The 58840-nt window shown below is 35.2% G+C and overlaps 1 protein-coding gene and 1 pseudogene across 1 annotated transcript; one reads left to right on the top strand and one right to left on the bottom strand.

Moving 5' to 3' along the window:
- Positions 1–7129: 7129 nt before the first annotated feature.
- Positions 7130–57646, bottom strand: LOC149780048 (box C/D snoRNA protein 1-like). The gene is made up of 8 exons (XM_089936805.1): positions 57556–57646; positions 50601–50773; positions 38848–38933; positions 30818–30921; positions 23951–24019; positions 13771–13923; positions 12078–12196; positions 7130–8805 (listed from the first exon to the last, which is right to left on the bottom strand). Exons 1-8 carry the CDS (start codon positions 57561–57563, stop codon positions 8756–8758), a joined length of 762 nt encoding a protein of 253 aa, XP_089792931.1. The 5' UTR covers positions 57564–57646; the 3' UTR covers positions 7130–8755.
- LOC149780049 (uncharacterized) lies at positions 47741–48457 on the top strand (annotated as a pseudogene).
- Positions 57647–58840: the final 1194 nt, after the last annotated feature.

Here is a 58840-nt window from a genome sequence, read left to right as displayed (position 1 = left end):
TACTGCTATTTCACTCTTTCCTAGCAACTAGGCCTTTCACTCTTTGACCTAGCAAGCCTTACTATTTCAATCTTTTCCTAGTAAGTAGGCCTTACTGCTAATTCATTCTTTTTCTTATTAAGTAGGCCCTACTACTAATTCACTTTTATCTAGCAAGCAGACCTAACTACTATTTCACTTTTTTCCTAGCATTTAGGCCTTACTGATGTTTTGATTTTTTCCGAGCAAGTGGGCCTTACTGCTATTTCACTCTTTTTCCTAGCATATTACATGCAATCATATCAGTACAAATACTACAAATGAAATAATTTAGACATTTACCAAAAATGAGAGCGAGTGACCAAAGAGAGAGAGAAAAGAATATTAAATAATAATGGGTCCCCATACAAAGTTTATAAAGGCCACCATGTATAGCCTATCCTGTGCTTAAAAATGGCATTAAATCCTACAACAACAAAGTTTACAAAATCTGAACTGCATGCACATCTCATTAGGACTTTGGACTTGGACTTTTTTTTTTAACGTAGCTTTAACAATTTTTCAGTCATATCACTACGATGTCTGCAGTGTGGCAGTTTATAGTGATGTCTACCACTGGGGCATCATGCCGCAGACATGTAGCACGATGTCCCACCCACTCACATTATCCTGACACCAGGCCAACCAGTCCTAACACTAACCTCTTAATGCTGAGCACCAAGCGAGGCAGCTGTTAGTACCATTTTTTGTAAGTCTTTGATATGACTCGGCCGGGGATCGAACCCACGACCTCCCGCATCTGAGGTGGACGAGACATTTGCTCTAAAGATTCATCATGCAGATGTAAGGGCAGGAAATATGAAGAAAATACATCGCAAACTATTATGCTAGGAAATTTGTAGGGTCAGATCAGGTATGGAAGATTCAAAATTATATTTAAACAGAAACCTATGCTTCTTACCTTTAATGATCATGGCAAAACAGGTTGTGGTTGAAAAAGACTGCATACTTAATAATACATTTCTGATCAATAATAATAACAGTTAACAATATTATTATTATTATTATTATTTATTTATTTATTTATTTATTTCTTATAATTATTATTAACTACTACTCATCCTTAACTGCAATGATAGAGACATTTTTGCTTGTGGACTAAGTGTTTTGGTTTATGAATACATAAGGCAAGGTTTAAAGAAAACAAAATTGATTCCTGGTGTAGCTTATAATACATAGGAAACATAATTATTATACATTACAAATATTAGCACATTTTCCCTCTGAATTGATTAATACAAGTACATTACTTTATTGTATATTTCATGTGCACGTTTGGTTGATATGCAAACAACACAGACCCTAATCTGCAATCACATGATATACCACCAGGTCAGGACATAAGTTGTTTGTTGTACTGATTATCACGCAGTCACGTACAGGTCAGGTCCAACTGCAAAACATTTAACCTGATCGCCCATCACATAATGTACCAGCATATCAGGGTCTTTGTGCAAAACATTTAACCTGATCTGCCATCACATAATGTACCAGCATATCAGGGTCTTTCTGCAAAACATTTAACCTGATCTGCCATCACATAATGTACCAGCATATCAGGGTCTTTGATCTAACCTGATCTGCCATCACATAATGTACCAGCATATCGGGGTCTTTGATTTAACCTGATCTGCCATCACATAATGTACCAGCATATCGGGGTCTTGGATTTAACCTGATCTGCCATCACATAATGTACCAGCATATCAGGGTCTTTGATTTAACCTGATCTGCCATCACATAATGTACCAGAATATCGGGGTCTTGGATTTAACCTGATCTGCCATCACATAATGTACCAGCATACCAGAGTCTTTGATTTAACCTGATCTGCCATCACATAATGTACCAGCATATCAGGGTCTTTGCTGTGTTTCCTCTCTTGCTTAATCCTAATAAACTGCACAGACCCAGATTTGCTGGTGCATTATGAATTAATAGTTTTGGACCATTATCCAATTTAATTCTATTTACACGAGCACATGCAACAAGTCTATGATTTATTTTCAAATATACATGTATGTACATCTGCATTTTGCCCTTCATTGAAATGGTGTTCTTATCCTGCATTAATGTTCTTATTTCATGTTAAACACAAACACACACACACATACACACACACAAACACACACATACACACACACACATTTAAAATTGTTTCAGATAACCTATTTATACTAGAGTTGTTTATTTTACATAAAGCATGGAAGGTCTTAGAAATATATGCATATTGCAAACATACTCTACTGTAAATGCAATGTAATTAATGGTGTAAACATGCTTGATGCTAAAATATTAAAATTTACACAGTTAAGAGAACCTAGTTCACTTTTATTTTAGTATCTTCCCAAAGAGCTATTAATTTTATCTATCAAGGATGCAGTACTAGTTTTTTTCGGTACATTTCGGGAAACATCTAAGTGACAAAATAGCTGACCACCATTTTTGGTTCAACACTGCCAGTAAACATGCTAATACAGCCACTGCCAGCCAACATGCTAATACAGTCACTGCCAGCCAACATGCTAATACAGCCACCGCCAGCAAAAATGCTAATACAGCCACTGCCAGCAAACATTCTAATACAGTCACTGCCAGCAAACTTGCTAATACAGCCAATGCCAGCAAACAATCTAATACAGCCACTGCCAGCAAACATGATTAAATTGCAACAATTTTGTACAAGCAATGGACAAAATTCATGCCTGTAAATGCCAACTATGGTAACACTATAGCAACCTCACCTAGCCCGGCTTGCACAGAACTTCTCAATTTAAGAACACACTCAAGTCTGCTCCTGTACAAAGTGATTTTTAATTAAGACTAATTTAGGTAAAGACTCTGGATACTACAATTAAATATGACCAGCATATTATAATGCACATATAATATGATACATTATTGGTTTTTTATGAGTTCAATTAACTGTTTTATCAAGCAATGAAGTATACTCATCACCACAAAGAAAACAATGCATTTGGTGACACAAAAGCCCCTAAATTAATATAAAAAAACAGCGAAATGCAAGTACAGTATATTGCTTTACTGAGCTGACACTGCTCTATGAGGGAACTAATATGCTGTATCACTGCAGAGAGCATGTGGTCTGTTCCATCAAGAAGATCAGAATCATATTTATTAAAGTAATAATCCCACTAAATGAACTTCTTTAATATTATGTATTATGTTTCTTTTACCTGTAATTTGCTGTTAAATAGACATATGATGTATTTGTCAATTTTTCATATTACCACAAACTCCAATTAGGAAACTGTTAAAAGTACAATTATGTATAACGAGTTTCCAATTAGCTTGTATTTGCATGTATGCAAGTGGTGATATTAAATTCTAACATATAACTATGTCATATAAGACTGTATCAGTAATAATAATAAATTACTGCTTCTTATATGTATCACACTTGTTTATTTTTCAAAGAATGAAATAGGTGAACATTTCTGCAAGCCCAAACTTGACTGCTATTAAATTCATGCCATAGTTATAATTTTGAATTTTATCTGATCAACTATGGAAGCATATAATTTCTGTCTGACAACCCAAACATGAGCACATCAATCACTCCCTTCCCATCTTCCCAAAAGAAATTTGGCCCAAAACTGAAACTTTGATGTGTTGATGACATGCTTGCTACTTTGATGTGTTGAAGACATGCTTGCTACTTTGATGTGTTGAAGACATGCTTGCTTCTTGTATCAGTAAATAAATATCCACTGAAAAATGGAAAGAAAACAAAAAATAACCACTATTTATTGATTCTTCTTGAACAGTAACAATGATTCCTGAACATTACAGCGGGATAACTCAAACACACGCTAAGGTATACTAGGCAAAATAGAACAATTACAATCAGCTCTTAACTCTTCAAACTGAAAGCATAAATGTTCTGACATTAATTTAAATATACTGTCATTACAAAATAATTACTTTTCTCAGTCTGGATAATTTATGTGCTAATGAAAACTCTTATTATTTCCATCAAACATCTTATCTAGAAAACATATCTCTACTGCTAGGAGTGTGTGTTGATGCAGCTGTCAGGTTCAATACTGGCTCACAAGCGGGCTAGATAAAATAGGATGCATGATAATGCTGCTTGCAAATAAAGAAACGTATATATATGAGGGTTTTATTTTACAACTAAAGATATCTGGTTACAGCTATAATTCTTGGATTTCTTCTTGCTCGCAAAACTATGTCAATCCATGTACATTTACAATACCCAAACATCCCAATGACTGGTCTTAAATGGCATAATTAATTTCATTTCCATAAGCTCTGGACAAGTTTAAGAACTGTGGCAGATATAATATTGTTAATCTGTTGGAAAGAACATAAAGAATTAAAAAAATCAATGGATTAAAGCCCAGCAAGCTGCAAGTGGCCTAAAACAAAGTTTAGAGTACAAAGCTCTCATAATTTTGTTAGCCTATGACACTGAGAGCAGAATGAATTGAGTACAAAATCAATTGTAGATGACAAAAAGTGAATGTTTTAATTAAGGCAAATTAAAAGGTCATCATAAAAATATGTATGGTTGTTTTTTTATAATATACTTAGCTCTGTCTATCAGAAATGTCAATGATCATCATCTGCTTGAACCTCAGACCATTCATTAAAACTCATATAAAAATATCTCTAAATCATCTACATATTGCCTGGCCTCAAATTCACTGACAAATGACCTAAATTAGTTTTATTTCTTCTGATGATAGTATATATTAATATAGCCATAACTACATATTTATTTATGGTAGTTCAACTTATAGGAATTTTACTGCAGATTAAATTATTCCAGATTTGTATGACTAGCTGTGGTTGACTGTACAGGTCATGCATCAGACTGGTCAAATATAGGCGGTTAGCCAGACCAGTCACAGGTCATACATTAGACTGGTCACCTATAGGCATTTAGTCAGACCAGTCACAGGTTATGCATTAGACTGGTCATCTATATGCATTTAGCCAGACCAGTCACAGGTCATGCATTAGACTGGTCACCAATAGGCATTTAGCCAGACCAGTCACAGGTCATGTATTAGACTGGTTACCTCTTGGCATTTAACCAGACCAGTCACAGGTCATGCATTAAACTGGTTACCTATAGGCATTTAGCCAGACCAGTCACAGGTCATGCATTAGACTGGTTACCGGTAGTCATAGAGCCAGACCAGTCACAGGTCATGCATTAGACTGGTTACCTATAGGCATTTAGCCAGACCAGTCACAGGTCATGCATTAGACTGGTTACCTATAGGCATTTAGCCAGACCAGTCACAGGTCATGCATTAGACTGGTTACCTATAGGCATTTAGCCAGACCAGTCACAGGTCATGCATTAGACTGGTTACCTAAAGGCATTTAGCCGAACTAGTCACAGGTCATGTATCAGACTGGTTATCTATAGGCATTTAGCCAGACTAGTCACAGCAAAGATGACAACTTAGATAATGGAACTTTGCAGTGATAAAGGGATTACGCTGCAATTTAAATGGCATCTAATGAATGTTTCAAGTGTGAAATGTAGTAAATACTACTACTGCTACTACATATTTATAGATAAAAGTTTTGATGTCATTTTGCTACTTGCAGCATCAGTATTTTAAAGGTCAGAAAAGGGCAACCAGTTGACAATTTACATTGCCAATTATGAGTTTTTATTTGCATTCTACCACTGTCTGGGTATTAAGTTTTGCATCACCAATTACCAGCTAGGGTACACATCCATGTACAATCCAAACTACTGATGATCAGCCAAACTGACAACAGTAGTCCCCCTCTTGAACGGCCCCCTGACCAGCGGCCACCCACTCCACCCACGGCCAGAATCCATTGGCACCGACGAGTTTGTGTTCAAAAGTACCCCTCACGAAAGGCCACCCGGCTAACGCGACCAGCGGCCAGCATATTAGTGCAATAATATAAAATTTACCCCTCACAAGCGGCCGCATTTTATTTGAATATGTATCCAGAACCAGTATTTTATTCATAACGTGTTAAGTAATCCGATTTCTGTTTCCCCGATGTCAGGTTTTCGTTACTGAAAGAAGTGTTGAGTAAAGTACATTTACCACTAAGGTCAATATTATATCATTTACGCCTCACGAGAAGCCAAATTTATTCCACAAAAGCCGAGAAAGACTTAAATTTTAATCCAGACAAAAGGGTACATACATGTAATCCAATTAGCCTTACTGCTGTGTTATCATAAGATGTCCGGTTTAGTCACTGATAATTGTTAAGATTACAATTATTGAACAGTAGTAACAGCTGAGAAGTGGCAGTATCAATATACAATACCCAAATCAGCAGGAAAATGGTTTGATAGCCTTTATGGCTTCCCTTAGTAAGATGTTGAGCTTGTTCACTTTGATAATCAGTGGCTATTACTACTGACAATAATTGTCAAAATTAAGAATCCTAACGGCCGTGAGGTCAAATCTGCGTGATGTTAATGGTACATATCGAAGCCGTTTTGGCTTCTCTCACTTAGTGTAAAGAAACGTATAAAACAATTGGGTACCAGACTGCGACTAATGAATCACGTGACAATATCACTTCCTTTAAAAACACATGGCAATTTGTTTAGATGCATACAAAATTGTTTTATCAGTATTGTAGTTGGCAACATGAAGAACTTACTGCAAAAAGATCAACATGTCATCAAGGAAAAGAAAAATTATCAGTTTAGAACAGAAAGTAATTCAACTGACGGTGGGGGGGGGGGTTGTTGTCGAGGATCCTTGCAGAAAACTAATGTCAGGAAGACTTACATAAACAACATCGTGAACGATAATGAAACAATTCTGCAGAAGTGGGAAGGTGAAATGGACAGAGAAAGGAAGATTGTTTGAGCCAGGAGACGTTTGTATCCTGATTTGAATGACAAGAAAAAGCAACAATTTTGTCAGTTGAATTGGGATATGACGACTTTACCGGAAGTAACGGATGGTTGCACAGATTTCAAGTGCGACACAATATTAAGTGTTCTGTCCTTCGTGGAAAATCAGCTGATGTTAATAATGAAGTTGTCAAAGATTGCAACAAAAGACCAAACGATATAAACAGGGGATATGACAGCAAGGATATTTTTAATGTGACGAGACTGGTTTGTTTTTTAGACTGTTACCAACAAAGTGACAGATAATGTGATCTGTAACATAATTATAAAGACAGTTTTAAAACTGTATCAATGGTTATTCATAGCATTCTTTTGAAAATGATGACACAGTTTGTTTTACATTTATTTCACATGCATGTGATTTTTTAATGAAAATATTAAATATTTAAAATTAAATGTACTTTTGACTTTCTTCATATGTATTTACTATTCGCATTTGTCATCCCCCTCTAGAAAGGCCACCCGCATTATAAGGCCACCTCCCTGCTGCATTAGGGGTGGCCTTATAAGAGGGGGACTACTGTATTACCAGCTGTATTAATTTTGCAAACAATCAGTTTTCGTGTTAATGATGGTCACTCTGTTCATTTGTAAATATAGCCCCTGCCTCTGAAGAAGCTAAAGTAAAAAGATCACTCTAGTGCCCTCTAACACCACTGCTGTCACTAAATTACACATAGAATTAATTTGAACCCACTAAAATTCAATTCCATTTAAAGACCCAACAGCAGTGTAGTAAGAGTGTGATAACACCTGTAACACTTGATAGTGCAGATACCAGTGAATATATCAATGCATTCGTGGCACTGCAGTCTCATTCAAGGTCCCAAATACTTTATATTTCTTTGAATGGGCTGTTAAGTTCTGCACTCAGGTTCTGCAATCCTTTGAATGGACTGGTACATTCTCCTCTCAAATTCCACAGTACTTTGAATGGACTGGTTTATTCTGCACTCAGATTCCACATCACTCAGAATGGGATGGTATATTCTGTACTCAGACGCTTCTTTCACTTTTCATGCAGGTACCACATATACTCATTTACAAGCAAAGTCCAACAGCGAACTGCACAGATCCAACCGAAATACTGCATATACTCATGTCATAGTCAAATCAAACTGCATGCAACATAGGCCGCGATCTGCAGATCTGAGTGTATGCAGTTTGTTGGGAGAAATCAGTAGAACAGCAATATAGACCTTTATCTACTGGGTCTGAGTCTATACAGTTTGCTGGGAGAAATCAGTAGAACAGCAATATAGACCTTTATCTACTGGGTCTGAGTCTATACAGTTTGTTGGGAGAAATCAGTTGAACAGCAATATAGACCTTTATCTACTGGGTCTGAGTCTATACAGTTTGTTGGGAGAAATCAGTAGAACAGCAATATAGACCTTTATCTACTGGGTCTGAGTCTATACAGTTTGTTGGGAGAAATCAGTAGAACAGCAATATAGACCTTTATCTACTGGGTCTGAGTCTATACAGTTTGTTGGGAGAAATCAGTAGAACAGCAATATAGACCTTTATCTACTGGGTCTGAGTCTATACAGTTTGTTGGGAGAAATCAGTAGAACAGCAATATAGACCTTTATCTACTGGGTCTGAGTCTACACAGTTTGCTGGGAGAAATCAGTAGAACAGCAATATAGACCTTGATCTAATGGGTCTATGTTGTTTACAGCTGGACTCAACTCATTGGTATATACTGTATTACAGCCGAGTAAAATCTGGATCCAAATTGTTGAACTCTGGTTATCCTATTGTAGACTGCATACTGACTCAGCACAATCAAGACTACTGCTGTTTATGCTGGGTTCTCCGTGCTGAATCCTTGTCTTCTATATCTAAAATCAGAAATAAAATGTACCTAATTTACCTGTGTTTCACTGTCATCCAAAGTACTAGGATTACAACAAAATGGTGATTTTGAGGACATTTAAGATAGCAAAATGACTAATGTAACTAAATACAGTCTCCTTATAGATGAAGTAGACACCGAAATAACTAAAGCTACTTCATACAGCCTGCCCATAGACAAAGTAGCCACCAACGCCCAATCTTTAATGATGATGACCATCGTTGAAAAGGAATTATACAATAATATCAGCAAAGTCTCACCATTTTTCTAATATATCTTGTTAGTCGCAAAAAGAAAGAAACAATAATGTTGAACCCCCAACCACCACTCCCGACGCACATGCTCTAACCACTTAGGCCACCGAAGCAGTCAAAATAATGAAGTGATAATTCTTCAAATGAAAAGGCACATCTAGATTACTAGTATCATATACAGTATATACTCACTTTAAGTTGTGTTCTGTATTTTGGACTGTCTAGTCACATTAGCATAAAGGGAAATGAAAGGACATAAAGCAGCCAAAGCTACACTGCAATCACCATTTCTGAACAGAAGCTTACAAGTACTGACATGAAATATTGCATAAACCAGTGGAGCACACTCTTGTCAAATGTGTCAATTTCCAGTCGGCAAGACAATAAATATTTTTATGTGAACTGCTTAAGAAACTGTATAAAGATGTGCTACATACATCCATCCATTCCCCCCCACACACACACACACACATGCATACAGTTTATTTAAATTTAAGTAAAAGTTCTGGACCAATTCCAACCTGATTTAGGTCCTACATACCTAACTGCAATTGGTATCGACACAAACCTACTGTCATACAACTTGCTGCATAGCTGTTGACAGAAAGCAAGCCCCCCCCCCCACTGCCACCAGAACACAAAGAGATGAGAGAAAAACAAGTGCAGGGCATATTATCATATATCAGCATTTACACGACACTAATATCCACCTGTCCTGGCTTCATTTCTGAATTTTAATTCACACAAAATTATCAGCTCCTTCATTCAACTTTTATTACTCTGTGCATTCCTGGCACCACCGACTTGAAATTAGTCAGTAACTGTATCAGTATCTCTTGTTACACTTGACTGCACTAAATCTGAAAGTAATCACTAACTGTGAAAGTAACTATATCTATTTTTACACTTGACAGCACTAAATTTTGATACTAATCAGTAACTGTATCTCTTGTCATGCTAGACAGCACTGAATGATCTATTATCTACTGTGCTCCCAAACAGGACATGGATAAATATCTGTTCATGTAAACAGTTTGAAATGCTATGAATTGGTGTACCCCTCTAGGACATGTATTTTGGCTATAAATGCTTCATGGACTTCCCAGCATCCTATTGTAATTAACCTACAACCTTGTTGTTCTGTAGTGTGAGATAGCTTTCAGATTTTCAGCACAATATGGTCACCACAAGGACTAGCTGTTAAACATAGCTGGGGGTCCAAGGGGTGTGCACACAAAAAAATGAGACATTGTTTATAGGTTACTCCATTTGTATGGGAAAATATGAATGAGTTTTTTGGATGGAATACTGCACGACCTTGGGAGTGCAGTATATCCATCTGACAAAACGAGTTCATATTTTCCCATATAAATGCACTACCTTTTTATTATATGCTAATTTTTTTTATTCTACCTAAGGCTTAATTATATAAACAAAATACACTACAAGAAACAACGTAAATGAATGTATGCTGTATTCCTAACTAAATACACAAGTGCATATTTATCATTACACAACAACAACATTATTACTGTGCACATAACTCCGCCCAGATAAATCTGAACTTAGTCGCACGCTCGACATAACCTTCGAAAGAAAATGGTGAGTCTAGTTAAAATTGAAATTTTGAATTCATATTGTGAATGAATGTGCACTGCAACAACTTTTCCATTTGATATGGAATGAATAGATCTTGGTATTTGTTTCGATTCTACGAAATTTCATGATTATGGACTTGATATGTATGTGACAATTGCACATGAAATACTTGGGAGTGAAGAACCTTGGGAAAAGCGTGTTTACGTGTTTACATCTGCAAATGTGTTTCTGTTTCTGTCACTGAATGTCTGAAATCATAATGTGGGAAAATATGAAGTCTTTCAATTGCAATTATCAAAAAGAAGCTATCGAATTTAATGTTTATTTCATTTTGAGTGCAGTAAGGAGGATGTAATTGCACTTATATTCGAAATTACAGTATGATTTCAAAATGTATAATCAAGATTAAGAACCAATGACATGGCTCATGTAATTCGGATTTGAAGAACTAAGCAAGTATATTTTGAGGAAATTCAGAATGTAAAACTGTAAGCATATTCTTTTTTGCCATTCTTATCAGCAGCTTAAGAAGACAGTATATGACCTGTCACTTGCATGTTATTTGTAAGGACCTTATCTTGTGTCTGTTGTATACTGAAGCGAGCCTAAATCCAAAACACTGTATCAACGTGGAATGTGCCAAAGTAGCTGGTATGTGGCAATCCACAAAATATCTGCTTTAGTTCATTCAGAAACAAATTTTAACACCCACAACGTAAAGTGCCCCTTACATGAGTGTACATGATTTGTTTACAAATCAAAAGTGCTCGCATCTGCATCCATTGTTTGTTTTACAATAGAAAGTAGTTCCTTTATGCACATGAATGCTATAAGTCAATTGGTGTGCGGGTTCAGTATCGGGTAATATTGCATGATTCTGATTATGTAAAGTTAACAGGGAAAACAATGAGCGTATAATAATATGACATACCCTTACTGCTTTTATTTTGTTGAGTTTCTTTTATCTTCGTTTTCTGTTCACATTTGTATCTAAATTATGCTGTTCATAGTCCATATTTTTACAAACAAATTTTAACAACTATTTCAGTGTGAAGTTTGCATATGGTGATGATTCCCAAATGTGCAATTTGGAAACTCTTAAAATTACATGCACACAGATTAGATCTGATATTTGAGTGCAATATCTCACAATGGATCAAGATGTGTACAACTGGGTGAACCTCATACAACTGGGTTTATGAAGGTAAATATGGGAGGTATAAAAGGATTTAATTTTATTGTACAGGAACACATGTAGGTTATTTAGTACCATGGCAAATGGAGTAGAATGCCTTGCCCAAGGACACACCCTGGCTGATCTGATGGTATGATTCAAACCTCATCCTTTTGTTCCTGAGCAATGCATGCTAACTACTGAGCCGCAGTGCCTCCAGATATAACTTACCAATTAATGGATAGTTATTACAATATTTTCCAAGTACAACATGGATTGTAGGATATTCAATCACACATTTGTGAGCCAAGTTCTCTGCCAAAGTCTTCTCCATGGACAACCTGTAGTACCTAAAACAAAAAGATTTTGCACATTGTAGTGTTACTGCAAATCAAAATACTCTGGTATTGCATTTTCTGGCATAAAATTTGGCAATATATTCATCTTTAATATGCACAGCATGCAATTATGCTGCAACAGTAGTACCATGAATGGAACATTACCTGACCTATTTTTTTAAAATCATCTGTGTAGGCTCTTGAAGGGCATAGCTGACTTTGGAGATAATTCAACAACAGGTCTCAGTGACCACTGCCTTTGCAGTATTCAGCTTAACTTACTGTGCTGAACCATTACTTTCTTATTAGACCTACCATGACCTTTACCTCTGACCTTTAGGTTCAAACTCTTATATTTCTAAGTGCAAGCCATCATCATAGTTTAATCAAGGAAATTGCCCAGGAACAAAAAATTATCATGCATAATGGAGATTGTTTTCAGTCCCAAGGTCCTTGACCATGACCTTCTGACCCCAAATGCAATAAGCTTCTACAAACTGTGGTCAAGGTACATTAACTAGAACTAAATTAATTATGCAAAAGCTTTTATCAAGTCAGTCATCTTGACCTTCAAAACTAAAATCAACTACCAAACAAATAAGCCAGCCATAAACATGGATAAACCAACATGGTTCAGAATTAAAGCTTTAATGCAGAAGCCATTTTCATTTTTCAGCCAGTCACCATGGCCTTTGATGTTTTGAACGAAAAAATAGGGCTTCTTCTTATTCCAAGTGGATGCCATCAAAAGTTAAAGCAATGTCTATGATGTGGAACTGAAGTTATTTAGTAGAAACTATTTTTCTTCTCTCAATCACTGACCCTGAACTTTGACCCTAAAATCATGATTCGTTTTTTAATCTGCATGCTATCCAGAAAGTTTGGCAACATCACATGGTGTAAAACTGCCTTTACAATAGTAATAATAATAATAATAATATAATGTAGACATAGTATAGCATCTAATCTTTAGAAGCTCTAAGCACTTTACATTATTGGATAACATAAAAACATATAGACTACCAAGATTACAAAACAAACACAGAGAAATTAAAAAACAAAAACATGCTGACAATAATTAAGGAAATAAACATTAATAAGTCTTTAAGTCTCTTCTTGTAGTCGAAATGAGCATGTTTTAAGAGCACTCTGAAATGAGATCACAGTGCCTAAGTATAGTAAATTTAGTTTCACATCACAGACATTTGCAAAGCCACAAAATGGTGATTTACAACACTAAAACCACATCAAATGTTCTCAAATTGTCAAATACATGATTTGAAGCCAAACTGAAACTTTTTTGTTATAGTAAAGATTACTATGGCAACAATGGTGTCAAAAGTTTGGATTGTTATCGACTTTACTGCCATGAAATGTAAAATTTGACCAATCAGAAAGCACGTAATATCCACATAAGTGAATAATTGTTAACATTTAGGATCAAACAATGTACCAGGAATTTGCAACTTAATACATTTCCTTTTAATATTTAAGATTCTTATATGAAAAGCTAACTTCAGTCTTTTTGGCTGAGGAAGGTTTCAATACATACATATACATATTGTAGATACTGTGTGGGTCAATACCTGGCATTTTTGTCGTTTCTTTTCTCTACTTTCATGAAAAGATGAAGATTTTCCCTCATGTAACATTGTAACTTCTGTCTTGTTACTGGATCAGACTCTACTGGATCAACATATTTCTTCAGTAAATCTTGCAGAGAACTTGTGTCTGGGACTCTGAAAATGACAAATAACATTGGAATCTAATGACTTTACAACATTTATTAAACCCCATACAAACAATTACACGGCAATATGAAACACATTTCTCACTTCTACACCAAACCCACTCCCCTATATCTGCCTATCAGAATGTTGTACTAAAAACTATTATTTTTTAGAACATCAATGAAACTGCATGCATGCTCTTTACGTTTTGTGTTAATTTCACCCTAGAGATCATATATCTTGACAAGTGGAAAATGTAAAGCAAGATATCTTGATAGAGACAATCCATTATTGTTTAAAATAAAATCATAATTTTAAAACTTGCCTAGCCCACCCCACCCCTACCCCAATCCATTTCTGGCTTAAGCACCAATTTTTTACCCCTATTATCCCCATCCAACTCTTATAGCGTTTAGATCTTTGCAAGTTTTCAGTTTCAGTGTGTGAAGTAATGACAAACATTTTTTTAAAATAAACTTGTGATCTATGATTTATTTACTTTCTGTGATGATGCTTACAAGAAATGCTGTTAAAACCAAATCATGCAACTTTATATGTGTAAAGTGAACAGATTAAAAAATATTTTCCCCACCCAATTAGAGATAAAATAAAACAATTCTGTTCCTTCAGTTTTAGATATTACTGCTCAATTACCTGAAATAAATGCAGGAGAAATGTTGTTTTAATTAACCAATAAAATATGTACTGCAATAATGCACAGGTAAAACATTTGGTCCAGTTTTGTTTTGGTAATTTTATAACCTGACATTTGTATGTGTTTGTGTGTGATTTGGATTTTTAACGTAGCTTTTAACAATCTTTCATTCTTATTACTAAGATGTCTGCAGCGTTGCAGTTTATAGTGATGTCTAGCACTGGGGTATCATGCCACAGACATGCAGCATGATGCCCCCCCACCCATCCAGTCACACTATCCTGACACCAGGCCAACCAGTCCTAACACTAGCCTCGTCATGCTAAGCATCTAGCGAGGCAGCCATTAGTACCATTTTTGTAAGACTTTGACCTGACATTTGTCTGATTCCTCTGACCACAGTAAAACAAGTAAATAAAACAATAGTTGTAGGCAGTTTGTCAGTCTTCTTCTTGATTAATTATAAACAATAATCAAATTTCCATTGTTGATGGCAGGACTATACTTGGGACTGCTAAGTACACACCATTTCCAAGCTGAATTGACGTCGTCTTGTCATGCTCACCGATGTCAATATTTTACAAGTGCTGACAGTGACCACTGCCGTGATTTCTGTAGAATGTTTGTTGAAGTCGAGTCATTAATATGGAGAGATCATTTAATTTTATATGGGCAGTGAATAAATGCTTCAAAACAACTGTGATGTTCTTATTTGTTGTATAAAAAATCATTATTCCTTTCTTTATTTGGCTTGAAACAAATTTCTTTAAATGAGAGAAAAAAATCCCATCTGGAAAGAACATTCTAGCCCCGTAAAGAAAATGAGCAGTCCCTAACTATACACATGCTGACAGAATCAACCTAGTTCAAAGTTGTGTATATTCAACCTCATGACATTGCCAATATTGATTTTGGGCTAGGCACATGGCTTGCATTTCAGTGTTTTCTGTTTAGTTCATTTTAAAACATAATTAGTTGTCATTTGGAATTTAATATTTCAAATATTACTTTCCCTTGGTAACAATAGGATAAACTGATGCTGTCTGTACAGCTCATCAACTCAATACACAATGTTATTCAGATTTCTTTGAATAAACTAAAAGCAAACAATTATTGAACAAGATGATCAAGCTTTTCTAAAATACATGTATTGAATACACAAGACTTTTGAGAAAATATTTTATCATCCAAATATATGATTGAAATAAAAATAAATGATTCTTCCAATGCAATCTGATTGTAAATCACTCTTGACATTAGTCTTTCCATAAGTGATCTTCAATCTCAGCTGTGGAAATGTCAATCAGTAATGCTGAGCAGCCATTTCATGGCAGGGCTACAGTCAGCATGCCTATCAGGGCACTGTGGTGATTTGTAGGTATTTATCAATCCACCATGGAGTGAAAGGGGAGGTGATTAAATCCCCCACTGTGAAGTATAGGGAATCAAAATATTGCATGTGCTGTAGAATGGATTGCAAAATTCTGGAGTACTCATCTTTCTGAAAGTTTTATGTACCAAAGGGTATAAGTAATCCAAAAGTAATTTTAAAATTAATAGGATGGTGTGCATTTTCTTGTACTATTTTTGGCTGAATATACATCTCCGAATAAGGGTCACAACACAGAAAATTATGTAAAAAGAATATAACATCACTAACTCTTCACATAATAATAACTGAAAAAGTATGAAAAACTACAAAATTTGCATGGATTGAAGATAACAGACTTGTGTTATTAGGAACACAAAGAAAAGATATTCAGTAGAGTACAATTCCCATAAACCTGTCACTTTTGATCACTATTACATACATTACTAAGGATTTACACCAAGCCGGACGCTTTTGGTTGTTGTTACAAATGACCATTGCAAATGGTCACTAAAACACACTGCTATGGAATTCCCACAAACCACAAATGAGAAATTAATTAACATCATTTTTTTATCATAATACTGTTTTAAAGCTCTATGTGGTTGTTTCAAAGTTCTGAATGTGAAAATTATGATCAATTTGTATGACCTAATGGAGATATATTATTGCGCAGAATCTATTTATGATGAGATGAAAAATCTTGCATTGACATATACCGATGATACTGAACAATTACTCAGTAATTGTTTTATCATTCCACTAGTTGCTGCTCACTTTGCTCAGGTGAAAAATTCATGGAAACCAACAAGATCAGAATTTCCTGACGATGTGCAGCTAAGCTGCTGTGAATATGGACATGGTGGGTTGTGGATTACTAAATACGATTACAGGGATATTATCTCCATTGATATGGTTGCATGTTATTCTGGAAGTCTCCTTGGAATGGGAGAGTGTTCTGAATATTTTAAGAGATTTGGACATCTAACACACAAAATGACCAGAGTTGCGATAAATGGACATTAAACAGATTTTGATTTAACTGGATTTGCATGCATAGGATCATTTCAGTTTATGGAAAATCTCCATCTGATTGTTTGTTTGGTTTGGTCATCATTTTAGTGAATGCAGTTGGGTTCGAACAGTGCTGTTACGATATATGCTTAATGCTGGAATTTTAGTATTGTATACTATAAGTGAAGCAATAATATCATATCGTGCACAGAAACAAGCCTGGTTACCAAAACCACCTCCTGAAGATAGATCTGTTCTCAAAGAAATCTTTGAGTGTAATCCCAATGAAATTGAATATGAAAATAAACTGGCAAATGATCTAGGAAGAAAAATAATTGGGAAATTTACCCAGGGTGGTTCATGTGATCATAGTCAACAATGCACAAGATTAATTATCAATGATGCCAAACTCAATTTTATAATTGCTGATACAACAGAGAAAGGCACATTTATAAGTTGAAATAATGCTTACTTGTCAGACAGAACTAAATTAAGTACAATTGTGAGCTACAGTAATGGTGAATCATTTAAGATCTTCGATGCTCACATGTTTCTATAAATTTATTATCACTGATAAACAGATTTCCTGATACTGCAGTTAGAGTTGACACAGATTCATTTTATATGGATAAAAAGCATGCGGATTTGTTAAAGACTGGTATTGATGCATCATGAGGCGAATGGAGAATAAAGAGAAAAAATACTTAGTTATTCTGAATCTGCTGATTATATCCCCGAGGAAATTTATTATAAAAATAATCTTATGTCAGCACTGTCATCAGCACCATCGGTGTATGATCCCGTAGCTAGACATAAAACTGTTTTATCTTAACAGATGCAGTGGTTCTGGTAAAACAACACATGTGATTTAATTATTTAGGAATTTTAATATTACTACGGTTGTTTTGAACCTATATATACTCATCAGAGAAAAGAATGAGCGAGGAGTTAAATCTCATACTTATCACATCTTCTTTAGATGGAGTGTGTGGTTTTGGATTTTTAATGTAGCTTTAAAAAAAATTCAGTCATATCACTAAGTTGTCTGCAGTGTGACAGTTTATAGTGATGTCTAGCACTGGGGCATCATGCTGCAGACATGTAGTATGATGTCCCACCCAGTCACATTATCCTGACACTTGGCCAACCAGTCATAACACTAACCTCTTAATGCTGAGCGCCAAGCGAGGCAGCTGTCAGTACAATTTTTGTAAGTCTTTGGTATGACTCGGCCAGGGATTGAACCCACAACCTTCCACATCCAAGGTAGATGCTCTAACCACTAGGCCACCGAAGTGGTATTTAGATGGAAAGGAGATGCATGGACTCCTGAATGAATGGGTGAAAAATACATTTGTAAGATCATTATTTTGGATGAAATATAAATGGTATCAATGGATGTTTAAAAAACATTTCTTGATTGGTTATTAACTCAAAATACTGCTGTAATATTCTGTGGCGTTCATGGTCAACCACCACATTTTGTTGGATCATCTCTGCATGAATGGCTGATAACATTCGTATATTTTGATGAGGAAATAACTGATGAATACCGAGCGCTTGATCCAGAATTGAGAGAGTTTAAGAAATTAACCAGACTACAACCAGACAAAGATCAATTATGAAATAATGCATGAGATAATTCCAGAAACACATATAAATGAATTTTGGAATTTATGGAGTCCTGCTGATAGTTGCAAGTTGGAAGAGAGTTCATGATTCACTTCAGAAACAATTATTTCTGTTGCATAAAGAATAAAAAATTTCTGATCTACCTGTACCATTATGTTATCACCCAACAATGATGTTGAAATTCCAGGTGGTGGTGGTAAACAAAACTTGTGTTAAATGATACTGCTTTAGTTCGTGTGAGTGCTGTTGAGAGCGCATTAATGATGGATAAATTTCCATAGACACTAGGATATTCTATGATGATTCATTCATCACAAGAATTAACTATTTCCAGTACAAATATTTGGATTGTTAATGATCGTACTGAATGAATAATTTTGTTTATATGGCAGTGTCTCAAGTCATAAGAACATCTCAGCTGTGGAGGGTTATTGTGGACTTCACAGTAAATAATAATCAAACTACTGGCAATGATGATGGTGTAGTAAAGAAAAGAATAGCTGGTTATAAGCATGTGACAAAAACAATAAGCGTGACTTTGATCTCGAGACTGAATATATCATGACACTGAAACAGTGACAGAATAATCATTGTGCCTGCTGTAACACACTAATGTTGTGGCAGCATTCGAATAATAATCCAAAACAATATACCATTGATAAAATTAATTATAGTCTCGGCCACACATGTGAAAATGTGATGCTGACATGACTTGAGTGTAATCAGTTAACAAATCGCCCTTCATGAGAGTGAAGGCAGTGGTAGTTGTGTATCCCCAGGAATTACCTGCACATGTTCACGTAAAAACCGATGTTGAGGAGCAGCTGAATCTAGTTTGTAGATTGCAGGACTACCCGTTGATGTAACCACACTGGAAATTTTATGTGGTTACACTCCAGACTGGAACATTTGCTCTATTTTGACCTCAAGCTACCCCCGTCTTATAAATGTCTCACAGTAACATCACCTAGTACTGGTTGTTTTGAGAAAGATTCATGTCATTGTACTGGTATGTAATTTCTCATGATTGCACTATAGGTTTCATAGAAATTCCATGAGTAATTTTATTGTTTAGCGCAGCTATCACACTTGATAGTCTCGCAACCCATTCACAAGATCTCTTGTCCGCCTGAACTTTGTTCAGGGATATTTCCTGCACGTATTGATATCCAAACCATCTCTCAGCAAGTATTCAATTAAATCATTCAAAGACTGCCTGATCACTGTGAATTGCGGTGTGTCCTCATCTGATTTTGACATCATGTTGTTTCATCAGAGATGTTAATGCACCAAGAAATTCTTTGCCAGTATCAACTTGTTGCAACTGTGGCCATTGCAGGCGAATCTAGATATTTATACACGACATTATAAATGTGGCATGCTTGATCAATCACATTTATTGGATACTCTCCAGGTTTTGGTTGATCTTTTTCATTAAGACGGATATCAAGTCAAGTTCCAGGACCACAATAATGATATCCAGGAAGATGCTTCTTGCCTGGATATTTAGCCCATAGAGCCCCTGGTAATTTGACTGGATATTTAGCCCATAGAGCCCCTGGTAATTTGCCTGGATATTTAGCCCATGGAGCTTCTGGTAATTTGCCAAGTGAAGCAGCGATACATCTGCCTGTCTTCGTATGAGACGAAATAAATTTGTATTTTTGTACCACATTTCATACACTTGCCTGTGAGCGCATGCTTTTTATTCATAATTTTTGTTTTTAATCCAATGGTGGGGGTGGGTGCTCTGCATCGAACACAATATAAATTCATAAAATTATTCTTTATTCCTACAATATGAATGTCATTGATTTCTCAGCGACGCGAAAGCAAGAGCCAATCAAGCATCATCCAGCAATTATCATAGGTCCATCTGGGTCTAGTAAAACACAATTGCTGCTTAACATGATAATGAGATGGCTCAAGTGAGATAAGCTGTATTTAGTGCCACCATATGTAGATGATCAGACATGCTACGACATGCTTAAAGATTTTCATGAAAATGCAAAGTTGTCGCATGAGGACAGTAATGATCTTATTGATTTTATCACCAACATCAATGATGCACCGTTGGTAGATGATAGATGATCTTGATGGTAGTATTAACAATCTCATAGTATATGATGATGTGATGCTAGACAAACAATCAACTCCAGCTCAGATAGTTTCCTGAGGCAGATACAAAAACACCAATATTATATATGTTACTCAGCGATATGTGCAAATACCTAAGTTGTCTTTAATGATGTTGATATCCACACACTAAGACACATCCACCAGACTTGGTGTTCAGGGGACAAGGATATGATCAAGTTTAAAAACTTCTCAAAAGCACAAGCGATTCCTCGTGGATTTATTACGATAAATTTACATGATCCTCGGTCACAACAGTAAACAAGGACGCATTAAAATCTGACACACAAGCGTTAAGAAAAAAATATGCTAACCCGGTTTGAGACCTCGGTAACGTATGTATCTTCATTTTCGTAGGAAGGTTTATTTTTGTGAAGTAACCACCCCTAAAGTTTGTCGAATTCACCCTGCTGCTACATTTTTTATCACTAAAATATACACTGCCATGGAATTCCCACAAACCTGACACTTTTGATTTTGATATTTTATTGGCCATGTGATGAATATGCTGGGCTCCTGTTATTAACTAATATAAAGAAGTGTGTATGCATGACATCATTATTGAGATCATACTGGTTTTCCACTAAAGAGGGTCTGCACAACTGATTGTTCAGTAACATTATCTTTAATTCCATAAGAATGTTATTAGTATTATTAAAATTGTAAAGACATTTTTTTTCCTTCATTATTTGGTAAGAGACAGAAGTCAAAATCTTGTCCTTCAACATCCAAAATCTTGCAGAATTTGTATCTTTCATCCAACCAATGTCGCCAATTAACATTAACTTTGTATACAACACTAAGGTCCTATCAATAATGTTATAACTTTGTACACTACACTACACGAAGATCCTATATCAATAATGTTATAATGTCACGATCACATCAATTTCAGCTGCACATTCAACATCTTTATTACAAAAGTAGCAATCATTAATCTGTCTAAACGTGTTGTACAGTGGGGAAAAAATTAAGCTAAAGAACTTTTAACTTCTTGTAAGATGAATGGACATACTGAAGATATAAAGACTGAATAGGACTACTCCATAATTCAAGTGGTGGGTGGATGAGTATGTGGGTAGGTTGGAGAGCACTTCCTATTGCAGACCCATAAATGGGTAATTTTACCTGTGAAATGAAAATGGAATGAAAGCAGAATGCAATCTTAAGGAAGCAGGCAGCACAAATGCAAAGCACAAATGGTTTTTAAGAATGTATTTGAATCTATATTACTCTTATGTTGGTCTGCCATTTAATTTGCATACTGTAAAACTTTTCTGTATGATAACAGAGAATCAGATTTTTTATGATGACAGAATTTTTCACCAATTTCATACTACACCTCTCCCTAGATTACTCGTGCACAACGGGGTCCACAAACATAGACTGCACTATAAGCAAGGCACAAGTTACCGAGGGACATCCAAAAATTGAATAACAAATCGCTTTGACATCAAGAAAACTGTAGGGGGAGCAGCATTAGGGAACTGGGCTGTTTAATGACTGAATCCCCATTTTACAATCATGTCGATAATAATTTTTAATAATGTGCATTTTCTAATGAAGTTGTTCATTATTCTGTTTTAATAACATTTTTTCTTCAAAATATCCAACATATGAAAGATCATTCCAACTGGTTGGAACAACCATCACGTGTACACGAAAGATCTGTGTATTACATCACTGCTTTTTTGTTTTCTTGATGAGTCTGGTTCCCGTAGTGGTGTCTAATAGTATCTTGCCAAATTGGTAGTCCATAATTTGGGAACTAGACTAACTGTTGATACACCACCAAACAAGATTCCTTTTTTTCAAAAACACGCAACATTTGTTTTTCGTAACACATCTAAACTCAATTTTTTATTGTTCAATTAATGCAATGTTAATTCATGATTTCAATGGAAGTAATACTGAAAATTCTTGTCATCCCTGAGGATATCTCTAAATGCCAGTTCAAGAATTCTCTGAAACTCGCTTGCCCACAATGGTCCATATCTGTGAAATCAAGCTCTACATTTTACGAAGTATTCATTTTTCGCTTGGCTGCCTTGTTATCTTTGATCACAGTTATGAGAGTCGGTTAATTTAAGGTAGTTTCTGTTACATACACAATGTTCGATTGATCAAATGAAGCAAGTTCACCCGACATTCGACACAGGCCACTAGATTTTAAGTTAGTCCGATTTTTGTGCCTATTAACTTTTCTGTTATAATATTCCACCTCCTTTTCATTCAAAAGACATTATTAACGTGATATTACAAAGGAGGCTAGCTTTTAATTAAGTGCAACAATACAACAAATACTTCCACAAGTCAGTTATCAAAACACGGTTGGCACTTAATTAGGTTCTCAGAAAAATGCACGTGGACATAGCTGTTACGGTAGATTGACGCATTTTACGCTTAATTACAAGAGGACACTTAAAAGGAGCTAAAAGATGGAACTAGAACACAAATTTCAATTGATATAAAAATTATTTAATTTGTATTTATTTATTAAAGTACTGCCTCCACTCAACATAATTGACATTTTCATTGATTGAAATTTCCTTACATATCGTTAATTGCGGTGTATTAGGAATGTCGTTTGGAAAGAAAATGTTAAAAATTGTATGAGCTATTTTTAAATTTGATATTTCATAGTGTTGTTTAAAATTTCCAGGTCCTATCTACCATTTTCAACGATAAAATGTGCGATACATCAAAGCTTCCGTTACCAATTTTGATCGTGATTTTCTTCAAGTTCACCAAATAGGGATACATTTTTGGGGTATTTTCGGGTTTAAAAAATGGAATCCACGCCTGACACCGCGTTATAAATGGGTTCGCAAGTTATCAGGGCACGAGTTATCGAGGGAGTGGTGTATAACATTGTTCCAATAGCCATTCCTGAAATAATGACATTATCATGGGTACCTGTATCTGAACAACTTTTACTGGAATGAAATAAGAAAGGAAAATATTTACTGTAGTTGCTGTTATATTTTTATCATAAACTAAATACAGTTTTCAAATACTGTATGCATTTTTTGTACTTTTCTTAAAGCACACCTAATTAGTCATGTTATGAAATCTGTATTTCTTTTCATTAAATATTAGATGTGTAGATGCCAATGCTATCACTTATGGTTATGCAATAGCTCTCCTTTACTTCACGAAGGAAAGTTAATAATGCATTCTTAACCCCCCCACAACCCATCCATCCCAATTAATTTTAAAACAGCCCTTACCTCTTTGCAATATATCTGGCCTCAGCCTGGGGGAACAGCCATTCAATCTGCCAAAGAATTGACCTAGATCTGCAAAAAATAAAACATTTACAGTACATTAGGCCTATTAGATGGATGGCAAATTATCCAAACTATAGGACTGAACAGGGTCCAGCTACCACGTCCTTTGAAAAGATCATCACAATTGATTTAAAACTGATTATTTGGAAGACCCATTTTCCTAACAAAATCAATCTACTAATGAGTCTGTATAAATATATATATTTTTAAAATATACTGATTCACTTTTTTTCCCTTATATTTTTTAGTGTGCATGTATATGATGATGCATGTACACAATGAATGATAGAGCACAGTACATACATGTAACTTTGTTGGAATCAATGTCAGCATTTTGCAACTATTTACATTTTCATCAGTACTGGACTGGTAAAGGGATCCTATTGTTTCCACTGAAGGGATCATACTGTTTCCATGGGATTGATCATACTGTTTCCATAGAAGGGATCATATTGTTTCCATGGAAGGGATCACAATGTTTCCATGGAATGGATAATACTGTTTCTGCAGAAAGGATCCTACAGTTTCCATAGAAGGAATCACACTGTTTCCATGGAATGGATAATACTGTTTCTGCAGAATGGATCCTATAGTTTCCATGGAAGGGATCATACTGTTTCCACCCTGTTTGGTAAATGTTTAAACTCATTTGTAATAACCACAAAAATTAATACCCCACAAAAAATAGTGAATTGTAAGTATTGTTCTGTCATTAGGATACAAAACATTATTACAAGTGGTCAATACAATTAATGAAGCATAAGCAGTATCAGAATATTAATAGAACTAATCCATAATTACTATCTATTTTTCTTCTCTAATTTGTGGACAGGAAGATAACTGGGAGTCTCTCTGAGAAAACTTCCTAGTTTAAGTTGTGCAAGTATAACACGGTCACTATAGATAGTTGTCCCCAGTACCAGAGTATGAGGATCTTACACTACATTTATAATATATAAAATCAATTTTAAAAATTATCAACAAGACCAGATAGTCAAACTAATCAATAGAGGCCACTCATGTGTAAAGGCCAAACTTGTCTTCTGTACACAAGTGACCTTTATATTAAGGTTCATCTGTCAAAACTTTTGTTCTTGAAGCAATACCATCTTTTGAACAAATACAACATCTACCATTATTATTAATATTATTATTATTATTATTATTATTATTATTATTAAAGACAACTTTATTTTAGTGCACTATTCAACAAAATTCATAAAATACATCTATGTGTTCTTCTCTTCCAAACTGTTCTACACAAAATGTCTGTATCCTGGTAACTTTAATCCATCCTATATATTGAATCACCATGGACTCTATAAAAACCCACTTCAGTTTGTTTTGTGTAGCAAAACAAAACACTAATTTCACAACTAACTGAGATCTTAATGTGAATGCCAACTTAAATAATTTGGCTTAGAAATAACTATTCAAATTCAAAAACAATATCAAGTGTAAACCAACTGCACGTGTGACTGGAGTACATTGATTACATGTACAAACTAAAACAAAGAAATTTTTACAAATAATTCACATGATTATGACTTTTTCAAAACAATACTTTAGAGATTCTGCCAGGATTTTATCTAAAGTTATCTAAAGGGGAAGCTCTATCCTCTGCTTAACACCAAAAGAAGTGAGGAGTAGAAAGGAGGGAGAGGAAGAAACACTGATATAGCTATATTTACAGAACAATTCAATATCTATCTCTCTTCCTGCTCCACTCTGTATGAACCTTAATTGAAATCAAAATCTTTTAAATATGCAGAGCTGCCAACCCATTCAGACTCGCAATTAGTTAAAAGTGGGATAAAAATTAGTGAATTTTGAACACAATTATTGAAAAAATTATATCATGACACTAACTCGATCTACTTCATTGGTCAGTACTACAAAATAAAACCAAAAGATATTATTTACACTGATTACATGTACTACTTTATTTGCAGCCAAATTTACTGATATACATGAACTTCACACTATCTGTCATGATATTATGCTGTGGCAGTCTTGAACTTCCTCAATCAGGCCAAGGTAAATTTGTTTTCAGAACAGTTCAGGCTTCTTGCCCGCTGGTTAATATGGGTGACCAAAATTGTTGCAAATTTTCAACATCTAAGGTGGCACTAAAGTTTGTCTTATTTTACCTCACAATAGGAAATAATCATTCACTGTCACTGTTGCTGATCTCCAACTGAGAAAGTCAGGTTATGTTCAGCAAGAAAGCTCACAAACAATGCTTCAGCACTGGTAGCATGCAGGACTTGAGTAGGTGGCTTAAAGTACTCCAAAACTGAAATCTGCTGGGGATGCTATAGCAGTGTGCTATTTCACATAATTCTGCCACATGCCCACTGGGGCTCATATCATTGCTTACAATTTATCTGTCATACATGTACTATATAATAATATTACTACATTTTAGATGTATGACAGGTAAATTGTAAGCAACAATACCAGCACATTCCCAATTGTAAAAATTGCGGCACACCACTGTGTGAAAAGCATAATGTACATCGACGTTTGATGGCTGAATGCTGGGCCAAATTTTGGTGTACTCCAATTAGTGTTGTTCTGATTATCGATTATAATCGATCATCAGTTGGTTGAGCGAACCAATAAGATAATCGATTGTGAAACTCCAAAATCAATTATGTGTAAAGGGAGACTACTTTTTAGTTGTATGCAAAGCACAAAGGTTAGTAAAACTCCAAGCCCCTAAAGTTGACCTGAAATTTATTAATTCTCTTCACAACTACAAATATAAAAATATATGATATTTGATAGGTGCAAAATTTCATAATTAGGAACATATAGCCATTATTACATGATCAAGTTGTTAAATAGTTGAGTTAATAACATTATTTGTAGTATCTGTAGACAATGACAAACAAAAAAACATGTCCTTCTGCTCTTAAAATTATAGACACATCACATATGAATGAAAGGATTTTTGGGGATTGTAGCAGTATTTCAGTTGCATATGACTTATCAGCCATAAAAAGTTGCATTCATTTAACAAAGATGTAGAACAAAAATAACACACAACACAACAGACAAAAATGTAATATTATTATCAGGTTAAAGTATACATGTCATTAAAAGAGATTACTCCTGTACATTTACTAACATCTTGAACTACTTGATCAAAGATATAACTGAATAACAAACAAAAATTAAAATTTGCTCTTAGTAACCGATTATCAGTTAGTTAAGTGGAACCGATTATCGATTATGAATTTAAAACCAATTCCCATCACTAACTCCAATCTATACTTCACTTTTTGTGGAATACAAATCATTTTCCTTGGAGGTGAAAAAACTTTAACTGCAATGTAGCTTAATTACTAAATAGTATTAATCCAGAAGATGAAACATCGAACGTTGAACAATTAGTGGTGTCTGCACAGGTGTGGAAAACTGTGAACTCGAGTGAATTAGGATATATGCTAATCTTTCAATCTAAACAATTCCAACACTTGAAAAAGCTGTCTTCATCTATTTTCCCAACCTTTATGTGCTTTTTGCTACCAATGTGCTTCCTCACATCGTCCCGGCCACCATGTCCAATACTAAAATTTGTGGCAAGCATGTGCAAAAAAGCATGCTATATATCGGTATTTGGTGGCTAAATGCACAGTCAATTTTTGACATATTCCAAACAAAGCTTTTTTGTGCAATCCATTTCTTTTTCCTTGGTGCTGAAGGTGTTTTCAAGATGCGATGCTGAACAGTGGAAAAATACTAGCAGTAACAGACCATTTCAGCAACTGCTGATATGATGACTAGCACTTAATGGGAAAATTTAAAATAATTGGGATTTGGGGAATTCGTGATTTTTTAGCAGCGGCATGAATCCCTGAATTGCTGTAGAAAGTGGTGAAATTCATGCCAAAATTATGAGGGTTGGAAGTTATGAACATGTTGCCTCTAGCTGTATAAGCATTAATCTGTTGATTGTTTCTTTCCTTATCTATGTATGAAATTTATTCAGAGTTGATAAGCCCCTTTCAGTCTGTTGATGAAAGGGGCATATACATACATGCATGAAAGCTTAGCAAGCTGGAAAAAGTTGGAAACTGTTCTTTGTGGTGGTTATGTTCAATTTTCCACAGCTTATAGTTACTGTCTTTTAGATATTTTTGTTCCAAAAGAAGATTTTTCATGAATACACACTCTGCCAATATTCACTTCCTTAATCAGTGCTTTACTGACTACTATGCCAGATCTGCTTCATAATTCTTTTTTAAGCCAATTAATGCCAGTCTGTTTCTTGGGGCAGAGGTAAAATGATCAAATTAAATATCTTTACTTCCTAATTTCTTATTTATTAAATTTATCTTAACCCTATAGGTATGTATCTTTTGTAGATAGAGCATGGCTAAACTGTTTGAGAAAAGAAATGAAAATTGCATTCTACTTTTAAATTGTCTGTATTTTAATCTGGCTTGTTATTCTGCCTTCTCTATATTCAATTTCTAAGCAGACTAAAATTGGGGGTGTAGGTTACCAGCAAGCAGTGTTTTTGTCTATCCAGCATGCATATCAGACTCATATTTGACACCATTTTGGGGTTCAAAAGTACACACTGGTATCTCCACTAACAAATTCCCAGCACCAATAATCTGAAATACTTCACAACTGTAAAAATAAATTGCCTTCAACACTATGATTAGCCAGTATTTGCCAAATGAAATCATAATCTAATGACAAACCATGCTGGGAATCAGCCATTTTTGGTCTTTTAGATAGCCTATATTGTAAGCGCTCATTTGTAAAACTTTTTTATGCATGGTTCAAACTACAATAAAATACTTGTTACAGGGCCAATGATCCAGTCAAATTTAGTTTAGCAACCATTCATGTGAAACCAAAGAAACCAGATGTGTAGATATGAAAAAATATATATATATATCATGACAAATACTAAAATATTCTACTGTATTGACTTTTGTCATGCCAAGCACTTTAAGTGTGAATGGCTGAATAAAACTGTACATTGCATATAGTACATTTTCATATGCATGACTCAAGACTAATTTGTGGGAATTCAAACACATCGCACCTTTCAAAGTCCTTCCAAGGTGTACAAATTTGTATGAATTTCGCATGAATCATGCAATCAAGTGCCCTGGGAGCATCTCTGGGCATGTTCTGATCAATCCTTTTAGTCCTAATCATAATATCGCCAAAACCCTCAAACTTTCCTACACTGCTCAAGTCATGTAATACCCTCAAACTTTCCTACACTCCTCCCTTCAAGTCATGTAAAACCCTCCAACTTTCCTGCACTGCCTCCCTTCAAGTCATGTAAAACCCTCCAACTTTCCTACACTGCCTCCCTTCAAGTCCTGTAAAACCCTCAAACTTTCCTACACTCCTCCCTTCATGTAAAACCCTCCAACTTTCCTGCACTGCCTCCCTTCAAGTCATGTAAAACCCTCCAACTTTCCTACACTGCCTCCCTTCAAGTCATGTAAAACCCTCAAACTTTCCTACACTGTCTCCATTCAAGTAATGTAAAACCCTCCAACCTTCCTAAACTGCCTCCCTTCAAGTCATGTAAAACCCTCCAACTTTCCTAAACTGCCTCCCTTCAAGTCATGTAAAACCCTCCAACTTTCCTACACTGCCTCCCTTCAAGTCATGTAAAACCCTCCAACTTTCCTGCACTACCTCCCTTCAAGTCATGTAAAACCCTCCAACTTCCCTACACTGCCTCCCTTCAAGTCATGTAAAACCCTCCAACTTTCCTGCACTACCTCCCTTCAAGTCACGTAAGTCTTCCATCCAGTTTTAAGCTAGAAGTTACATTTGCTCACAGGAACTAAGGTGTGAGTGAAAATGTTTCATGTATTGGTATAGAACTAAGGCTCTATTATGCTCTACCTAGAAAACAAAGGAAGCCAATAATGGTTGCAAAGTTAAGTTGCTGTTAACCTTGCGGACAAGTTAGAAGAATATCTCTTTACACAACACTCCAAGTGTCATGCAATGAATGTTATTTAATTCAGACTCAATGCCAGACAAATGTTGTTGTGATTTGGATTTTTAACATAGCTTTAACAATTTTTCAGTCATATTGCTATGACGTCTGCAATGTGGCTGTTTATAGTGATGTCTAGCACTGCAGCATCATGCCGCAAACATGTAGCATGATGTTCCACCCAGTCACATTATCCTGACACCAGGCCAACCAGTCCTAACACTAACATCTTAATGCTGAGTGCCAAGCGAGACAACTGTTAGTACCATTTCTGAAAGTCTTTGGAATGACTCAGCTGGGGATCGAACCCACGACTGACTGCATTTGAGGTGGACACTCTAAGGATAAGACAATGCACTACTGTGGCCCAGGAACTACAAAGAGGACTTTGATGAGAATTTGGACAAATTCCGTTAATAAGATTTAGACTGACAGTTTTGATAAAAATGGATGAAGTGCCATTAACAGTTGATGCTCTAATGAACAGTGCAGTGGAACTGAAAGAAATTGGACTGTAACAATTATGACAACATGAGAAGCCCACTTTCACTGTAGTTGTGTCATGCACTGCCAATGGCAGAAGTTGACACCAATATTCAGGACTAATTCCCCAGTTGAGTAATTACTTTAGTAAATCCCAAAGGATGGATGGACAACAGCTAGATGGATGTTTCTTCTGATATTTCCTCACCAAGACTATCTTCATCATGGATTTGATGTGTCCATATCAGTGATGGTAGAAACCAACAATATATCAAAATTTCCAAACAGTTAACCTTCTGATACAAATTTAGATATAGCATTTTGCATATACGTACTTGTAGTGGTAGGTTGTGAAGTTATCCTTTCGTTTGGACATAGGGTATGGCATCAACCTCAAGTCAATGTTTCTTCTGCTGGCTTGTTTCTGAAGTTCTTGCAGCTTGAAAAAAAAAATCAGATTAAATTAACTTTAAACATTTTGTAGCAGTAAAAGTACTGCATTATAGACAGATACTTCAAGAGGCTTTCAATTCTATATCTTTTCCCCAAAATAATGTGCAATGAATTTCAGGAAAATTTATCACTGTATACGAGACAGGTGGATGCAACAATATCTGTACAAAAGAGCTGTCGCTTGCAACCATATGTGATTTTGATGAAGTTTTATTACAAGACATTTGATAAGGGGAAGTAATCAAAATTAGTTCCTTGAATTGCTCTCCCCAAAAACTAGAAGAAAAAAAAACTACCAAATGAATTTAGCATTCAATATTCATTGCCAAATTTCATACCTTTTATATTTCCATAATTACCTACTTTTCATGCTTGGATAGAACCAATAAGCAGACTGTATAACAGGGCAACCTTGATTAAAAATTAGTCATCAAAAAAAAGACTGGACTGTCAGACTCTTGATCAAACAGAAACAAAAACAGTCGTTAGATGCTTATATTAACTGTATCACTTTTGTCACAATTTAGGTAGAGTAGATACTGAATTTTTTAATATCTATTTGTATTTCCCATTTGGTAATTAGGTCATGTAAATGTAGCTGTGAAAAGTAAATATTATAAATGACTTGTGTAGTAACAAATCTTTCCATTTTTCCAGGCATTGCAGATATCTAAATTATCTTTCCCTGCCCTGTAAATCTCAGTTAGATTATAGGATTTATAATCAAGAAGCCATGCTTGCATGTAAAGTTGCGAATGATCATAACCCAGGTTATAAAATGAGTCATAAGGTACCTGTTTACTATATACAAATTTTCAGCCAGTGCTTGTAAAGACAGCACTCACTTTGTTTTCAAGTTGAGAATCCTTTTGATTGAGCCTCAGAATCATGTCATTTTTCAGTGCCAGGTGAGGTCTGCCACTTCCTATAAACAACTGACCTTAATCCCATTGCTTGTTTTCCCACTGCAAGTGTGGTTCAGTGGCAAGTAAAAGTGGGTGGTTATTTGACCTTGCTGCATAAGTGACACGAGTTCAGTTATTGTTGTGGCCAAGTGGTCTAAAGCGCTCTCCGTTACGGAGCACTACCATCTCACATCTGTCTGCGTGGGTTTGAGTCTCGGATTCGGCCAATTTGGGTATGTGAGAAAGCTTGCTAGTAGCTTCTCAAGGGTCGGTGGTTCTTTCCAGGGATTTCCCGGGTTCTTCCTCCACCATTAATACTGGCTGCCATGTATAGCCTATCGTGTGCTGAAAAATGGCGTTAAACCCTACAACAACTTGCATGACCCATGAGACAGACCATTGAGTCTTTGGAGGCGGGGGGGGGGGGGGGGGGCTGGGATTTCTTTTTACCAATCAAGACATTATTTGTCTTTTATAACAAGATTTCTTTTTTACAACCAATATGATGGATATCATTTTTTAGTAAAATAAGAGCAAAACTATTTTTTCTAAGTTATTTAGGCGCTGAGAAGTTGGAATGAAAAACAGACAATGTATAATGTAGAATATTAAATGCTTGGACTCTTTGGGCCTGATTGATGGGGACTGTAAATCCATGCCCTACAGTTATACTCTAATCTTAAAACTGCTGGGCAAATCTATTAACCAACAATAGGCATTACAATCGCAGGGGTTTCAATTTTACATTTCAAATGTTGTGGGCCATAACTGAATGTCAACACACATGCACAAACGCCAATAAACAAGCAAAGATGATATGAATTTTGTTGTAATATTTTGTTTTTTCCCAGTAATGAGAAGTATAACATAATGGGAAGAGCCAGAGACCAATTCATTTTTCATCAAGCATATTATGATTCAAAATTTTATGTTTAAAAACCAACCCCTTGTGTAGAAGATGAAGTTTCAACAGTTTCCACCTGTTATAATAAAGGCAAATTTACAATAGTGACCAGGATTGCTAGTGAAACTTAAGCTGAAGCCTCAGAAAGATGCATACCTGCCATATTTTTAGACAATCCTGGTGGCAAAACAAACATTTAGATGCCATCTTTGCTAATCCCTATAGTTCAATATGGTGTTTAAAAGTGATGCACTAGTGTTATTAATGTTCATCTTTGTACTCACTAGAGACTTATGTTCCAACTACATGCTGGATTCTCTGAGCAAATCTTGACAACCATAATGCTACCATTGTCATAAATGTTTCCAGAAGATATGCTGGTCTCTAAAAAAAATGAATGTGACATCTGGGACTGACCATTTCATTGGTCGGACAGGACATGCTATATGTTAAAGGCATATCCTGATGTGCTCAAGTGGAGTTTCTGTTTTGTTTAGTTTTTTTTTTTAATTTTGGGGGGGGGGGGTATTGAAAATTGATGTTATCGAGAACAAATTTTCAAATAAATTATGTTTCTCCAAGAATACTTACCCAATCACATTATCAAAATCATCTTTTGAAACATGACCGTGTCAGAGGGTTTGGGAGAAAAATACTATGTTTTTAGCATGACATGTCTTGTTACGGCATGTATGGCGATACCTTATCAACCTGATCATTAAACCTGGCACAGGATTGCTGACCTAAGACCTGCTGGGGCACAGCCAGTTGATAAAGCACTGTTACCATGGTTACATTCTAAAGTGGCAGTATGTTTTGCCTGTGTGTCAGACTATACAATTTATTTTACAAACTGAAGGTAATTGTATGGCAATTCAATTTACCACAAGCCACCAATCTTCTACAATCTACCACATCTACTAAAATATACCACAATCTACTATGAAAATACTGCTATCGAGTACAATTTATTACAATCAAGCACAAAGAAAAAAAATTAACTTTCGGTAACTTTTCAGTCTGTGCAGCAATTACACGATGTCAATATCATTACTTTATGTTCATTTCTGTGATTTTTGTGGGGATACAACTTATCAGAGAAAAGCTCGGTGACCAACAATTCCCTTGCATTATATTCCTTTACATCTGATTGCATGGAAACCATGACTTAACAAACACACTAAGAAAATACCAGGAATAATAAAATATGTTACAAAACACAAGAAATTTCAATACTGGGACCAATATCAAAATGGCATTATGACTAGAGACAAGCTGTTGTTGTCAGAGAGAGAGAGAGAGAGATTGACAGAGAGATTATCCAGTTTAATCTTTATGACCCTCACACACAAAAAACATTTTTTTTTTTCAAAGAACAACTAGCAATTTGAACAGATTTCAACAAAAAATTTTAGGATGTTAATTGTTGTGTTTCTTTAAATAACTTTGTAATTGTCTGCTTTACTAATTTAATAAATGTCTGAACCTTGTGTTGGGTCTTGCTTAAATCTGGGTACAATTTGGCTTGGATATGTTGTGCCATGAGTATGGTTTTACTGGTTTGGGTATGCTGAGGTTGGGGTAAGTTTGTACTTGCTTCCGATTGTGGTGAACATTGCAGTGGATTGTGGTAGACTGTAACGATTATTATAATAAGAAATAATATACTTACTGTTAAATAATTAAATATATACTGGTCTACTGTGACCTTTTCAGGCTTGATAGTAGTAGATTTGGGAAGATTGTTGTGGATCATGGTAGACTGTACTGGATAGTGGTAGACTGTAGTAGATTGAGGTATATACTGGTCAACTGTGTTATTTTCATGCTTGATTGTAGAAGATTGTGGTCGATGGATGTATTTTCTTAGTCTTTTGTCATAGATTGTAGTGGATTGTGGTAGACTGTAGTCAATTGTAGTAGACTGTAGTGGATTGTGGTAGACTGTAGTGGATTGTGGTAGATTGTGGTAGATTATTGTGGATTGTGGTAGACTGTAGTGGATTGTGGTAGACTGTAGTGGATTGTGGTAGATTGTGGTAGATTGTAGTGGATTGTGGTAGACTGTAGTGGATTGTGGTAGACTGTAGTGGATTGTGGTAGATTGTTGTGGATTGTGGTAGACTGTAGTGGATTGTGGTAGATTGTTGTGGATTGTGGTAGACTGTAGTGGATTGTGGTAGACTGTAGTGGATTGTGGTAGATTGTTGTGGATTGTGGTAGATTGTTGTGGATTGTGGTAGACTGTAGTCAATTGTGGTAGACTGTAGTGGATTGTGGTAGACTGTAGTGGATTGTGGTAGATTGTTGTGGATTGTGGTAGACTGTAGTCAATTGTAGTAGACTGTAGTGGATTGTGGTAGACTGTAGTGGATTGTGGTAGACTGTAGTGGATTGTGATAGATTGTGGTAGATTATTGTGGATTGTGGTAGACTGTAGTGGATTGTGGTAGACTGTAGTGGATTGTGGTAGATTGTAGTGGATTGTGGTAGACTGTAGTGGATTGTGGTAGACTGTAGTGGATTGTGGTAGATTGTTGTGGATTGTGGTAGACTGTAGTGGATTGTGGTAGATTGTTGTGGATTGTGGTAGACTGTAGTGGATTGTGGTAGACTGTAGTGGATTGTGGTAGATTGTTGTGGATTGTAGTAGATTGTTGTGGATTGTGGTAGACTGTAGTCAATTGTGGTAGACTGTAGTGGATTGTGGTAGACTGTAGTGGATTGTGGTAGACTGTAGTGGATTGTGGTAGATTGTTGTGGATTGTGGTAGACTGTAGTCAATTGTAGTAGACTGTAGTGGATTGTGGTAGACTGTAGTGGATTGTGGTAGACTGTAGTGGATTGTGATAGATTGTGGCAGATTATTGTGGATTGTGGTAGACTGTAGTGGATTGTGGTAGACTGTAGTGGATTGTGGTAGATTGTGGTAGATTGTAGTGGATTGTGGTAGACTGTAGTGGATTGTGGTAGACTGTAGTGGATTGTGGTAGATTGTTGTGGATTGTGGTAGACTGTAGTGGATTGTGGTAGACTGTAGTGGATTGTGGTAGACTGTAGTGGATTGTGGTAGATTGTTGTGGATTGTGGTAGACTGTAGTGGATTGTGGTAGATTGTTGTGGATTGTGGTAGACTGTAGTCAATTGTGGTAGATTGTTGTGGATTGTGGTAGACTGTAGTGGATTGTGGTAGACTGTAGTGGACTGTGGTAGACTGTAGTGGATTGTGGTAGACTGTAGTGGATTGTGGTAGACTGTAGTGGATTGTGGTAGATTGTTGTGGATTGTGGTAGACTGTAGTGGATTGTGGTAGACTGTAGTGGATTGTGGTAGATTGTTGTGGATTGTGGTAGATTGTAGTCAATTGTAGTAGACTGAAGTGGATTGAGGTAGATTGTTGTGGATTGTGGTAGACTGTAGCGGATTGTGGTAGACTGTAGTGGATTGTGGTAGATTGTTGTGGATTGTGGTAGACTGTAGTGGATTGTGGTAGACTGTAGTGGATTGTGGTAGATTGTTGTGGATTGTGGTAGATTGTAGTCAATTGTAGTAGACTGTAGTGGATTGTGGTAGATTGTTGTGGATTGTGGTAGACTGTAGTGGATTGTGGTAGACTGTAGTGGATTGTGGTAGATTGTTGTGGATTGTGGTAGACTGTAGTCAATTGTAGTAGACTGTAGTGGATTGTGGTAGATTGTAGTGGATTGTGGTAGACTGTAGTGGATTGTGGTAGATTGTGGTAGATTGTTGTGGATTGTGGTAGACTGTAGTGGACTGTGGTAGACTGTAGCAGATTGCGGTAGAATATAATGGACTGTGGTAGACTGCAGTGGATTGTGGTAGATTGTAGTGGATTGTGGTAGACTGTAGCGGACTGTGGTAGACTGTAGTGGACTGTGGTAGAATATAGTGGATTGTGGTAGACTGTAGTGGATTGTGGTAGATTGTAGACTGTAGTGGATTGTGGTAGACTGTAGTGGACTGTGGTAGACTAGTGGATTGTGGTAGAATATAGTGGATTGTGGTAGACTGTAGTGGATTGTGGTAGAATATAGTGGATTGTGGTAGAATATAGTGGATTGTGGTAGACTGTAGTGGACTGTGGTAGACTGTAGTGGATTGTGTTAGACTGTAGTGGATTGTGGTAGACTATGGTTGGATTGTGTTAGACTGTAGTGGATTGTGGTAGACTATGGTTGGATTGTGTTAGACTGTAGTGGATTGTGGTAGACTATGGTTGGATTGTGGTAGACTGTGGTTGGATTGTGGTTGTTGTTTTAGGGTTTAACGCCATTTTTCAGCACACGATAGGCTATACATGGCGGCCAGTATTAATGGTGGAGGAAGAACACGGGAAAACCCCGGAAAGAACCACCGACCCACGAGAAGCTACTGGCAAGCTTTCTCACATACCCACATAGGCTGAATCCGAGACTCGAACCCACGCAGACAGAGGTGAGATGGCAGTGATCTGTAACGGAGAGCGCTTTAGACCACTCGGCCACTCGGGGCCCCATTTGGATTGTGGTAAATCATGATGCCCATACTTGTGTAGTTTACCCATGAATGGGTATGATTTCACTTTCATGAGCATAGTTAACAATTAAATGACTAGCACCATATTTAAAAGAGCTTTAAAAAAGTCTTTAGTCTTTATACAAGCATGTCTGATAGATGTATATTTTAAAATCATGTTAAAATAGTAGTATTTATTCTTCATAAAAGTCTGACTGATATATGTACATCTTGTAACCATGTTAAAATAGTCTTGGTTAGTCTTTACATATCTGTCTGATAAATGTAAATTGTATAACCATGTTAAAAGTACTGCTTAGTGTTTATACAAGTCTAACTGATATGTATATCTTGTAACCCTGTTAAAATAGTCTTGTTTAGTCTTTATAAACTATATGTACATCTTGCAACCATGTTAAAATAGTCTTGTTTTAGTCTTTACACAATATATGTACATCTTGAAACCATGTTAAAATAGTCTTGTTTAGTCTTTACACAGTATATGTACATCTTGAAACCATGTTAAAATAGTCTTGTTTAGTCTTTACACAGTATATGTACATCTTGCAATCATGTCAAATAAGTCTTGTTTTGTCTTTACACAATATATGTACATCTTGTAACCATGTCAAAATAGTCTAGTCTTTATACAACATATGTACATCTTGCAACCATGTTAAAATAATCTTGTTTAGTCTCTACACAATAGATGTACATCTTGCAACCATATTAAAATAATCTTGTTTTAGTCTTTACACAACATATGTACATCTTGCAACCATGTCAAAATAGTCTTGTTTAGTCTTTACACAATATATGTACATCTTGTAAATATGTTAAATTAGTCTTGTTTAGTCTTTACACAAAATATGTACATCTTATAACATGTTAAATTAGACATGTTTAGTCTTTACACAATATATGTACTTCTTGTTACTATGTTAAAAGTCTTGTTTAGTATTTACACAAGTCTGTCTGTAATATGTACATCTTGCAACCATATTAAAATAATCTTGTTTAGTCTTTACACAAAATATGTACATCTTGCAATCATGTCAAAATAGTCTTGTTTCGTCTTTGTACAAGCCCAACAGCTATATTTACAACTTGTAACTACATCTGTAAATGCGTGATGAATTCCATCTTGAAACCTTGAGCCCCTGGAACATTTTAATGGGGGAGGATAGGATGGGAGGGCAGCAAATAAATTCCATAAAAACACATTTGGTTTTCATCAGCAGTCAGCCTATCATTTCAAATTTTAATATCTAGGAAGGCAGATAACCTTTAGCTTTCTAACTAAATTGTTTTAATCTGTGCGGGCTAGATTTGCAAAACAGCAGTAGTTCTACAATGGCATTATGGTCAGGTAACATAGTGAAGAAGAAACTGTTGTAATGGCAAATACAGTTGAAATTCTCTCATTTTCTCCCTTTTTCGAACATCTGGGACAATACATACAATTAGGGATCTCAAAGTTTAAAACACAATGAATGATTTTAAATTTTACTGTGTAAATCTTGCTATCTTCTTTACAAGTAGACACTGTTAGTCATTTTCATATGAAAACAAAGGTCTGTTTACTTACAAACTTTGGCTTGTTATGTCGTCTCTTGGCAAAATCTCTGTGGCAATTGCTAGTCCTTCTCCCCACATCTTCCAGAAATCTGTAGTCTGTAAATGATATGATAAAAGTAGTGTTATATTAACTAATAATACATTAATAAAAAAAACCAGAAATGTGTTCATGTAACCTGTATGTCCCACAAAAGCGCCTAAATCTAACTTCATTGCAAATTCAAAGAAAGAGTTAATGACAATGGTAATGATATATGCCCAACCACTATCATAGTGGGGCATGCAAGTAACAAAAATATTTTAAAAAATTAAAACTAGAAAGAGAAGCCATCAAAAATATCCACAATGTTCTTATTATTAACCCATTAATCCCTAGCGATGGCTTAACAGGGCAGGAGGTAGTAGCCTACTGCCAAGCTCTGTAGCGTCATGGTCATGCATGATACACTTAAGTGGGTAGTATTACAGAAAGGTAGACAGATGTAGCTCTACAATGATACCAAATAATCTGAAATATCTAGTTGCTGTACAAAATACAGATTAAAAAAACATTTTTGGACCAGACTTTTTTTCTACTGAAAATTCGCCTGTGGTCAGAATCTGATTTTGTGTCTGGATTTTAAACTTTTTGGTCTCAGATCTAAGGCAAACCAGTATGAACTGCAAACAGACAGATGAGCCTTTGCAAAAAGTAGGATAAGATGGACATTTGGAATAAAGAGTGGTCTTGATACAAAACTAATGGCTAAGTTTAGCACACAAAAAAAGAACAAAAAAAAGAACTCCAACTTTTACCCTTCTGCTCATATGCGAGTCAAATAGCCAGTGAAAAACGATGTTTCTAACACAACTAGGCAGTATGTTTTTGAAAGATCACTGGGGATTTGGTGTTTCCAGATCTACTCAGAAATAGCTTTCAAAATGTGTTTCCTTTTCAATTTTCAGGCACAAAATGACAAAAACCTTAAGGGGTTAATGTGTTAACTTGCCTTCCTCCATTAGATGGAGGCAGCCATGGTCTTAAATCTTCAATGTTGTCTAATAATCCTTCCTGAAACATCATACAAAACAGATGTTCCATAATTTTATTCATTTTCGGAAATCCAAGCCTTTATATATATATATATATATATATATATATATATATATATATATATATATATATTGTTATGTGTTTATGCTCTCATAAACAGTAACAAGAAAAGAATGAAGACAACAAGCTTTGTAAAATTTAACAAATAATTTATTTTCCTAGAAAAACAAGGTAAAAATGGAAAAAAAGAACTTAAGGTTTTAAGAATCAAATCCAAAAATAATCCAAGAATTAAAAACTAGCAGTCCTAGTAATAAAATGTTCTAATAAATTTGAGTTAGATTCCTGACGAAAATCCTAAATGGAAGGCGATGATATATACTGTAGCCAGTATAGTACTGACATGTGAAAGGTTCTTTGTTGTACACAGGAAATAATATTCCAGTGTTTGAATTCTGAATAAATTTCAATAAATGTCTTTGTTCAAGAATTTTGTATGAGCACTTAAATATTCCCAGGGAAAAGAATTAATCTTTTAGAATCCAAATAATTTAAAGAAAAATTAAAATGGAACTCCGGCTGATCACAACAGAAAAAAACACCACTCTGACGTCAAAGTGTTTAAAAGCCAAACTTTTATTAGATGTTTATTAAAAAAAAACAGTCCAGTCAAATTAATTTCTGGAAAATGCTGAATTCTAGTAAATAAAATTACATTACTACAACATGTAATGGAATATAAAATTTAAACAAACAATTAAATTAAATCAAATAAGTAGTGTATGTGTGTATAATTTAGATTTTTAATGTAGCTTTAACAATTTTAGTCACATTGCTATGACATATGCAGTGTAGCAGTTTACAGTGATGTCTAGTACTGCGACATCGTGCCACAGACATGTATCATCATGCCCCACTGAGTCACATTATCCTGACATTAGGTCGATAAGTCCTAACAATAACCTCTTAATACTGAGCAACAAGGGAGGCAGCTGCTCATATCATATTTATAAATTTTTGGTATGACTGGGTCAGGGATCAACCCCACAACCTCCCTCATCTGAGGGTCGATCTAACCACTCAGACCACTGGAGCAATCAGCAAGAATTGAAGGTAAAGGGAGGTAACCTTTTGGTGAATTAAATGGTTGTTGTTTTTCTGGGTTTAACATCATTTTTCAGCACTTTATAAGCTATGTATGACAGCCAGTATAACTGGTGGAAGAAAAAAAACCTAAGAACCACTGACTCATGGGAATCTAATGGCAATACATCTTGATAACTATAGGCATGAAATGAATCCTGAATTGTCACTGACTATTGATGTCAATCAATATGAACAATTAACTGGCTCTAGTAGCAGACGTAGGTTCCATTTTAGTACAGTTGGGATTTGGTTTGGTCTGGAGATTTAAAACACAGTAACACGAGTAGGTTATCTAGTGCCAAGGCAATTGGAATGACATGCCTTGCCCAAGGATACACTACAATTGCTGACCTTAGCAGATTCAATGGTAGAATTAAAATATGTACTCTATCAGTACATTTTATGAAACAAAATGTTCTTTTACAATAGTTGACCTTAGCAGATTCAATGGTAGAATTAAAATATGTACTCTATCAGTACACTTTATGAAACAAAATGTTCGTTTACAGTATCTTTCCAGATTGAGATTCATTTCTTTCAAGGGCCACCTTCCTGAACTGAATGAAGAATATTTTTCTTTAAATTCTGATGCTGGTCCGTTTTGAATCATACCATGCTGGTCTGTTTTGAATCATACCCTCCTCCTGTCCTTGAAAATATTTACCTGGCACAGTTACAGTCGTGTAGACAAGGGTTTTTCTGTTTAGAACAGTTGTGGACAAAACGCCCTTCAAAAGTATATGCCTTGGGATAAAAATGGACTTCATTTTTCTTTTTTGAGTCCACTTGCTATCTAGTTGGAGCCCTAACAATGTAATATGACAATGGACTGTAAAGGTAACCCATGCCATAGGATTCAGCATTGAAAGTTACCTTGGTAGTCGGTGAAGGGTGAGAAGGATTATTTGTAATGTGACCAGGTAAGTCTTATAGGAGATACATAATATATTAACAATTTTCTTTACCCAGCTAATACATTATCTGGTCAAATTATATTAAGAGACTGAGCGTGTTACCTCTACCTTTGTCTCCCTGGAAAAGCATGCTTATTATACTAATGGATGAAATTCTCCAAATGTTAGTTTAGCACAAAAGAAACTCATGCAAGGATATCCATATATGATACTGCACTTGATTAAAGTCTGACCATTAAAAACTTTTCTTGGTGAATCCAGTAAATGTGACCAATACCACCTCGTAACAAGGTTGTACTGCCATAAATGAAGGATGGTTAGTATCTGTACTGTCTGCAGCTACCACTAACGTAATGAGGTTCCGTTTTACAAAGCCATGTCCCACAGATAAAATCTGGAGAAAGTGGTCTGGGCATGCCATCCATCTGACTCCACTAAGTCTCATACTTCACGTGCCAAGATTTTCACGAGGCGTAACTGTTTCTGAGAGAATCTATCACTCCCTTTAACCAAGAATGTAGTGCTTGCAGTGTGATGTCTTGCTTTCTAGACTTGAGAGGCAGCCACAGTGGATACACTCCATATGCATCTGAAAATAACCGAGTGTGTACAGGATTTTGAGGCTCCGCAATTCAACATAATGATCAAGGTGAATATCTATTTGTTGACAGCCTACAACCTGAGTTTTTCTGCAATGAAGGACAGCTGATCTGTCGGGATAGAACCGCACTTAGATCTAGTTACAGAGAGGGCATGTAGCTTGCTAACTTGGCATGCTCAGGCAAACACTATCAGATGGCAAGTCGTATGTCATACCTGATTGATGGATGTGGATAACTGGAGGAAGAACTTAAATGAATCAAGCCATGTCAACACCCAGGGGAGATTCCATTTTGGGAATAAGGTGAGTAAATGTGATTTGGATAAATCAAAACTGGACGAAATGTCCTGTTTGTATCCAATATCGTTTTCTCCATGATGTTGAATTGTATCTCTGATCATGGACCAGTATTCCTTACTGGTAATGGGAGCTAACTTATCTTCCAAAAACATGAAGATGCCAGCTGAGGAATGGAGCCAGAGAGTGGCGTGACATCAGTGATGTATCACCAGTCCTTATAAAACTCCATTTCTAATAGCAGGGGTCAAGCTAAACTTGAATTTTAGAGAGAAGTGACCTCCTTTACACAGAACATGAAGACATGAGGGAATCAAAGCAAGTTACACACACACACACACACACACACATATATATATATATATATATATATATATATATATATATATATATATATATATATATATATATATAATAATGAGGACTTTGTATAGCGCCTAATCTTTAGAAGCTCTAAGCGCTTTATAACATTAGACAACACCTATAAGATAAGAAACATAATCATATTATTACAAAAACAAACAGGGGCCCCAAGTGGCCGAGTGGTCTAAAACGCTCTCCGTTACGGATCACTGCCATCTCACCTCTGTCTGCATGGGTTCAAGTCTCGGATTTGGCCAATGTGGGTATGTGAGAAAGCTTGCCAGTAGCTTCTCGAGGGTCGGTGGTTCTTTCTGGGGATTTCCCGGGTTCTTCCTCCACCATTAATACTGGCCGCCATGAATAGCCTATCGTGTGCTGAAAAATGGCGTTAAACAACAACAACAACAACAACAAAAACAAACAACACAAAATTAGAAAAACATTAAAAAATAAAAAACATGCTAAGAATATTTCAGGTAGGAAACATTATCAGGTCTTTAAGTTTTTGTTCTTGCAGTCGAAATAAGTGAGTTTTGAGAGCCCTCTTGAATGTGATCACTGTGTCTTTGTGTCTAAGTTCAGTGGGCAATTCATTCCATGTTGCTGGGCCCTGGTATGCAAAAGAACGCTGTCCATATGACTTTGTTTTCATATATATATTTGTGTGTGCATGTATGTTTTCATTCTCTTATTTGAATTATGCCCTCTGTTTCTCAGTATGCTAATCTGCATTTAACACTGGTTTTAAGCAATATTTCCTTTTCAAGAAGAAATTTCCTGAGTTGTATGTATATTATGGACACATTTTGAACACATAAAAAAATTATCATATTCATGTAAAGTGATCCAGACAGCCAAAGTGTAACTGATAGGAGTAACTAGATTACAAAATTGAAATTGTTGCTTGCTTAAATTGCTTAATCAACTAAACTTAAACCAGAAGTATTTTTTCTTACTTCAAGAAAGTTCACTATTAAATGGCAGTTGATAAACATTTTGCAAACTTGTTTGAAACAACCTCTGTAACATGTACATGAAAGCAAATGCACCCATGCCTTATGACATGTTGTTCTTCTTTATTGCCCATAAAATACTAACATAACTAATTTTTATTAACATGCTAAATCATTAAGGTCAGTCTATGAAGGAACTAAAACCTTCTTTCCAACTTAACTAAATCATCCAACATGCCTGTGCTTCTATTTTTAGAAAGAGGGGTTTTCTTAATGTAACAACTCACATTCTTATTTCCTTTAATATAACAGTCCATTGTTAGAATTGCAAGTTTACAGTTTTATTATTTGTCTACATATATGAAATAGCATCAGGCATTGGTTAAATTATTTTCTTCCTTACTTTTTACCATATTTTCACAAAAATGAATGAAAACAGCTTTGACTTCTTGAATTCTACAACACAGCATTGTCCCATATGTTTGGGACCTACATAATTGAATTTTTATTCCAAATCTTCAATAACATAACATTCAGACTTAGCTTTCTATGAAATGAATATTTTCCTAAATATATACAGAGTGGTACTTAACAGACACAGCAATGTACCCCATAATTTCCCCCATACAGGTTAACTTAACGCTTTCACCAGGATCTAGTTGATTTCTTCTACTGCTACCTTAAAACTGAATTTCATCTAACTGGGGACTGTTATGCCTTGAGTGCATTTTAAGGGCATTCCATATGACAATGATGCCATATCTTTGGTATGCATCATTTCCCACACTGGATATGCCACTGAATGTGGTGGTATAAATAAATGCAGGTTCAACACATGCAGTTTCGCTCCACTGGACAGTGCTATGAATAGAGCTGGGTTAACAGTTGCAGTTTTGCTCCACTGGACAGCGCTATGAATAGAGCTGGGTCAACACATGCAATTTCGCTCCACTGGACAGCGCTATGAATATAGCTGGTTCACTATCCAGTAGCAAAGTAATGTCCAGTCAGGATCTGACAGCAAAAGATACCAGAGATGCTGAAATAAGTGGACAGACGGATGGCTACCCAGTCAATGATAAGCGACTCATGACCTGTCTATGATATGCTATTTGTGACAACTATAATTGTTTATTGCACATTAATGGACCGGTTGGTCAACAGTCAAAATGGCAAACAGTGGATGATCAATGCCATGATAGCAGGGCGATATGGTTTGATATCCATCCATCTGTCCGTAGGCATATTTAATCCAGTAGCAGCTGTAAGCAGCAAACACAATTATTATAATGCAGCTTAAATTAATATTATGTTACATGCATAAACATACAATAAGTTTCATATCTGGGGCTTGTTATTTTACAAAAAATGAAGCTACGTTCATGTCATGTACACAACATCTACTTTCTAATTTTTTTAAAACTTCCCCACAAAAAAAGAATAAAATTAAAAATTAATTTCAAGTAATACCCAACCAAAATCATTTTAAATTTAAATCTATGATTAAAAAACATCTGATAATAAATTGCAACAAAAATAAGAGAGATGAAGGATAGGTAAGAAAATCATAAGTACATGTGGTAAAAATTCCCAATAAAATTGGTTCAATATGAAGTTCCTAATTCTATGGATGAAGTCACAAAATTGTTATTGTTGGAATCATTCCTGAAGACGTTTGCGATGTTTGAGTGTAAATTTCACAGCAAAGGCAAGTTGATGAAGGCAAATGTAACAACTAATGGTTAATTTAAAAATCCTCAAAATGTGAACCACCAAGTAATAAGCAAAGATTTATCGCAATGCAGCTTAATTAACCTTATATATCAAAAGGCGGAACTGGGATGAAAAGCTTTATTGTTTTTCTCTTATACTCATCATGATTGAAGCCATAATTATACACTGAGATGCTAGACTGGTTTTTATTACATCTATATCAAAGGTTCTGATATGTCACAGGCTATGAAGTAATAAGTCTATTTCACTAACCCAATTACCTTAGCTCCGAGAATGACTTTCAGGGTAAGAAGTAAAATTAAATTTTAAAATCTGAGTCGTTTTTATGTCTTTTCATGGTTTTAAATTTTATTTGAGGTTGAAAACAAAATAGTTACAAGATTATCTCCATGGTAATCATAACATTATTAAAAATCTGACAAAGAATGCTTTGTTTCTAAATAAAAACTAGAATAAAGATAAAGTGAAAATTAATAAACAATTAAAAAAACAAATATCTGAAAGTGTTAAGAAATCCCATCCAAAATATCCTCCACACTGCCCAGCAAATAATCTATTAAAGAAATTTAAACCTTTAGCTATTCTCATATTTAGGCCTGCTGTTTATACACAGTTCGTACACAATACTATATACAATATCCTGTCCTAGGACATATACATTTTCTTTATATGGAATTTTAAGCTCCTAAAACTTCTCATCCACCTGCTTTTTAAGAACCTTATTTTCCTCCACTTTATCCCTTGCACAATTTCTATTGGCATCATGCATAATAAATATGTCCCTGTCCCTTTCTAACCATTGTGCATATTCCAGTTTTGAAAGCCAACATAGTTCAGAACAAGTTTTTTACTATTGGTACTAGCTATACTCAATGTATTTTAAATTATGCATTTTTAAAGAGTAATATTACCTTTTCTGGATAGACTGGGGTCTCATTATTACATATTTATGGTTGTTCCCCCTATAAACCCTAAAATATTACGCTAGGAGCTGATCAAAAGTTGAAATCTAAAATAGCACATAGTTAACATTTGAGATATTTGGAGATCAGCAGTTTTTTCATTAACAATGAGAATTTGCAAACATGTCAAAGCATAAAATATTTGTTGTAGTAACTTTAAATAAAAGTCATCCCATTCTATATTTCTTCAAGTGAACTAAAAGGACAGAAAAAATGTATCACCCTTGTTTGTCCTATTTATGGTAATTTGGTGGTAAACTGTCCCCAACTGTAAATTTGAATTCAACCTGTTTTGATTTACTCTGAAATAAAAACATATTCCAGCCGAATCTAAGAAAGTAAAGGTGTGTTATTGTTCATTCATTTGAGTGCATGCATTCTAGCACCTTAAAACTGAGCAGTAAATTAAAAGTTGAGATAACATTAAACAACACTACTCATGAATATGAATGAGTTAACCCATGCTAATAAGTCTGTTTAAGAAGGGCTGTTACCTCCCTTGCCTGAGTTATCATTATTTGTTAAATCTACTTCCGGTGAGCAAAAAATCAGATGAAATGACGTCTAACAAAGGAATCGCTGACCTGTGCTCTTACGACAAAACTATCAGTTCATGAATTGAAGGTTTATTTAAGAGACAGAGGTGCACACGTGTCAGGGAATAAACTGAATTGATCAAGCGTGCTCAAGGACTTGTCAATTTAGGCACATGTATGCTACATGAAATACAAATAGATGAGAATGAGAATGACAACAAACGTCATGCAGAAATATTGTGTACACCCTTTGGAGAAAAGATTCCAGAGCCATGGACTTTAAACGGCTTATGGGATAGTGATTTGACTCATTTGCCATTGTTCAGAACAGAAGATTTGTACAATTATCTTATATTGAACAAAATGCAAATGGAACCAACCCCGAAAAAGGAAACTCAGTCCTAAGAAATCTCAAAATATTGTGTTTAAGAAACTAAAATTTGGATAAGGTGGAACCAATAAATCTGAGCATATTTAATGAGAGGCTTAAGAAAGTTGCTCCACATGCTGCAATTATTTTAAGCTGTGGTGATAACGGCTTAGACAAAAAGCAGGACATGCCAGTTTTGCATAATATAAATTTTTTGTACTCAGAATTGAAGGAATGTGGTGAACAATTTCAAACTTACTTTAAAATGTTAAAATGTAGTGAAGTAGAAACTGTAACTACTGAAGGAAAAGCAAACAGAAGTAACTGGCAGGAAGCTAGGTCAGGCAGGTTGACAAGTTCAAACTTTGGGGTCATCTGCAAACAACGGGATGACACAAAGCCTAAAAGTGCATTGAGGACAGTTATGGGTTACAACCATTTTGAAACAGCCGCAACATGTTGGAAGAAAAGTCATGAAGCAGCAGCCAGACAAGATTATACCAAGGACATACAAAAAACACACAAAAACTTGAGCTGTATGGAAGTGGTTAAATTGTTTCACCACACTATCCATACCTTGGAACAAGTCCAGATGGAGTTATAGACTGTTGTGACAAATGTTCAGATAAAAATGGCTTACTGGAAATAAAATGCCCCTATAAATCACGGGAAATATCACCCATAGAAGCCTGTAATACTAAAATGTTTTAAATATAATGTTCTAGTATGGATATGTTTTTCTCTGAATGTATATCAATATTTTCCATGCTTATTTTTATGTACATGTTTGCAGGGGTTTTTTTGCCAAAAAAAAGTTTATGTATGTTTTTAATGTTATTTGTTTCAGGCAGTTGATGTAACGCAATTGTTCTATTGTTAACACACTTCCCTCTGTAACTGCTGCTTATACAAAAATAATATCTGTAAGAACTACGAACTGTAGCGATTTTTCTCAGATACATTAGGTTTTGCGTCTGCCATTTTTGCTCCCAAAAATTTTGTGAACAGGCCAATTTTTTCTTTATTTATGAAAAGCATGCAAGGGGAAGGTAATAAAATCAGGGAAGATAACAACCCTTATTGAACAGGGCCTTAGGTTAGTGCTAACATTGCCAAAGGTGCTGCCCAGAAGTCGATACCCCTTTAGCTGTTGTTCAGATCTATCAAAATTACATATCTGGTGACTGAAAAGTTATGAAATTGTTATAGTGTGTGGTATTTTGGTCCAAACATTGACATACCTTTGCAGTGCAATATATTATCTATCCATTCAGAATTATATCACTAACTATATGTACTACTGGCATTACATGCCTATCTTAATTCAATACACAATTTCAGGCAAGGCACATCAGTTTTCAAAAACATCTTAAAAAAAGGTACAACTTTCTAAATACATTGACAACAATATGCTGATATTGGTCTATTAAATGCATAACATAATAAATGATGGGATGTCTTTAATGTGCATAATTCATGTGATTTCTCTATCAAAATGCTAGCCTCTTGAAATTCTGTGTGCAAGAAAAAAGGTTTTTTGTGGGGTCAGGGAAGATTATTCAAATTTGAAATTTTTACATTTTGTTTCTGTTAATTAGAATTCCTTCAGTTGTTGTGGGCATCTTTAAACGATTTTAAGATCAAAGTTTGAAATCTTAGGCTTTTGAGGTCCATTGCTGATCATAGGAATACAAATATGTTTAGGTCAAGCATCTGAGTGATCCAGACAACCAATGTATATCAACTGCCCAAAGATTTCTGCAACCTCCCCAAACGTGGCTAAGACCTTAAAAACTTTAACTCCTTATCTTATCAGTTTTTACTCAATTATGATTTTTTTTTAATTAAGTGGCTGCTGAAAATTTCCCTTTTTAGACTGATAAATATTTGTGAAATTCAAAGGCTATTCCCAGTCAGAAACAAACCCTATTATTTCCCCCAAATTTTTCATTATCTGTGGGTATTGTGGGAATTTGTCAATCAAGCATGAACAAAATATTCATAATTTGTCCCAATAATATAGCTGATGTGCCATCATAAAAAATGGAGTGTACCTTTGTTGGCAACTCATAACTAAAGCTTCAAATTCAATTGTTTTGCATAATTTAAACACATTCAAAATTTTGTTGATGCAATTTTGATTAATTTCATAACAAATACACAGAATATTAAAAACTCTAATTTTGACCATGATCATGCTTTAAAATATGCATTCTGCTACTCGTATTACTTTCAGCACATTATTTTAAACCAAAAGTCTTAATTCTGTGATAAGCACATTATTTTATACCAAAAGCCTTGATCCAGTGATAAGTACATTATTTTATACCAAAAGTCTTGATCCAGTGATAAGCACATTTTTTTATACCAAAAGTCTTGATCCAGTGATAAGCACAAATTTTATACCGAAAGTCTTGATCCAGTGATATGCACATTATTTTATACCAAAAGTCTTGATCCAGTGATAAGCACATTATTTTATACCAAAATTCTTGATCCAGTGATAAGCACATTTTTTATACCAAAAGTCTTGATCCAGTGATAGGCACATTATTTTATATCAAAAGCCTTGATCTAGTGATAGGCTCATTATTTTATCTCAAAAGTCTTGATCCAGTGATAAGCATTTTATTTTATATCAAAAGCCTTAACCCAGTGATAAGCACATTATTTTATATCAAAAGCCTTAATCCAGTGATAAGCTCACCCCCTTTTCTTCAAAATATTTATCAAGCAGGCCCCTGGACTTATCATAAAACAAGTAAAGTTTTATCTTTATTAGAAACACAGAAATAATGGGTAAGGGCTAGGCATGACTATCTTAAATCATTTTTCTTATGCACTTATATATTACCACTCTGCAAATGTAAATCGCTGAATTCTTTCAAGGCAACATATTTGCTTTTATCTCTCTGCCCACTACAGCTAGATTCTGCCTTGTGACGCTTAACACATGGAAGAGAACATGTCTGTGCCAGGCATCTAGGGCATTTGTATTTCGCAGCATTCTCTCTGCATATTTCACACCTGTTAAAAAATGTAATAAAAGTAATAATAAGTATTATTATGATGATTATAATACGAATAACAATAATAATGAATAATAATAATAATAAATGATAACCACATATTTAGTAGGGGTAAAATGAGTCATTGATATATCGATGCATCAATACTTTTGCTGAAACAATACACATATCGATTCAAGAGACGGAGAATCGATACAAAACAATGCTTACCATACGCATGTTATTTTAGTCTTCAGCAGTCATGAATAATTACTTTTAGATGCCTTGCTATTCTGTAAAATTATTATCCATCTGAAATGGCATTTGTAGTCACAAGCACTCATATTTATTAGTAAAAACAAAAAAGATTATTTGAAAATACTCAAGTTAACACAAAGCGACATGGTTCGTAATCTGGCCCCCCATTCCATGCTAATCATCTTAATGCAGAAATATATGTTCAGCATATGCTTTAAACATGTTCCACATGTATAATGAAGTACTTTACTCATCATATAATAACCAGTTTCACGCGAAGTTTCTACTTTGAATTGCATCTTGACTCCTTTGGTCAATTTGAAAACTACACTACCAGTGTGTTGCATGGTGAAATATGTTACACCAAATTATCATTTGTTGTTATTACTTGCTCCTCTCAAAGGTTAAACAATAACCAACAATCAAAAATCAATGTAGCCTATTCTCTGTGTGACAAACATAAAGTAACTGAGAAACTTCATGGGAAAGTCATTAGATATGTAAAATACTTAAGCAGAGATGCTGTCTGGGTGTACCATTGCTCGAATTTTGAAAACTTTGTACGAATTCGAGCGCTTTGAGAACAGGGAAATGCAAAAGCTCCTGCATATTCGTTGAAAGTCCGACATATGAAAATGTGCTTGGCAAAGTATACAATTTCCATTTGATCAATCTTGTCAAAATATCTGTTTTTCAAGTAGCAACTGTTCCACATTTGCGTTCTTCAAGCCCGATATGATTGGTTGTGAAACTAAATTTGATTAGAACAACATGCCCTGGAATAAAAATTATGGCGTTGTTTGAAACATTCATAAAGAAACTTTTTCAAATGCGAGTTTAAAATACGTGGCTACCAAGAAAACAAAATGTCTCATTCCTGGTGTGGTTCATTATGATTTTGTTCACAAAATACTTGCTGATGATAGCGATGATGACAATAATTATTAGTTATGATGCATATCAGATTACTGGAGCTGGGAAAGCATTAATGGAGACAACAGTGAGTGATTTTGAGCCCGAAATGGTGTTATATACGAGTCAGATATACGTGCTGAATGGATAGAAAATGGAAGCCATAATTATTTCAGTGATATTTCAAAATTAAATGTAGAAAAGGCAGAATGAGCCTAATTAAAATACAGACCAGAGCCTAATTAAAATACAGACAATTTAAAAGTATAATGCAATTTTCATTGTTTTTAATTATTCAAATTCGCCATACGGCTCATATGCTACAAAACCATATACATGTATCCATATCAGGGTTATGATAAATATAATAAAATTAGGGTTACAAATGCAGTTAAGAAGTAAAGATATTTATTTTAATATCTCTGTCTGTACAAGCATTGATGGACTAAATACCTTTGTACAGCATTATGAAGCAGATCAGAAATTTGGCATAGAAATCAGAAAACTAATGATTTAACAAATAAAGTTTATTTTTGTGAAAAATCCTATTTTGGAGCAGTGGAGCAGGAAAAAAGGTAGATGGATACTGAAGTTCAGAAATACATGTATTGACCTATGACCATTTCTTCATCCCCTAACTTTTTCTTTCATAAAGAGGAGGTCAGACTTAAGATAAAATCCTGCCATCATCTCTACTTAAATTGTACATGGGAAACAAATTTGGAATTTCTCGTTTTTACACAAAGATACTTAACCAGTGAATGAAGGTGCTGATGGAATAAATGAAATTAGCATAGAATTAGCTGTGGTGCAGATTTCAAACTGCTCAAGTTCATCACCTTGTGTAAGTTAAAGGAAAACAGAAAGCAAGGCAGCTGTTAGCACCATTTTTGTAAGTCCTTGGTATGACCCAGCCGGGGATAGAACCAACGACCACACGCTTCCGAAGCAGATGCTCTAATCACTTGACCACCGGAGTGGTTCAAACTTCTATTCAAATCTGTGAACTTTGTGTACAGAGCAATGCATGTGACCTAGGAACAGATTCCAACTAATGGCCCCATGGCTTATATGTGATTCTAAATTACTGTTTTGAATATTTATGTGTAGTATAGAAACCAACCCGAACCAGTCAAGTACAGGAACTGTTCAAACAATCACTGCAACCTGTGCGATGTATAACTGCATAATGGGATGAAGGTTAGTTTATATACATGACATGTTATTAATTGATTAGTTTATTGTTGTAATCTGGAGAGTAAGCCATATGTGGGATTTGTTTACGGCCTATAAGTAAAAAAAGGATCAAATGTGGTTGTGTTGGCTTTAAAGCAGTGTTTCCCTTTACCCACATTTGTGCTTCAGAGAGCCCCACATTTTTAGTTTGACCCCCAGTTTTGATACCATTGTGACAAAGAGTGCACCAAAGTCATGTGAACTTGATCCAATTCCAACATCACTGCTGCTTGAGTGCTTAGATCCAGTATTGCCTTCACTAACTGATGTTATTAATACCTCTCTCTCATCCGGGGAATTCCCATCATTTTTCAAAACTGCCATTGTAAAGCCTCTGCTGAAGAAACCAACACTCGACCATAACGATTTAAAGAACTACCTCCCAGTTTCTAATCTCCCATTCATTTCAAAAATCTTAGAAAAGGTTGTTCTATCCCAGCTTTGCATCTCATCTAAATTCAAACAGTTTTTCAGCAATGTACAATCTGCATATTGCCCTTGCCACAGTACTGAAACTACTCTTCTGAAAGTAGTTAATGACATTCTCTCTGTGTTGGATAGCAGAAAGGTTACAGTTCTCACCCTCCTTGATTTGTCTGCAGCATTTGACACAAAAGACCATGATATATTACTTCACCGTCTCCAGCATGTATTTGGCATTCATGATACAGCTTTACTGTGGTTCAAGTCCTACTTGGTCAACAGGACACAAATTGTATCTGCAAATGGAATACACTCCAGCCCAGTTGATCTATGTTATGGTGTTCCACAGGGGTCTGTTCTTGGACCTGTTCTCTTCATTCTGTACACTCAGCCGCTCTCAAGTGTCATAGATCATCATCCAGTGTCTCACCAATTGTACTCTGATGACACCCAAATATACAAATCTAGCCACCCAACTGAAGTTGATGATATCATCCAAGGTGTAGAGAGGTGCATTTTTTCTGATGTGAAATCATGGATGACATGTAACAAGCTACAGATGAATGATGATAAAACTGAGGCCATTCTGATTACAACACAAAGACTTTCTCATTCACATCCTTTACCTCAAACAATAAATATCAGCAATGCCAACATTAAATTCACACAATCACTACGAAAGCTAGGTGTTACTCTGGACAGTACTCTCACACTGCACCAACATGTAATGAACATATGCAAGGCTGCATATCTTGAGCTGAGACGCATCAGCTCAATTCGCAAATATCTTTCAGTTGATGCCACTAAAACTTGTGTGTTCATTAGTACTTTCAAGACTTGACTATTGTAACTCAATTCTGTCTGGTTCGTCTCAATATCTACTCCAGAAACTTCAAAAAACAGCTGCTCGGATCACACTTAGAGTACCACGATCAGAGCATACCTCCCTGCTGCTCTGTACCCTACAATGGCTATCCATTCGATCCAGAATCAAACACAAATTTTGTTCTCCGTGTTACGTTTCAATTTCGGACTCAAGTCCAACATACCTATCCGACCCCACCCATTTGTAAACACCTGCAAGATACTTACGCTCCTCTTCTGACAATCGTATACTCATTATTCCCACTATGAAAACAAAGTCATACGGACAGCATTCTTTTGCATACCAGGTCCCCGCAACGTGGAATGAATTGCCCACTGAACTTAGACACAAAAGACACAGTGATCACATTCAAGAGGGCTCTCAAAAATCACTTATTTAGACTGCAAGAACAAACTTAAAGACCTAATAATGTTTCCTACCTGAAATATTCTCAGCATGTTTTTTTATTTTTTAATGTTTTTTCTAATTTCATGGTGTTTGTTTTTGTAATAATATTATTATATGATTTTTATCTTATAGGTTTTGTCTGATGTTGTAAAGCGCTTAAAGCTTTTAAAGATTAGGCACTATACAAAGTCCTCATTATTATTATTATTATACCAAAGTTTGGTTTTTACTCAGTCTGACCCCCAGTTTTGACACCAAGGAGGTTTTTGACTCTCACTCTTGCACCACTAGGGAATACACTGCTTTAAAGTCTTTGATTATCAATCAGCCAGCAGAGTTGAAATAAAAGGGAAAGACCAACTAAGAACGATTTTGGTAAATCTCATTATTATTCTGATTTTTTTAATGGACGGTATTGTTTAATTGCCTTTGTGTTGTTCAAGGCATTTCAAGTTTAAGTTAAATGAATAATAATTCAGCTTTCCCTTGCTCATGTTTTACTACTGTAAAGAAACATTGGTTAAACGTTAATATTACGCAGTACTTATGAAGAACATCAACTGTATAAATCAAAACATGCTTTCAGATGCTTATGAACATAAACACTGTGGATCTACTTAGTAAGAAGGACATTGTTAGTGCAATTATACAATGGCAGACCTGTGGACCTGGAGGAACACATTTCTTAATGTAAAAAATATATACAAATATACAATTCAATTTAAAATGATTTTATTTTAATCTTTTTATAGCTTAAGTGTAACAATTGCAACATACATTGTGTGATGATTGATATTATAAATGGGTACAATTTTGCAAATATAGACATTGGAGTCAAGGCTTGTGGGTTTTTTTTAAAAGTCACTATATCTGAGCTTGTGTCTAAATATTTGTTTCTTTGAACACAGTGCAGGTAATATTGCTTTGATAGCACGTTCATAAAAGATGTGTAAGTAACAAAGTCAGCCATTTACAAAAATGAAAATAATATTAGCAAAGAATTTTTTGTGGTTTTTGTTAATAAAAAAGAAAACAACTCCAAAATCATCTGTAGAACTGTAAAGGTGAAGGTGACTTTTGATAAACACAATATCAAGGTGTTTGAGAACAGAGATCCTAAAGAGTTGAAAGTCACCGATCCCATGGAGCTCATTAACTGATAATTGTAAATTATGGAAAATATTACGGACTCACTATGCATAAAATTTGAATATTGATGAGTGGACATGTTTTCACCTCTTATTGTACCTCCTCAAAGAATAACTGAATATATAACTGTATACACTCACAAAATCATTTATATTTAAATCTGTTAATTTTAAGTTTTCTGCTCTGCGTGATAATGTGATATGTTAGTACTGAAGTTGTGTTTATTTCATACTCATCTCCGTACAGCAATTACATCATCTATTAGAATGAGAATTTCATTTAAGACTGAAGTACACACAACATTTACTGTTGGACATCGTTTATTGTAAATGTAATTGGGGTTACTTTTCACAAAACTTAATTAGGGCTTTCTTTCTTTCAATAAGCAGTTGACATGAATGCAACTACACCTCAGTAAAGTTCATAGACTGGAGGCAAATGAATGGACAGAGTCAAGCCTTCAGATAATCCCCATGTATTCAGGTATTTCTGATAACAATGAATATTCAGTGATATAGTTTAAATACTGCAAAAAATAGAAGAAAAGACAATACGGTCTGAAAGTAGAATGACACAGAAACTAACAAGAATTTCCTCACAGTGAGGCTAAAGAAACTAAAAGGCAAAGATTAAATTCCAATGAAAGTAATGAGGTTTATTTAAAGTAAATAATTAGTTAAATAAACAGAACGTTGAGTCTGGTTTTGATGGATGAATGTGAAACTTATAAGGGAAACTTTTTAACAATAAAATAACTTGATAAATGCTGGAATAAATGGGACAGCACTGAATTACTTACCATATTTGACACAAAAAGGTGATTATATTGTCTCGTTTTCTGTAACTTTCAGAAAAACAAGTCTGATATGCTACACAATGGCAACAGTACAAAACAGCATTGAAAACAGTAAACAACACAACAGTGATCCCACCCAACCAGTGCTGGTCAGGTCGAAAAATATATATAAATGAAATAAATACACACTCCATGACCATACGAATGATACTGTCATTCAGGCGCTTTGAGTTAAGTGTATGCTGATCACAGAAAATGTTCTGACACAAGTAAACACTTGCTATAGCAAAAGATAGGGAGTGGGTTTTGAATTTCAGTGTGAATACGTCCTAAACAAACCGGATCTTTTATTACACAAATGCTTCAAGAAGTTACACATTAAACTTCCATCCAGTATAATACAAAATTAACAGTATTTCTAAAATACAGGATTAGATAAATAACAAGTATGCAAAATTAAATAGCAGGTTCAATATTTTCTTTCACTTGTGTTTCGTTTCTTTTCTTTTTTTACCACGTGAAAACAGTACCCAAATATATATATATATATATATATATATATATATATATATATATATATATATATATATATATATATGAAATCTGCAATAAAGCGTATGCCGACCCGAAATTAGGTTACTCTTCAAAAAAATATTACAATTATGCACAATTCTTAAATTGGGCTTCACGACACAATTAAACCTTTATACATTTCATTTAGAATCATTAATTCATTTTCTGCGTGATTAGTTACCTCTGCATTTCTAACAGTTTTAGTAACTCTGTACAAAGCAACCAGCATGTGCGTAGTACTGTCCACCAACCGATCCAAATCAACTAGACGCTTATAGCCCCTGTATCAGTTGTATTATGCATTCTACTGATTCGGATTCTATTTCTTTTAAATATAAGACGAATTGAGAATTGGGACCGGATACGAGTCACTCAGTCACAGAAACCTCATAGAGAGAACGTTTATGTGAGAAATATTTTAATTTATAGTTTAGATATTAATTCTTCTCCAAGGTATATCGGATACATTTTACAATCTATGAGTGAACTAGAAACTCAAAAGTGATTGTTTTGCAAAACGGGATAAATTAGTGGTTGTGTACAGTAAAATCAATATATACCTATCTTGTACATTATATATGGAGTTTAAAAAGCGAATTAAATGTTTATCTATTTTCCTCTTCCTTTTCTCCCGAAAGAAAATCCTTTTTCTATACATAGTCTTTTGAAATATTCAAGCGGTTGGCGCCATAGTTTCTTATATCTCATTTTTTATATTTAGGTCCATAAGTAATTCACAATTACACAGATATTATTTATATTACACAAAGGACGGTATTTTTGTTTTCTTCTCATAGCACGCATTTCCCAAATATGCAACTTGAAAGTTATACAACTTGTTTATAGACAAATATTGAATAAATATACCACATGCTGTAATATATTATAACAGTAAATTTTAGGCTAATTCATATCATACTTATAGTTTGATATGAACGTTAAAATATGACTGATTGTTATATTCTCTGCCCCGAATGTGGAGCTGGCATATGGAATTTACTCTGTCCATCAGTTTCGAACCTTGGTTAAGTTTTGCCTTTGTGTAAATTTGTCGGGTAATAGCGCCAGACATAAGAGTTGCCGCATTCGTGTCTTGCCAACACTTTTATGTTTATTACCTGCCCTCCTCATCCACGGTACAAATATATATTGAATGTGATTTCCGTCTGTCTTTCGATAAGTTGGTTTCCACAACATAACATTAACTTGTTGTCGTCATTTTTTTAAATGGGCAAAGGCAGGGTCTATCTCTTTGACACCGATTGGTCAAAAGTCAATGTCACTGGAAATATGAGTTCCCTTTTTGCAGGAAAAGTCAAGTTTTCATCAAAATTCATTGGACAAATACATGTCGGCAGGAGCATCCCCTAATGATTATGAAAAGAGACGTGAAAGGGCGATTGAGTAAATATTATATATTTTTTTTTTGTTAATCTTTTCAATGTATTTGTTTATTCTTGGTTTGT

This window comes from Sinohyriopsis cumingii, chromosome 16, assembly GCF_028554795.1.
Source record: "Sinohyriopsis cumingii isolate HCF-2022 chromosome 16, ASM2855479v2, whole genome shotgun sequence".
Lineage (NCBI taxonomy): Eukaryota > Metazoa > Mollusca > Bivalvia > Unionida > Unionidae > Sinohyriopsis > Sinohyriopsis cumingii.
The sequence above is the reverse complement of the archived record's forward strand: the minus strand, read 5'-3'. Positions and strand labels throughout refer to the sequence as shown.

What these genes read in the sequence shown, in the direction of transcription:
- LOC149780048 (XM_089936805.1), bottom strand. An exon ending in GACATAACAAGCCAAAGTTT is followed by an intron (nt 30,922 to 38,847) that starts GTAAGTAAACAG and finishes TTTTTTTTCAAG; the next exon opens with CTGCAAGAACTTCAGAAACA. An exon ending in GCCAGATATATTGCAAAGAG is followed by an intron (nt 13,924 to 23,950) that starts GTAAGGGCTGTT and finishes TGTCATTTTCAG; the next exon opens with AGTCCCAGACACAAGTTCTC.